General features: G+C 37.5%; 2 protein-coding genes and 2 pseudogenes across 4 annotated transcripts; 2 read left to right on the top strand and 2 right to left on the bottom strand.

Moving 5' to 3' along the window:
* Positions 1 to 3,342: 3,342 nt before the first annotated feature.
* On the bottom strand, positions 3,343 to 3,928 carry LOC127413780 (neurogenic differentiation factor 1-like; annotated as a pseudogene).
* Positions 3,929 to 7,804: 3,876 nt separating this feature from the next.
* LOC127414181 (sphingosine-1-phosphate lyase 1-like) lies at positions 7,805 to 24,285 on the top strand. Of its 2 annotated transcripts, none has more exons than XM_051651983.1 (14): positions 7,805 to 7,973; positions 12,586 to 12,751; positions 13,571 to 13,638; positions 14,280 to 14,427; positions 14,638 to 14,717; positions 14,898 to 15,026; positions 16,022 to 16,110; positions 16,666 to 16,774; positions 16,903 to 17,001; positions 17,148 to 17,294; positions 17,527 to 17,765; positions 17,971 to 18,117; positions 19,641 to 19,761; positions 22,195 to 24,285. In XM_051651983.1, exons 1-14 carry the CDS (start codon positions 7,962 to 7,964, stop codon positions 22,357 to 22,359), a joined length of 1,719 nt encoding a protein of 572 aa, XP_051507943.1. In that variant the 5' UTR covers positions 7,805 to 7,961; the 3' UTR covers positions 22,360 to 24,285. The 2 variants fall into 2 exon arrangements, with proteins under 2 accessions (XP_051507943.1, XP_051507942.1); XM_051651982.1 differs by lacking the exon at positions 7,805 to 7,973 and adding an exon at positions 12,013 to 12,185.
* Positions 24,286 to 24,786: 501 nt separating this feature from the next.
* On the bottom strand, positions 24,787 to 27,215 carry LOC127414086 (pterin-4-alpha-carbinolamine dehydratase-like). 2 transcript variants are annotated; one of them, XM_051651819.1, is made up of 4 exons: positions 27,108 to 27,134; positions 26,476 to 26,607; positions 26,194 to 26,274; positions 24,787 to 25,398 (listed from the first exon to the last, which is right to left on the bottom strand). In XM_051651819.1, exons 1-4 carry the CDS (start codon positions 27,108 to 27,110, stop codon positions 25,306 to 25,308), a joined length of 309 nt encoding a protein of 102 aa, XP_051507779.1. In that variant the 5' UTR covers positions 27,111 to 27,134; the 3' UTR covers positions 24,787 to 25,305. The 2 variants fall into 2 exon arrangements, with proteins under 2 accessions (XP_051507779.1, XP_051507780.1); XM_051651820.1 differs by lacking the exon at positions 26,476 to 26,607 and having other exon boundaries at positions 27,108 to 27,215.
* Positions 27,216 to 29,601: 2,386 nt separating this feature from the next.
* LOC127413779 (heparan-alpha-glucosaminide N-acetyltransferase-like) lies at positions 29,602 to 66,635 on the top strand (annotated as a pseudogene).
* Positions 66,636 to 66,883: the final 248 nt, after the last annotated feature.

Below are 66,883 nucleotides of genomic sequence, written 5' to 3'. Positions count from 1 at the left end.
CAAATAACCCTGTATGGTAATGACATTGACTATTAGCCAAGTTATTTGAAATCAAAGCTCTATTCTTTGAATTTAAAAAGAAAAGAATACTTTGCGCATTGGTCAGACTTAACCAAGATTATAAAAGTAGCCTAATTCTAATATTATATTACTTACAAATTATGATTAGTTTCACAACGCTTAATTATGTGGATTAAACATAATTGCCTTAAAATAGGTAAACAAATAATCAATCAAGCAAACAAACATTTAATTTAATACCAACAAAACGATGCATGGTAAGCTACAAGTGCATTTGTCTGTGTTTTTGACAAAGAGGCTCAATTAAGCTCTTTCCCACAAGAACCCCTTAACATAAATGTACATTTCTCGCCTTTTAAGAGAAGATAGTCATTTGACTGAAAAGCTCTTCTTTATGGTCCATTTCCCCGAAGATTAACTTTCAATAGGCTTTCATTTTATTGTTCAGACCTATTTATTTTGTGAAATCACAGTTCAATTCCACTAAAAGCCTTACTTTAAAATATTATAAATATAGCTAAATAAATGTGTTTTTATATACCAAGTGCATTTACTAATATCAATATAAATTGCTAAGAATAGGCTACAATGAGGCTAAAGGCACAGATTAAGAAAAATTGTCTTTTTCCTGGTCAATGTGAATCAAGTTTGAAAAAATGCATTAATTTTCAGTGAATATTGATGGAGCAACATAATTTGTGTGAAAAGAAATAATAACAGAAGATTGTTTTGATTATTTATTTTAAAGGTGCAAGAACATACATTGTCAAGTTTTGTCTTGGAAGGTAGAACTTGCAGGCTTTTGAGCATGCCCAGTCTGATCACTGAGGAAGCCAGTTGTGGCATTGCTACTAGTGTGCAATCACTGCTAGTTTGGCTTGATACTTTGACAAGGAATATTTTCTTATTTAATGTAATCTATTAATGTTATGTAAATATTGATTAGTGACATTTTGGTCAGGATGTTGGATTTCTGTATTGACCTTAATAGCTGACAACAATGCACTATTGTGCACTAAATATACTGCATATGATTGTCTATTTTGTGGAATTATGTAAAAACTTTGTGAATTTTTGGAATTTCCATCTACCGCTGGGAAATCAGGAATTATTAGGCTATTTAAAATGTGTGATTTTGATTCTTAAGAATATTCTCCTGTAGTCATAGTAAGATCCTGAAAATTTGTAAACATTATATTGTTTCATCTGCCACTGAGCATGCCAATTGGAGAAGCAATTTGTGTGGAGGCAATACCCATAATCCCTTGCACTTCAATTTATTTATGTGTCTTTGGTCAAAGCATGGGGACATGTGAGTACATGTAGCTTATTATTGTTTAGAATTAATACAGTAGATGCTTCTTGTTTTTGGGTTTTAATGTTTTAATAATCTCTTGCTGCAAAAAGTTGTTTTATTTGAAGTCACCATCAGGGTGATAAGCACTCGCTTAGTGAAGTTTCTTCAGTTTTTAAGTTGACTTAACTGTACAAAAGATTTAGTGGTGACCGACACTGCAATTTAAGTCAGCCTAACTAAACAGTATTTTGGTGGGGCTGACACTTGAGCTTTAGTGGAAATGAAAAGCTGCTTAAAGAATTTCTTGCTCCAAACATAAAAAATGTAAGCAAGTAGAAATCACTATTAATTTTGAGTGTGTTGGACTTTATTTAGTTAACTGAAAGCACAGACAAGCTTAAATTAAGTTGATACAACTTGTTTGCCCTTGAGTTGAGAAAACTTAAGTCCTGAAGCTGGTTGCCTTCATTTAAGTTTTCTCAACTTTTTATTTTTATTTTTATTTTTATTACAAATAAAATAATGCTTATGTAAAATAACCACTTCAGAAAAGGTTTAACCATGTTCTGTTGATTTCAATCACATTTGCCACATCTGTAATCAAATGAATCTCCATTGTGATTGGATCAGTCAATATGAGCCCACTCTGAACATACTTCATATCAAATCTATTTGTCCCTCTGAAGAAAAACAATGATTTATGGGGGCCTTTAGCAGTTACTGAAAAAAACTTCTTCAAAAACGTATGTTTTAATCACCTTGAACAAAACTGAAAATGACAATTAAGTAAAAAAATAAATGTGATAGTTTCAGGATTCTCATATAGCTACATAAATTTGTAACATTTGAAAAATTATTAAATATTATATCAAATTACCTCAAAATCACGGGATGATCTCATGGATCAGGAATATTCTGCAGTGTATAGTGACAAACAGGTGTTTAGGAAAATGCTGTGGTGGTTTTTTGCCGTTTAGTGTCTTGGGAGAAAATAAAATCAAAAGTGCCTTTTACCCTGGGATGGCGGGTCTGTAGCCCCGTTGTGCCCTTTATCTGTTTTGATGGAAAGAAATCTGAAGAAAAAAATAAAATATTTAAAAACGTTAACATAGCCCTAACAGCTTAATTATTGAAATTATATATTATTTGAATAATGTAGATAAGTAATGCTGCAATATACTCACAATATATGGAATGGTTATGCACTAACCTTAATAAGTATAATTATCTACTTGTGATGAATTATGAAAAGTTGATGAATCAAATGGAAAAACGGCTACTATTTTTTTCAAACCCTTAAAAAGCCTCATGTTCTTTAAAAGCATTAGGTTCTATAAAACTGGACGTATTTTGAGCAGTTTTTTTTTCTGCCTGTTTGCAATGGAAAGTGCGTCCAGTTGAAAAAGCTGCAACAGCGCATGTTTTTTTCACTCTTACAAGTGAAAATTGCTGAATAGGCAAATAAATTGCTTGTGCAGAATGCCTGACTTGACCCAAAAAGCCAGTGTCAGACTGCTAAAGTGTTTCGAGCATAAAGATTTCCTTTAGATGTAATTTTGCAACAGAAATCTAGAATATGCGTGCAATTACAGCACGATTGCTCAAGTGTCTCGAATTGGATGCGAACATGAGAAGCATGCCTCAAAAACGTACATCTCTATGCAAAAAGAAACATAAGCGGTTTCTTGTCAATTATTGTCAACACAGATATATATATATATATATGTATATCATTAATAGAAAAAAATGAGAAAACAATATTTCCCACTATTTACATTATCTTACATATAGGCTAACTATTGTTCATTTTCGGCGCTAAGATTTAAAGGCTTTTAAAATTCAATTATAAAAATGACCGGAAGCATAATAATATATAGATTTGAATAATTAAAATGATTCAAAATGCTTATCGGCATAGACAATAAAGTAAAAGTTCTTAAGGCCTCTGTCTCATGAAACAACGTCGAAGTTCGCCAAATCAGTTTGTTAATCGCAGATAGGGATTTCCCCAGCCAGGCAAAATGTCAGATTCTCCTGAAAATTGCAGTTAAATCCTTCCAGTAACAAATCTTGTTCTTTGATAAGTCTGTCGAGGAGCACTTGCACATGCAAGCACCTGATGGCGCTGTAACGCATATCCAAGCACACACTTCACACCGTGAGGTTCTCCTGATCTCTAACGTGATTTGAAATGTCGAACGTCTGCAGTTCTCAGTGTTTGTGAAAATGCCCAAATGTAGTTGTGAGCGAATCTCAAAGTCTCGATTTTGGTCAGTTTAGCGTCATCGGGAAAAGTTGGAAGCACGCTTCTCAGGGTATCCAGGGCGGAATTCAGCTTGTGCACGCGATGCCGTTCTCTGTCGTTTGCCTTCACGTTGGTGATTTACCTGGTATCTTTTTCATCTGTCTTTTCTTTCTTGTGTTGTCATCACTGAACGTAGATGAGCATTCTTCAGTCGATGAGTCTACCTTACAAGGCTCAAAATCTCTGTGGTAGATTTGTTGGTCTTTGGTGATGTTTAGGGATCCTGGCTGGAGATCTACTGTTGAACTCCAGTTAGATTCATAGGTCCCATTTCTTCCTGAAGCGCACTTGGATTTGGAGGTCATTCTGTAGGCCTTTTTGTTTTGTTTTTTAATACAAGAGGATGAGTCCAATGTCTTGAACAACACGCGTAACGCAGTATAAAATCGAGACTATGAGAAACTGTTTACCTTCGAAGCCTTACTCAGTGAAACCGAGGTTCCGTGCGTGTTGGTCCACACCACTGTGTGCCCTATCCACCAGTGAGCAACATGCAATCCCTTTTTCATTCCCTAAATACAGTATATAAATCAAAGGGACAATAGAGAGTGATGCGTCCCTTCATCCTATCTGTGCTCTAGGACAAACAAATTGAGTCAAGTGTCCAATCAGAACTCTGAGAACACTTTCCAAAAATTAACCTTCAGGTTTCAGCAGTTAAATTAACAGCCAAGAGAAAACAATGGCAGCTCATGTTTTTTATATAGTTGCCTGTCGTTTTCAATGCCAGTAAAGTATAATTAACATATAACAATTAAAAATAGGCTCATTTCAGCACTAGAAACAGCTTATTGCGAGGATACAGTGGCATCTAAGCTTAATTTTGCGCACTGAAATTCTAATATTTATCATGATGGAATTGTTAATGGTAAATGCATTTTTTTCCCTCAAACTACGGATAGTAAAAAGTAATCGATCTGGATCAGGTATAGTCTCGATAAGTAACGGAGAACTCATGTTCCATTTCACTGCGTTAACATACTATCCGTGTAGGTATTATTCACATTAATTGTTTACAAAGGATTGCAGGCATTTTAGCAACATCTGTAAGTTTCTTTTAACAAGGAATTATCATTACCCAAAGCTGAAAAATAGACTATATTCATTTTAGTGTCATTGCCAGTGTATGCCTTTAGAATATTTCTGTGCGTAAATTGTGCCTTACTGCACATAGGCTAAGAAATTAATGATTAATAAATAAAAATGGTTGAAGAACTGGTGTCTATGGGCAGTGCCAGTTCCTGTCCCTGTCTCTAGCATAATGAAAACACAGAATATTGTGCAAAGACAAGTATGCATAGAAAATAAAATGCGTGCGCAATAATGTCTCCAAATGGACTCAGTTATTAAGAAGATAAAGCGCGCATCGTGAATATGATAGCAGATTCGAACCAAAGACCTTTCGAAATTCATCATGGTCCAAAAGCTTGGGTTTACACTTGGCCCCAAGTCTTAATAAACCTTCATTTATTGGAGGGACTTAGAGCACTGCAATGGGCGAAATAAATATTTACCATGATCCCCAAGTGTCCACAAAGGCGCTCGTCGCCAGTCTAACTAAATATGCAATTTGTAGGTCATCTGATAACCATATGCTTTCAATAAAGTGGACAAATAAGCCAAGGAGATAGGGAATGTTGTCGTGCTGTTGTAAAAGCCATGAAATTATCCAAAGTGAACCAGCTATTACCGCTTTACAAATAAATTTTGATGCCAGATCCATATTCGGAAATTGCGGGGCAGGTGTGGGTTTGGGACTGTCAGATTTATCCCCCGATTTTTATCAGTGTCTAGTGATATCTTGCTTGTTATGCAAAGTATGGGCAAACACAGGCGACCTGCTGCTGTGGAAATCCTAGATATCGCTATACATGACATTTAACAAATAAATGCGAGACACTGAAGAGCAGGTGATACCTGCCCTTGATAGATACTTCTTCAACTGCTGCACTTTACAATCTGTTGTAATTATTTATTAAATGAAATCCATTTCTTATTATTTTACCAAACAGAAGTACCAGGTGGGGCTTTATTTTCATACCCAGGCCTTTGTTTGAAGGGCATCTGAAAAAGGCAGCCAAGGACTAAAACTCGCTGACCAGCTTTTTGCCATCCATTTGTCCCAAACTGGCAGAACAGCTATTTAGTTATCCTCTCTCGTTCAGACATGGAAAAAAGGCTGCACATAAAGGAGAAAAGGAAACTTCACTGTGAAGAATAAAAACAACAACTTAAAAACATTTCATTACAATCCGGATGCCATATGTACACCTCCTCTTAAAACTCAAACAAAGTAAATTATTTTGTGTGGTAAAACGTGCACCTTTGGAGACGTGTGCGCTTTTGGAACGGTGTGCGCATCAAGTCCAGAAAGATCTTGAGTACACTTCTTGGGAAAAGTAATGGAGATTCAATGTGCCATTGAGGTTCCTTTTAGATTCCATCCATTGTGCTAATACACCAAATATAACCGAATAGCCAAGAGCTTCTTGCTAAAACTCTATTTGGTTTGAGCAATCGGGGGTCACTCTCAATAATTAAGCTTTGGTGCAGTGAAAGAGTCGGTTCACGTCAGCTTTTCTCCACATAGTGCCTAAATCTAGTGGCTTGTATCAAATTTATCTTTATCTTTTATTAGTTTAATTTGCAATTATTAAATAAAAATGTTCATTTATTTTAATTATTCAATGGGAATGAGATGAAATGACGTAAAGTTATTTTGCTAGACTATAAATTTGTTATAAACTTTAGGTAGTTTCAACTGTTTCCAAGAAATATCGTGTTACAGTTTAGATTATTTTTTTATTGTTGGGAATGGACTAGCCCCATTTCAAGCCTTTATTCCGAAAATTATTGCATTCAGCACCTTTACTATATTAAAGGACCAAATAGGACCATTATATTTGTGACCTCAACTCCCGTGACCCCCCTCCACCCCCAAAATGGTTTGGTACCCCCCGATGTTCAAGACATGGTTACGGCCTTGCTTTAAAGTAAATTTCGAAGGGTTATCCTTTTCTTTTCACATATCAGAAAAACAATATTTCAAATAACCCTGTATGGTAATGACATTGACTATTAGCCAAGTTATTTGAAATCAAAGCTCTATTCTTTGAATTTAAAAAGAAAAGAATACTTTGCGCATTGGTCAGACTTAACCAAGATTATAAAAGTAGCCTAATTCTAATATTATATTACTTACAAATTATGATTAGTTTCACAACGCTTAATTATGTGGATTAAACATAATTGCCTTAAAATAGGTAAACAAATAATCAATCAAGCAAACAAACATTTAATTTAATACCAACAAAACGATGCATGGTAAGCTACAAGTGCATTTGTCTGTGTTTTTGACAAAGAGGCTCAATTAAGCTCTTTCCCACAAGAACCCCTTAACATAAATGTACATTTCTCGCCTTTTAAGAGAAGATAGTCATTTGACTGAAAAGCTGAATGATACAGGCCAGGGTAAAAACAGAGCAGCAAAATACCCGGCTGTTTATTTTTCCTATAAAGAGCATTATTAGCGCCACCTAATGGCAACGGAGAGCTGTAAGTTATCAAAGGGCGAACACCACAAACAACCCAAAATCATTAGAAAATAATCTATTCAAAACTGCATATTTTATGCATTGAATATGAATTATATTTTAGTGTTGTCCCCTGATTAACCTGATAAAAAATAAAACATTAAAATATTTAATCAGACACTGTTTTGTCTAAAATGTGATGTTTTTAAATGATTAAAACTTTTAAGCACTTAAAAAAAGAATATAACAACAACAACAACAACAGTACATATTAGTCATAATTATTATGTAGGCCTATCATTAGTAAAAGTACTTCACATTATTTAAGATATAATACAAAAAAAATTATTAGCCTATTTTATTATTATTATTATTATTATTATTATTATTACTGTATGTGTGCTCTCTTTTGGGACCAGTGTTTTGTCATAATAAGAATTTAAATCCTCATTGTAATTGTGTTTTTTGGAGAAAATAAAAACGGGGGAAAGCGTGACGAATATGTCGTCTGAGCAACGTCAGGACGATGGACTTTCACAGATTCTGATATCATCTGCGCTAGCTTAACCCCTTAATGAACGACGTTTTCCACATGTGAAGATCTGCGAAAGCAAGAACACGCCTGAAAGCAAATCGCGTTCTCTTTCACTTCCTGATACATGGTTGCGCCTCTGATTGTGTCACGCAACGGGGCATTTGCTCTCAAAACAAGTCCAATAAAGGTCTTTTAAGCTTTCTTCACTATTTCTTCTCAAGAAGTTGAAGAATCGACATTTTTAGACAGGGAGTAACCTTGGCAAACAAAATGGACCACATGGTGAGTGGGCATGGTGTCAATTACAAAATCATCTCTGCTTTAAACAAAAACAATTTGCTCCAGGTATCTAAACAAATGAGTAGGTTACAATGATACAAGCGGCACGTGAACTGCTTTTTATAGCTGGTGGAAAGCTTATAGAATTTAGAATAAGAGCATCATGTCTGGTGAGATCCATTGTATTTAGAACTATAACAGTGTTGCAATGTAACAGAACTAGAGCTGATGATGAGAAAACTTTCAGGTTCAGTTGAAACATATAAGTGAATCTTATCATGATTATAATTTATTATATAACATTATATGAAATTCAACGTCCACTTGAAGTGTTTGAAATCGATTAACAGTTTCTGTGATTACAGGGAAATAAACATTAGCTGGTCATGATGCTGTCCTACGTAGTTCTTGAATATTTATTTATTTTTTTACTATGAACAGCTCAGTTTGTAGTTTAATACTACTATGAATGGTTGTTGTATTGTCTGTGTACAACAACCAGGTGCAAAGAGGGAACATTTTTATGTTGGAATATTTTATTGTATGCTTGTTGATCAGAAGGCTTCCTGTGACACTCTAACACAGAGGAAGGGCTATTCTTAACGAGGTACAATAGGGGCAGTGGACAGATCTGTTTTGACTGCTGCTTAACTGCCTCTGCTGAGACTGTTTTGTAACTTTAATTTGATGCTCGCATGATGCAGTATTTTATTTAATGTGTGATAATGAAAGTCAGGCTCTATTAAAGAATTAAGGAAAAGACATCATTGTTTTTTTCTTTTCTTTATCTATAACTGGTTACATTAGACAGAACCAAATTTCATTACTCATTTAGTACGCCACATTGTTTCTTTTCTTAAGCACTTCATCATATATGTCTCACAGGACGCATTACTGGAGATTAGGGCTGCAACTAATAATTATTTTGATAATCGATTAATCTAACGATTATTCGACTATTCTGCGATCATTGCAACAATTAATCATTAGCTCTTAATCGATTATTCAGCTTGTGCCCCTACTTAAAAGGTTGTATTAAACGTGCTTACTAACAATTAAGAGGACAAAATCATCTTTTAAAAATACCTCTAAATGACATTCACTGAATTAAAGGGAAAAAATACTTTTTATTAAGTTTAATTCAGTAAAGAAATTAACTGCAAAAAAAAAAAAAAAAAAAAAATATTGTTATTAAGTGTTTTTGTCTTTGTTTTCCATTTAAAATTGTCTAAAAATCCTTAAAACAAGATACATTTACTTGAGAAGCAACAGATAAGATATTTAGACTTGCTTTAAGAGAATGTATCTTAAATATAAGTGTATTTGAGGGCCTGGGTAGCTCAGCGAGTAAAGACGCTGACTACCAACCCTGGAGTCCTGAGTTCAAATCCAGGGTGTGCTGAGTGACTCCAGCCAGGTCTCCTAAGAAACCATATTGGCCTGGTTGCTAGGGAGGGTAGAGTCACATGGGGTAACCTCCTCATGGTCGCTGTAATGTGGTTCACTCTCGGTGGGGCGTGTGGTGAGTTGTGCGTGGATGCCGCGGAGAATAGCATCCTATGTCTCTGCGGTAACGTGCTCAACAAGCCATGTGATAAGATGCACAGATTGACAGTCTCGGACATGGAGGCAACTGAGATTCGTCCTCCGCCACCTGGGTTGAGGTTAGTCACTATGCCACCTTGAGGACTTAGAGCGCATTGGGAATTGGGCGTTCCATATTGGGTAGAAAAAATATCTTATATGTCAGATGAATGCATCTTTTTTTAAAGGATTTTTTTATATTTTAAAATATTTGTATTTTTAATATTATATTCAACATTCTCCAATAACAATTTTTTCTTCTACAGTATAGCTGCTAAAGAAAATGTACATTGTTTTAAAGGAGTTTAAGATATTTATATTGGAAAACAAGCCAAAACAAAAACAAATCAAAAATGTATTTTGTTGCAGTGTATAATGGGGCGAAGACTACCCTCTCTCACCTTTCTGTTCACTTCAATCCATCTTTAACTCTCTCAAAAAAAAAAAAACTCTCTCTTATTAATAAAGCTGCGTATTGCCAATTTTCTTCACGATAAGAAACGCACAGTGACACATATATTATGATTCAATAAGTTGTGAGCCATCACGTTATAATCTAGCTGCATTAAGCGTGCGCGCTCGAGGGACGAGCATCCCCGCTAAAGAGTGTGCATCAGCAGGGTGCAGTATCAGTCTCTCCCCCTTAGATCGGGACATTCGTGCAACTCATAGAAGTGGTGCTGACTGCACAGAGAAATGCCAGTTTCGGAGTGTGTAGTTATTTACATGATCTGCTTCTGTAGTATTTGAACTTTAATAAAGATATAATGCATTAAATATAACTGCATTTAAGATGTAACGCCGTGGTGTTTCCAAGTTTTGCTCCAGCTCCACTTATTCCTCAATGAGAGTGCTTCTGTATTTACTTATTTTGTATTTTTGCATTATTATTCCCTCATACTTTGCGATCTACATCATCTGAAGCTGTTTGGACAGTGTAGGGTGCATCTGGACTGTGAGCTGTGTAATTCTTCCACTCCTCAGTCAGGTGTGAACTGCAGTGATGCTCTCGCGCGTCATCATTAGAGTTTAATATAATCTCATGTTACGTTAAATGATCAAATGATTATTTGCCAACCAAAAAATTTTGTAGACAATTTTTTATTGTCGACGTTGTTGATAACGTCGACTAATCATTTCAGCCCTACTGGAGATATTTCTTTCTGTCTGTTTCTCTTTTATAAAGTTGAACATTTCCATTAGAAACATGAGCTCTTTTATACTGAACAAAGGACAAATAATCAACGCTTGGCTAGGGAGGGTGCGAGTCTGCAGTACACAAGGTGGCTGAAAACGTGCTTAGTGGCCACAACACATTGGCAAATGATTTTTTGTCTTATGGTCATTTTTTTTTTTTTTTTTTTAAGTATATTTGTCCAAGTGTTATCTTACATTTTACAGAAGATATGTTGTATAACTAAGCAGACGTGTGCAACCATTCATCTCTTGTGCAATGTGTCTCAGCACTCTCTGCCTTTTGCCCCAAGATAACATTGTGTAATCACAGTGTTTTATGACAGATTATGCTTGGAATACTGGCAGGCTGTCTATAGGTCATGTTACATAAGAGTGATAGGGATGCTGTCTTTAAAGATCTGGGATCATTGCAAATGAGTTTCCACATTTCACACTTTTGTTTTATTTGGATCCTGAATGTATGATGTGCATCAGTCCTTATCAGAGTTTCAGCTGCTAATTTACACGACCTGTTTACCTGCTCCACACTGCTTTACTTAGCAAACCCTGCTAAACCTGTCGGGGATCTTGTCATGGACTCAAAATTTCATTCAGGGGGTGGCGTTTTGCTCAGGGATGGCAATGCACAGAATGCCTGATTCCTTAATTATCTCTTTGATGACAGTGCATACTGCCAGAGCCATTCATTATCTCCTTGACAAAATTATATATATATATATATATATATATATATATATATATATATATATATATATATAAACATACCCTTTAAAGTCCTTTTATTTGTCTATCCTAATTACAAGTCAGTCATTGTTCTACTGTAATGTTCCAAGTAGAACAATTTACTGTGTTCTTTATGTACAAGAAGTATGATTTGCAAGGGTTTTGCAGAAGCATTGTTGTAGCCTACTTGTAGCCATATTAAAATTAGTTTTTTACCTGGAGTTCTTATCAGAAGAACTGTTATTTCTTTAAGCATTGCAGTTACTGGGAGATGACGTGCTCAAATGAATATGGTTAGCTAAGACTTTCTTCTGTAACCCTTTAGGCTTTCCTGTGTGCTGTTATGGCAGTGCTGTTGGGACACAATCTGTACTGTTATCAAGCAGGACCTCATAGTGCTGTAAAAATGAGTGACTGTGAAATCTGTCCACCAACAAACAGATATGCTTCATTTTACTGCCTGTATAAGTGACATAAACTATCAGTTTATAAATATGGACTTTTCTGTATAATGGACTGGTAGCACTTATTTAAGGCATAGGGCATAGTTTGTTGCACAGACAATCTCTCATAATGAAAAAGGTGTGGCCAGAGGGAACAGTATCTCATAAGGTGAAAGTAGCTGTCTACTAAGCTGTCCTGGATTCTTGTGGGCGAAGTTAGTCATAGTCCAAGCTATTGAGAAGATTAAGTATGACTCAGTCTGCTATAGTGAGTATTGTATTGTCATTTGGAATGATTTTATTGGTATTTTATTTTTCATTTGATATAAGCTGTCTTAAGGCATTATACTACTCTGGGTAATAGATTTGCAACTTGTTTGTAGGTAGTTACACTTCAATCAGTGCCTAAACCTGTTTGTTTAACCTTCTGTCAATATTCCTTGGCCACTGATTATTTGTATCTGCTGCTTGTTAATAGGAACTGCAGGTAAGGGTCAGTTCTTGCTCTCTGTATGCATGTTCGTCTTTACATCCTCTAAAACATCTTTCAGTTGATTACTCCTCCGACATTTGGGTTAATTTTACAAATCCGAACACTTTCATCAGTACCAGTACTTCAGTCTATATGCACTGATTGTAACTGCAGTATTGCTCCTTTCCCCATGCAGAGTGCCTTGGAGGTGTATAAGGAGATTTTACTGCTGTACATAGAGGAGGCGAGGCGCTATGTAAACTCTCAGTGTGATGGTCTGGAGCCATGGCAGATCATTGTGACCACTTTGCTGTCCACCCTCAGTGCAGTGTGGCTAAAAGGCTTCCTTTTCCAACAGGAGAGTAAGTCATTTGCTAGTTTTCTTTTTTTAATTTTTTTTATCAAGACGTCTTTGAAAGTCTGATAAGGAAGCCTAAATTGTGCTTTGCATCAGACATATCACAGAATATGTTTTCAGGTGCATAGTGAGTTACTTTACTTGTGTTATTAAGAAGTATCTTTATAAGCCAACCTTGAAAAACAATAAAAATAAACTTTGTCTCTTTTTTTCCCATGTGTTTTCTCATTCATAAGCTACTGTTGATATGGACACTTTGAATGAAAACAACAATCTGAGACAGCATTATGTTGTGAGCTAATTGTAACAAATGATGCAAAGCCTGTGACATTGTCATTCAGTGGTATTCTTCAGCCAGGAAGTTTTAGACAAAGTCGCAAAAATTAGTGTCAAGGCCACTTTAACAATAACAAAATCTGTGGCACTTCATAAGGTACATAAGATGCTGTTGATTAAGACACATAATTTTTTTTTTTCTATTTCTGTGTATTTTGATTAATTGTTCCATGTTACGGTTGAGTCATCTTCAAAAACCATTAAAAAATCATGAAAATACATGACCTGAGGAAAAAAGCATGCATTTACTTTCTCATATATCAGTCTCATTGTACATCATAAAATACTAAGTATAGTGTTTAAAACATTAGATTTCTCACACTTCTCTTTATTCTCAATTGAAAATAAGAGAACAGTCTCTGGCAGTTAAGGGGCTGAAATTTGACAGAGCAACTTACATTTAGGAAAAAGAAAATAAAAATGTTCTAGTGGAGATTCATGTCGCATCCACACCACAGTTTGTTCATTTTTTAAAAATGTTTTCTAGGTCTGCTGTCAAGAGTAAAGAAGCAATTCTTCAAACTGATCAGAAAAATCCCGTTTGTCAGAGCAACAGTAAGCATCTTGTGGTTTTCTAGTTCCCTTTCTCCCTGAAATTCTCCAGACTTTTCATTCTGACTCACTGATGGGTGATTAAGTCACCACTGTCACACTGAAGGGGAAATGAAATCTCTGACACACTTTTAAATATAACCATGTGATAATATCAGGGTTTATCTTGAGTCAGTTGCCTGAACGTAACATTCCAGTCAGAACAGATTTGAATCTTTTGTCGTTTTATATATTTACTGGCATCTAACCAGTGATAGTTCACCCAAAAATGAAAATATTTTGCTCTCGTTCATGTTGTTCCAAATTCATATGATTTTTTTATTCAGTGAATGTTAAAATGTTAGGAACTGATACCCTCAGTCCCCATTAATTTTCATTGTGTGGAAAAAAGAGCAGCATTAGAATTTCTCCTCATTTGTTCCAAGAAAGAAAGGTAAATGGTTTGGCAAAACATGAGTGAGAAAATGACTGTAGAATTTTCATTATTGGGTTGGGTTATGTCAACAAATACAAATAAATTAATTCTTTAGTTTCTACTTAATTCCTGTATCCTGTCATCTTATTAATTTAATTATCTTTTTTTAAATTATATTTTGAATGATGTACACCTTTTTTTTTCTTCTCCCCCATCTTTCCCTCTTTAGATTCAGAGTCAGCTCAACAAAGCATTGGATGACATGTCAATGAGTCTCTGTACACTGAAGGAAGGCATGAGCTACACAAAACAACTTCCAACACAGGGCCTCACCCACAAACAACTCCTTGACAAAATCAGAGAGTATGAGACACTGAGTGAGTCACCTTGAGTCTGTCCCAACTCCTATTTTTTATAATGATGAAGAGCCCAAAGGGTTTGAGTTTAAATCAAAATTATAGCGTCAGACAGATGTTCTCAGACAGGATCTGCCCATAGGTGTGGGTGCAGTTTTTTACAATTACTTAATTAACCAGGGTGTAACGCCACAGTTGTTCTGTTTAAAGGTTTTATACCTCTGATTCCAGGTGAAGTAGACTGGGCTAAAGGCAAGGTGTCAGGTGCAGTCTACTGGGGAGATGAGAAGCTCACAGATCTACTGGTGAAGGTATAATGTCCCTTTGCAACCCTTTACATCTTGCTATTGCAAGTCTAACAGATGTTTTAATTGTTGTTCACTATAATTATGCATCCAACAAATGATATTGGATATTGCTCACTTTCAACCACAGCTTCTTAGAATAAGGAGTTTCAATAACATTCTGTATTGTGTCTCTCTGTTTTGTAGGTGTATGGTGAATTTGCCTGGACCAACCCGCTCCATCCAGACCTTTTCCCTGGGGTTAGAAAAATGGAGGCAGAAGTGGTGCGGATGGCGTGTGCTCTCTTTAATGGAGGACCAAACTCCTGCGGCACAGTCAGTCATTCTCACTTGCTTTCTTTTAGTGCTGTCTGGAGTTGAGTAGACTATATACCAAGTAGGGCTGTACAATTAATCTGAAAAAGAATGGAGATTACTATTACAGCTGCTGCAATTATCTAAGTGTCAATTACAGAATTCCATTTAGGTCAATTCCCATTTTGCAAAGTTTGCTATTTACAACATGTTTTTTTTTCCAATGGTCGAGCATTTTAAATGATCAATGTCTTGTGTGCATGAATGCAATAGAAAATCAGAGGCATTTACATTAGTCTACAGACCTATCTGTAACCTATGACCGATATGTTGCTTGCATAAAGAAAATGGCATGTAGATTTCTAAAATATGCATTTTACTGTTAATTCTATTCATCAGAATTATTTATCGCAATTACAATATCAAGGGAAATAATTGAAAATTATCGTTTTTGTCATAATCATGCAGCTCTATTAAAATTGTATAAAACTCCCACAAATTACGCCATTATGCAGAAATCTTAGTTTTCCATTTGTTCACTGGCAAAGGCAATTTGTCAAAAGGGTTCTGTTGCACATTTTTTTCAAATACAGTTGTTTGCATGATATACAGTACACTAGCGTTTGAGTGAATAGCCAGAAGTGAAAAGTGCCATGTATTAGTTCCATTTGGGAGAAGTGAAGTTTACATATGTGGGCCGAACAACCACATGGATTTACACTTGGCCAAGTCACGTCTTGTATACTGTACGTCTCAGACCACTCGGATTGCTATATTGGCATTTATACTAGGTCCTTTCCCGTCATTTGGTAAAAATGGATGATGTGACCAAATATAAAGAACCCCATTAAAATTGTAAAAATATACTGTTCCTTAAAGTAATCTCCTGAAATGTATTTGCTTATTTATCAGCCAACTGGAATGAGTGAATTGTATAACATGAAGTTGCCATTTGTCATTAGAGGGATGTTCACTAAAACTGAACCATTTGTTTTGCTTGTTCCTGTCATAAAAAGGTTACTTCGGGTGGAACCGAAAGCATCCTCATGGCATGCAAGGCGTACAGAGACATGGCCCACGAGCGTGGGATCAAACATCCAGAGATGTATGTACTATCGCTGTCTAGACCAAACATTCAGCCTTTCAGTCAAAATACTCTCTTTCTGTTTAGGGTAATCAACAGTGGTTGTCAACCCACACTGTAAACAATATACTATAAATTATAAACAGTTTGCACTACTCAGTTATGTAGAATGTATTAACAATGCAACAGCATGTTGTTTGAAGGTGAAGTGTGTAATTTCTGCACCACTAGCGACACTAAACGGAATTGCAAGAATGCCTGTTTTCAGACAGATTTCCCCAACATTCCCCCTTGTCTGCCATTGGTATGAAAACTGATAGCCCTGCCCCAAACTCGTCAGGCTGTATGGGATGCTCAAACAAACAGAGGAATGTTTTGATTACACCACAAAGCCACAGTGTTTACCTTTCGGGAGAAATCAACCAACGAATGGCTTACTTAGAGTTGTCTTTGCAAACAGGGATTGGAGAACGTATTTAAACATTGATAAAAATGACTCCCTTCACCTTTTAAAGCCAGTTATTTCATTCAGACCTACTGTATAAAGAGATTGTTGTTGTTTTGTCTATGCTGTAGCATTGCACCAGTGAGTGTCCATGCAGCGTTTGACAAAGCAGCACATTATTTTGGGATGAAGCTCATTCACATACCTCTGGACAAGATGACCATGAAAGTCGATGTGAAAGTAATGCTGCCTTAATCACCTAAAATAAACTGACGCATTTTTTATTCCATCAATACCACCAAAATTTGTGATGGTTTAAAACTTGACATCCATTAAGTTTTAATGAGTACCTTTTGCTTTGATCATAGGCCATGAGAAGGGCCATCTCTAAGAACACAGCAATGCTGGTGTGTTCAGCTCCTCAGTTTCCTCACGGAATTATGGACCCTGTGGCAGAAGTTGCAAAGGTAAAGGATGATTTTCTTAACTGAATCCGTTTTAATTTGTTTTTCCAGATCGGCATGTAATCCAATGCTTACAATATGTTTTATATATTAGGCCAAGATGTATTTTGTTCCTTCATTATATGCTTTTTTTTTTTCTTTTTTTTTAGCTGGCAGTAAAATACAACATCCCTTTCCATGTGGATGCATGTTTGGGTGGGTTCCTAATAGTTTTTATGCAAAAGGCTGGTTACAAACTCGATCCTTTTGATTTCCGGGTTAAAGGTGTGACCAGTATCTCAGCTGATACACACAAGGTGAGAACATGACAATGAAAGAAATTATAAATAATTAAATACGTGTTTTCTATATTATGAGAAAAAAATTTTTTTGCCAATGAACTACTGAAATTTGAAATTGAAAGTTGCCATTTAAAGTTCAGGTAGATGTTTAATCTGAAAATAAAATTTTTAACTGATATTTTTATTGTAATCCAAATGTCAGTGCAAAGTTTTTTTATATTCTAAAATGGTGTCTCTGTTCCCACAGTATGGTTATGCCCCTAAAGGCTCCTCAGTGGTGCTCTACAGTGACAGGAAATATCGCCACTATCAGTATTTCGTAGCACCCGATTGGCAGGGAGGAATTTACGCGTCTCCATCCATGGCTGGCTCTCGCCCTGGGGGTATCATTGCTGCCTGTTGGGCTACAATGATGCACATGGGTGAGAACGGATATGTAGAGACCACCAAGAAAATCATTGAGACAGCCCGTAAAATCAAAACAGGGTCAGTAATAATGTAATGTGTAATTGAAAATGGGACATACACAGAAAATGTGTTGGTTTGAATGTACAATCAACCTATGTAAAAATGTTCATGTTGAAGGCAGAATTTGCATGCCATGCAATATATTATGATATCATATAATGGATAGTGTTTGCAGTGAATCTGTTAAGAGAACAGCCTTTTAAAAAGCTCCTTGTCCCCTCAGAATCCATAAAGTGGATGGGGTTTTTGTGTTTGGGGATCCAGAGGTGTCCGTGGTGGCACTAGGCTCCAATGACTTTGATATCTTCCGCTTATCCAATGCACTGACGTCAAAGGGCTGGAATCTCAACACTCTGCAATTTCCATCTAGGTATGGTAAAAAAAAATCTGTTTAGTTGGTTCTTAGTCCAGAATCATTTATATTGGTCTATAAGATTACACTTTTTTTTTTTTTCTCCCCAATTTGGCATGCCCAATTCCGAATGCGCTCTAGGTCTTCGTGGTGGCGTAGTGACTTGCCTCAATCCAGGTGGCAGAGGACGAATTTCAGTTGCCTCTGTGTCTGAGGTCAATCCGCACATCTTATCACGTGGCTTGTTGAGCGTGTTACCGCGGAGACCTAGCCCGTGTGGAGGTTTCACGCTATTCTCCGCGGCATCCACGCGCAACTCACCACATGCTCCACCGAGAGCAAGAACCACCACATTATAGTGACCACGAGGAGGTTAACCCAGCGTGACTCTACCTACCCTAGCAACCGGGCCAATTGGTTGCTTAGGAAGCCTGACTGGAGTCACTCAGCACGCCCTGGATTCGAACGTGTGACTCCAGGTGTGGTAGTCAGCGTCTTTACTTGCTGAGTTACCCAGGCCCCAAAATTACACTTAAACACTCAAAAATCATACAAAGTGTAGTAGCACCCCTTAAATTGCAAAAAAAAAAAAAAAAAAAAAATTGATTTTAGTTCACGGAAAATACAAGAACATCCAAAAAAAAACAAAAAAAAAAACGTTTATTTTAGTTCACGAAAAATACAAGAACATCCAAAAAAAATAAAAAATGTGTTGTGTATGTGTGTGTGTGTGTGTGTGTGTATATATATATATATATATATATATATATATATATATATACTTTTACACCTCTACCATTTTCACAGTATTAAAGAAAAGGAGTAATCATAATTTTTAATTTGCCACAAATACTGTATTTTATTGAACACGGAATATTCCTTTAAAGGGATAGTTCACCCAAAATTTTAAATTCTCTCATCATTTACTCACCCTCATTCCTTCCCAGATGTGTATGACTTTCTTTCTTCTGCAAAACACAAAGTTTTTTAAAAGAAAATGTCAGCACTGTAGGTCCATACAATGCAAGTTAATGGATGCCAACATTTTGATGCTCCAAAAAGCACATAAAGTCAGCATAAAAGTAATCCATACAACTCCAGCGTTTTAATCCATATCTTCAGAAGTGATATGATAGGTGTGGTTGAGAAACAGATACATTTTTAAGTAATTTTTTGCTAGAAATTCTCCCTGCCCAGTAGGGGGCAAAATGCATGAAGAATGTGAATCACCAAAAACACAAGAAGAAAGTGAAAGTTAAAGGGAAGATTGACTGAGCAGTTTGGAGAATTTATATAAAAAAAAAGTTTTTCTCACCCACACCTATCATATCGCTTCTGAAGACCACTGGAGTCTTATGGATTACTTTTATGCTGACTTATTTGAGTTCAGCAGATGAAAGAAAGTCATTTACATCTGGGATGGCATAAGGGTGAGTAAATGATGAAAGAATAGTTGGGTGAACTATTCCTTCAAGAGAAAAAAAGGCACTGATCAGATAAGTTCTTTATAGATCATTTGTTCTTCTGTTGTTCCCTCTCAGCATACATATTTGTGTAACAATGCTGCACACGCAGCCTGGTGTAGCTGAAGAGTTCGTGAATGATGTAAAGAAAGAAGTAGCTATTATCATGAAGAATCCAAAGGAGAAGACCACGGGAATGGTAGGTTTTACAAAAGAAAATTTTTATATATACACACACACACACTCACTACCGGTCAAAAGTTTTGAAACGCTTGACCGAAATGCTTCTCATGATCTTTTGATCTGAAGGCGTATGCTTAAATGTTTGAAATTAGTTTTGTAGACAAAAATATAATTGTGCCACCATATTAATTTATTTCATTACAAAACTATATTAAAAAAAAAAGTTTTTGAAATTGATGACTTGGACCAAATAATAAAGAAAAACAGCCAATAAGTGCCCAACATAGATGGGAACTCCTTCAATACTGTTTTCTAGGCAAAGGGTGACTACTTTGAAGATGCTAAAATATAACACAGTTTTGATTTATTTTGGATTTTGTTTAGTCACAACATAATTCCCATAGTTCCATTTATGTTATTCCATAGTTTTGTTGACTTTACTATTATTCTAAAATGTGAAAAAAAAAATGTATATATACACAGGTGCATCTCAATAAATTAGAATGTCGTGGACAAGTTAATTTATTTCAGTAATTCAACTCAAATTGTGAAACTCGTGTATTAAATAAATTCAGTGCACACAGACTGAAGTAGTTTAAGTCTTTGGTTCTTTTAATTGTGATGATTTTGGCTCACATTTAACAAAAACCCACCAATTCACTATCTCAACAAATTAGAATACATCATAAGACCAATAAAAAAACATTTTTAGTGAATTGTTGGCCTTCTGGAAAGTATGTTCATTTACTGTATATGTACTCAATACTTGGTAGGGGCTCCTTTTGCTTTAATTACTGCCTCAATTCGGCATGGCATGGAGGTGATCAGTTTGTGGCACTGCTGAGGTGGTATGGAAGCCCAGGTTTCTTTGACAGTGGCCTTCAGCTCATCTGCGTTTTTTGGTCTCTTGCTTCTCATTTTCCTCTTGACAATAGCGCATAGATTCTCTATGGGGTTCAGGTCTGGTGAGTTTGCTGGCCAGTCAAGCACACCAACACCATGGTCATTTAACCAACTTTTGGTGCTTTTGGCAGTGTGGGCAGGTGCCAAATCCTGCTGGAAAATGAAATCAGCATCTTTAAAAAGCTGGTCAGCAGAAGGAAGCTTGAAGTGCTCCAAAATTTCTTGGTAAACGGGTGCAGTGACTTTGGTTTTCAAAAAACACAATGGACCAACACCAGCAGATGACATTGCACCCCAAATCATCACAGACTGTGGAAACTTAACACTGGACTTCAAGCAACTTGGGCTATGAGCTTCTCCACCCTTCCTCCAGACTCTAGGACCTTGGTTTCCAAATGAAATACAAAACTTGCTCTCATCTGAAAAGAGGACTTTGGACCACTGGGCAACAGTCCAGTTCTTCTTCTCCTTAGCCCAGGTAAGACGCCTCTGACATTGTCTGTGGTTCAGGAGTGGCTTAACAAGAGGAATACGACAACTGTAGCCAAATTCCTTGACATGTCTGTGTGTGGTGGCTCTTGATGCCTTGACCCCAGCCTCAGTCCATTCCTTGTGAAGTTCACCCAAATTCTTGAATCGATTTTGCTTGACAATCCTCATAAGGCTGCGGTTCTCTCGGTTGGTTGTGCATCTTTTTATTCCACACTTTTTCCTTCCACTCAACTTTCTGTTAACATGCTTGGATACAGCACTCTGTGAACAGCCAGCTTCTTTGGCAATGAATGTTTGTGGCTTACCCTCCTTGTGAAGGGTGTCAGTGATGGTCTTCTGGACAACTGTCAGATCAGCAGTCTTCCCCATGATTGTGTAGCCTAGTGAACCAAACTGAGAGACCATTTTGAAGGCTCAGGAAACCTTTGCAGGTGTTTTGAGTTGATTAGCTGATTGGCATGTCACCATATTCTAATTTGTTGAGATAGTGAATTGGTGGGTTTTTGTTAAATGTGAGCCAAAAATCATCACAATTAAAAGAACCAAAGACTTAAACTACTTCAGTCTGTGTGCATTGAATTTATTTAATACACGAGTTTCACAATTTGAGTTGAATTACTGAAATAAATTAACTTTTCCACGACATTCTAATTTATTGAGATGCACCTGTGTGTGTGTGTGTGTATATATATATATATATATATATATATATATATATATATATATATATATATATATAAAGAATATGTGTTTCAAAACTTTTGACTAGTAGTGTGTATGTATATGTATGTGTGTGTGTGTGTGTGTGTGTATGTATATATATATTTATTTATTTTTTTGGAACACTCAAAGTTCATGTGGAAATGGGCTGTCCTGATTTGATGACATATTGCACATTACTTGGCAAAAAAATCTTTAGATACCTTTTTTTTTTTTCTGTCTAAATGGTCATTGTCCATTGTCCAGTTCAGTCTATTTGTGCATGTACAGACTTGCCTGATAAACCCTAATGAAGTAGCCATTGTTAACTCTGTATTCCTCTTCTATGTTTTAGGGAGCCATCTATGGCATGGCCCAGTCTATTCCTGACCGGTCAATGGTTGCCGAAGTCTCACAAGGCTTTTTGGACTGCCTCTATAGCACTGAGGTGCCCAAGATACAAAGCAAGCACCACAAAAATCATAAGAACCACATGAATGGCAACTCCAAATTGCACTGAGATGGACTGTCAGCTGGCTGAAAGGATGCTCACCACAATCATCTAATCATTTACTTGTTTGTCCTTCATTCAGTCGTCTATTTACAACTAACTAGTTCATGTATAAGCCATAGTCGCCTGATTTTTTGCATTTGTGACTGAGGACCATCAGTATCCTCTTTATAGTTCTAAAAACTTTAAAGGGAGCTGCACAAGTATATTTGTGGGTCTGTAAAGGTTCTGGGACATTTTAGTCTAATTTTGGTGACCGAGTGCAGTTTTACTATAGTTTAATTTCTTCAATTTCTCATTCATTTTTTTATGACACTCCCACCAATACAGTTTGAAGTATTTTCTGACACTTAAATCTCAGGATACCAGTGCACAACATAACCACAATTATTTTATATCTGATACATCTGTTTTTTTGTTTTTTTTTCACAATCTAAATTGATCGTTTCCAGGAATTAAGAATGACAGATTTGGATAAAATCAAAATAATACTGACATAGACTAAAGCCACTATTCCCAGTATCTCCTTGTCAAAAGGGACTTGAAAAATATAATCATTTTAGGAAGGTAGTACTGCTACTGCTCAGAGGAACCAGTATTGCTAATGTTTTAATTTTATTATTTTTAATTCCCCAGAGTTAGCATAGAATCAGTGCAATTTGAAAGCCCATTCTCAAAAAAATCATCTCACTTTAGAAACAGAATCTCACTGATTTTAAATTACATGTGGCAAATGATATCAGGGCACAACTTCACAAATTTGTCAAGCATTTGCTTCAGGCTGTGTAGTTCAACTACATTTCCTGGTTCTACACTTGACAATTTCCCATCCATTGTTTATATATATATATATATATATATATATATATATATATATATATATATATATATATATAATATATATAATATAATATAATAAATATATATATATATATATTACCTTTCACCCTATCTACCTCAGATCTTGTTCCAAACAATTGTACTTTTATTCATTGACTGCTTCCCCTTTTTTTTCTCGATCTTGAGTATTGTCACTTAAGTGGATGTTGTGTTCCCTAGTTTGATCATCAGTCAATGACATGCTCCAGGTTATGGTACAGTTAGCGATAACAGTTTTCAGGGAATAGAAGTCAGAAAACTGCATCCCTTGATTCATGAATTTCATATGATGATGTTTTGTTGTGTTTGTTTGGGATCTTTGTTCCGGTTCAAAACATCTGAATGACAGCTTAGCCCTGGAACAGCAAAAAGGGAAATACATTTTTTCATGAAGGGAGAGTCTGGGATATAAGAAAGTGATGAAATGGTACCATAGAAACATCACACCAGATCTTGTCAGCAATGTAATCCCTTGTTGTAAGCACTCATAATATTTGTGACCACTGTGTGTGTTTTATATTGTAAATCACTAATATATAACTAATGTCTCATATTTCAATATTTGTTTTTATCATCTTTTTGAGGGCTTCACTGGCGTGGGGGCAATGCAGTGTCCAGGGCAGTCTTGTATGTAGGATACCACTGTAGTACAGTGTAGTTTCAACAACTGTAACATAATTTAGACTAAGGCATAGTTGTGGATATTTGTCAAACAATTGCCCTTCTTGCCAAAATGAAAGCATTTTATGTCTCCATGCAATAATTCTGTAATTACTGTAACTACCTGAAACCGAGGCACCTTGATCTCCTGAACTTTTAAAGCATTGCAAAGTTTGGTTATATACTACTGTAAGGTTATGGTTGTATAAAGCACAAAAGCAACTGCATTCACCTATATGCCTTTCACAGACGGTCATGGTGTGTGCTATTATGTTATCAAAGTAGCTACATCAGCCTCAGGGACTAGGCCTTTACCACATCATGCAATCCATTTCAATTTTATCCTGTAATGTTTTTTTGTTCCTATATAAATCAATAAAAGTTTACTTAAAAATCTGTTTGACAGAATTATAATATCTTGATGATAATTCAAGTTTAAATGTGCACTCAGTAATTTCTTTCCTTATTAAAAAAAGATTTACACCTAAAGAAATTACTGTCAATTTTGAAACGTATATATTCATGATGACTCACATGAGATAAAGACTCCAGTCATATCAGTAACCTTATAAAAGCTGTTTTATTCTACATTGATAGGGTCCCCTTATGGGGGCTGCTGTTAGGATCACATGACCAGCCGAATACTCATGTGATCCCACAACACATGCACTATGTAAAATAAATGTATTTTCTAAGAATACCGCTATGACTGAATTCTTCATCTCATGTGAGTTTACATTATTTTAAACATTTTATTCAAAAGAAGCCTACTGTTCATCTTTTATGGTAACATTTTCCTGTATAACAGTATGTCCCCACAGTTCCTAGATAACTGAAGATAAAAGATTGGCAAGTTTTGAAATAGCATTTGGAAAAATGGCAAGTTTTTGTGCCATAGACTTTAATGTATAATGATTAAACAGTAGGCAAGTGATTTGACAGATAATCGATTGATCTCACAAAGTCAATGTTGGCAAATGTTTACTGTTTAATACATTTCATTGTTGAGGAACTAAGTCTGCCATTTAATCACTGGATCCTGTAAGCGGGATAACAGATCTCAGACTTTTCCCACATCAACAACAAAACAAAGGCACCATAAATTTTGAAAATTTTTGAAATAAAAAATACAATAGGCCATATAACACAGTTATACATAGTGCTTCACTTGGTCTCTTTAGTGTTCTTTAAAATGTTTATATTCCGTGGATGTGAAATGACTTAAGACAAAAGTTCTCCTAACCACTCCATTAATACTTCTTGGGAAAGGATTAATAGTAACAGGCAGACTTGTAGGAGACTACACAGTCAAAACTGATAGTGAAAATCATGTTGCATGAAGTCCGTTTTTTTTTTGGTCCAGATTTACAAGCTGCTGAGAGGTCATCTGACAAGCTCTATTGAGAGAGGGTTCACTCAAAGGACTGAGGCTTGATCTATGAAGGTTGCAAGGGTGATGTCACGCTGTGAGAGTCCTCCACACTCATGAGTACTCAGAGTGATCTGAACCTACAAGAGAGGAAACATGAAATCAAAATGGATCCTTCTTACTCTTTACAAAACTACTTAAAAAACTGAGCCTATATAAACTACCTTTTTAACTACTTAAAAAAACTGATAAACGTCACCAAGCCAAACAAATTTTTCAATCCCTCCCCTACTACCACCTGCCAAATAGATACAACTTTTCATGATCAAATCAAATCCATGTTGATATCGAGTCCTGTCCGACATTTTTTTCCTTGTTGAATTTACTCTTTCACTCTGAAATAACATAAGTAAAATAGGTTGCGAACACAAGGTCGGGCAGTTTGATCTGGGTCAAATTAACCATGGTTACACTATAGTAATATTATTGTAAACATGTTTTTTTATTTTGTTATGGAAGTCATAGTTTTAATGCAATTAACAATGGTGTTACTACAGTAATATGGTGTTAATATAGTAACCAAGTTTAATTTTGTGGTTACTGTGGTAAAACCATGGTTATTTTTTGTGGGCAAGGTTAGGGTTAGATTTAGGGAAAGGGGCTGGTGTAGGGTGTCTGTGGGTCTATAAATAATCACAGTAAAGAAACTGCAGTGATGTCACTGTACAGTATGTTAATATTTAATTAGGGGTGCAAATAGTGTCTGCCATTTAACACTATTTGTATTTAGTGCAGAGATGCTTTTTGTTGCTATTTACACTTAGTGCAACTAACCTCTGCCTTAGAAATTCCGCACTTCCACTGCACTCCCAGCCCAAATCACTTCAGACAAAAATATGAAGATGGTGTACTGACAACCCTTGTTATCCGTTTACCTTATTATACACATTAAACCATTCAGGGTGATGATCCATTTTTTCAGCCTGTAGTGCTACTCTGGACATGAAGCCAAAAGCCTAAAGGGAAAACAATGTTATCCTCTTAACCTAATGTGAAAGATTTGTTGTGTAGCACTGTGCATACATAATTTCAATATGACAATAGTGTAATGCAGGAGGCTGTTAATCCATTATCATTATGGATTGGTGAATGATTTGTATACTTTGAATAGTTGTATAGCTAATCTACTCTCTTGGCAGCTTTACAGATGTGATTACTTGGTTGAAGTCTTTGAAGAGGAACTCCTTGTAAATGGCATCCCTCCCCACCACCTCCACCCACTGAGCACTCCTCAGCATGGGGAGGAGGTGCTCCCTCTCCTCCATAGTAAGAATCTGAATTTTCCCTGACTGAACCAAGAGTATATTGCGTCAGAGAGGTTGTGTAAACAGATGTCAGTCTGTAATGAATGAAGCTCCAACACTGACATCAACAGGTCTCTTAGCAACAGCTTTAATCTCTTAATTTAAAGCTTTAATACTGCTGCATGAACAGACACAACATGAAGGAAAGAAGGAGGTAAACGCTTGAAGGCTTGAAATAGAGCACAAGTGACTGTATATAAACAAAAAACAGAGCGAAATATGTTGATATGAAACCTATATAACTTAGTTTTGAGAAAATCTACGAACAATGTGTTATGGCAAATTAAATTCGTATAATAAGCAAATAAAACGTCAGATGCACACAAACTGATAATACAAATTATACGTAAAGTGTACGTGCAATTGTTTGTAGCCATGTAATGCAATTATTTACAAAAGGTTTGACTTATACAAAAAAAAGACTATAAAAGTGACTGCCAGTCTACATTCTATAAAATTCAAAAAAATGTTGTTATGATTCTTACCATGTTGCGGTGCGTGCAGCGCTCCCCTTGTCTCGTGCTTCGCCAAACCACAGGCACAGCGCGAGCAGCTGGAATTCAACCTGTAAGCATGTGGTGAAGGGATATCTCATGAATATTAATTAGGTTTCGTGATTGGGCGCTCCTGAAACGTTTCCAAGCAACGCCAGGATAATCTATTTACTATTCATAAACTGAGCCTACGGGCCCTGTTGTGGGCGGCTGTCCTCATATGAGCCTGAACATAAATACGGCTAGATAAGAAATAATCCTGAGAAGAGACTTAAGAGCAATTTGGAAGAGAGGAAGAAATATGGAATTCATTGCAAAGAAACTGCAGGGGGCTATCACGTACATAGAAGAATGGTCATATAAATGGGGTTTTACATTTTCAGTTGACAAGACAAAGACAATGTTCTTCACAAGAAAATAATTGGTAGTGAGGTAAAACTAAAATTATATAATAAAGAATTGGAAAGAGTGAAGCACTTTAAGTTTCTAGGGTTATGGTTTGATGAAAGAATTGCATGGGTAGTACATATTCAGAAAATATTGGACAAATGTAAGTACTAAATGTAATGAGGTGTTTAGGAAGCGAATTGGGGGCAGACACGACTGCTTTGAGGGCCATAAACAGTGGATTAATTAGATCAGTATTAGATTATGATTGTATGGTGTATGGATCAGCAGACACATCTCTCAAAAAGTTAGATAATATGTAATTTCAGGCTTTGAGATTGTGTAAAGGTGCATTTAAAACAACCCCAACAGCAGCATTATAGGTAGAAATTGGAGAAATGCCACTAGAAATTAGAAGGATTCAGCTACCACTGAATTACTGGGTTAATTTACAGGGTCATAGTCAAGATCATCCAACACAAGACTCTTTAAAATCTTGTTGGGAAAAGGAGAAGAGAGAAGCAAAAATATTTGGATGGACAGTGACACAGAAAGCAACAGAACTTAAAGTAGATCAGTTAAACATTAGTCTAACAGTGCCATTACCAACAATACAACCTTGGATACTTCCTGACGCCACAGTAGATTTTTACAATGTTAGAAAAGAAGAACAAGGATAGGGAGTTTAATTCACATGCCATACAGACACATATTGATAATTACCACAGTTACGTCCAGATCTACACAGATGCATCAAAGAGTATAGTTAATAAAATATTTCACATCTCAGTAGGGGAAAGGATCAGTGAAGGATTATCAGTTTATACAGGAGAAATGCTTGCAATATTGTTAGCAGTACAGTGGACAGAGGATGCAAGACCACTGAGAGCAATCATTTGTTCAGACTCAAGCTCATCACTAAGTTTACAGTACAGTCATTCAGACAGCAGACCAGACATTTTGATAGCAATACAACAAACATTATACAGAATTAAAATTATGGGACTTACAGTAATATTTTTATGGGTACTGGCACATATGGTATCAATGTAAATGAAATGGCAGATAAGGTGGCAAAGGAAGCCACAAAAAATGAGCATATTGATTTGATAGTTAGCCGCAGCAGGACAGAAATCAAGAGCATTATTTAGTAAAGATTGAAGGAAAGGTGGCAAAACCAATGGGAGGAAGAAAGGAAAGGACGATAGTTCTATAGAATTCAAATTCGTTGTTTGCCAACCGCGAATAAACCTCAAAAGAAGATGAAGAAGAGACTCAAGAGAGGATTCTTGCTACGAGATCTTGACTTGATGATGCAGCTGCAAGCTGTGAGAGAATCTAGACCAAGCAATAAAACTTCCAGTTTTTACAAAACGTTAGAAATATCTGGACTTCATGTGAATGTCGCAACTGTCAAAAAAGGATTCTGATTTATAAAAAGGCATGAATTACAATCCCATTAATTTCATGTCATTTGAAAACAATACATTTTTGAAAAAAATGTCTAATAAAAAAGTATGCTATTTATAAGTTCATATGCACATTTTATATTAATCTGAGTTCATCATATAGCTGTTCTTGCCATGATTATGTTAACTGAAATCTTTCATCCAGCGACACCTCAACACAACACAATTCAACCGAATAGCTGAATAATTAACATGAAAGAGAGACAGGGTTATTGATAGAGAACCAGCATGAGAAGAACTATTTTGTCATCTTGCTCTTTGCCCTTTTCGATCTTTTTGGATCATAAGACTAAAAATAAATTCCTCTCTCTTGTCTTTCAATTCACATAAAGTAAAAGTATGTGGATCCTGTAAATTGTGGTTTGTGCTTTTTCTGAAAATAAAATATATCATCCTCACATATGTATGCAGTTTTCCAGGAGTTCCCCATGCCTCTGTATCTGTTTTAGCTTTGTTATCCATTCATTTATTATCTTGTGGTGTTTTATGGCAAGTTAAATCAAACAGAAACAATAAAACATCTCAAACATCACTGTAATCACATGTACAGTGATCTTTGAGCTCTCTTTATTTTCATTTGTACAAAAAGAAAAAAGCCTTGAAGAAGAACAGTAGATTTTGTATTAACAATGAAGATGATTAATGTCCTGAATGTTTTCTTTTTCACTCTTCTCTCAGCAGGATTCTGTGAGAAACCTCATAATGAAGGTAGGCGCAGGCTGTTATTCAAGTTGTTTAAAATGTGTATAAATAGGTGTATGAACTTGAAATGTATTGTTATAAGTTAATGCAATCTTACTGTCTTTGTCTCCTTTACTAGCTTACCTGCTGAAAATGGACAAAGCATTGCTAACCTTCTATAGTGAACTACCGTACAGCATTGTAGTTCACTACACCTCAGATTACTGTTATAAGGTATTGCAAAACTGTATTATTAACTTGCGAGTGACTGACATTAGTGATTCTTTAGTGAAACTTTATGCACTTGCTCATACAAATCTGTAGAGCCTGTATGAACTGTCAAAAATGCTGATGACTCTCTCTCTCTCTCTTCTACAGTGTCTTCATCAGCCTCTTACCACAGTTGAAAACGGGAATGTTTTTGTTGTGATAAGCACTCCATTCCCACTGACCATGAGAATCTCACCTGTGGATGGAAACAGCACTCTATGCAGAGAAGGCTCACCTTGAACTGCACATCAACTTGCTAATTAAAGGGATAGTTCACCCAAAAATGAAAAGTCTGTCATCATGTACACACTCTCATGTTGTTGCAAACCCACATGACTTTCTTTCTTTCTTGTAGAACAGTTTTTTTTAAATCCCTCTTTCTCCCCAATTTGGAATACCCAATTTCCACTACTTAGTAGGTCCTCGTGGTGGTGCGGTTACTCACCTCAATCCGGGTAGCGGAGGACAAGTCTCAGTTGCCTCTGCTTCTGAGACCATCAATCCGCGCATCTTATCACGTGGCTCGTTGTGCATGACACCATGGAGACTCACAGCATGTGGAGACTCATGCTATTCTCCACGATCCACGCACAACTTACCACGCACCCCATTGAGAGCGAGAACCACTTAATCGTGACCACGGGGAGGTTACCCCATGTGACTCTACCCTCCCTAGCAACCGGGCCAATTTGGTTGCTTAGGAGACCTGTCTGGAGTCACTCAGCACACCCTGGATTTGAACTCGCGACTCCAGGGGTGGTAGTCAGAGTCAATACTCACTGAGCTACCCAGGCCCCTACACAAAAGGAGCCTTAGTCACCGTTCACTTTTAGTGTATCTTTTATTTTCATTCATTGAAAGTAAGTGGTGACTGAGTCTTACATTACGGAACTATATGAGGTTGAGTAAATTATGAAATAATTTTCATTTTTGAGTGAACCATCCCTTTAGTCATTACATAATCATAAAAAAAAGTGTATGGTTCTTTAGTTATTATTACCAGATAATTGAAGGTTTTTTCTTAAACCTTCAATTTTATTAAGCAGGTACTATGAAGATCTTACATAGACTTGATATATGGGTCTAATAGCAAATGATTGCAGTGACAGAGAATATTTATAGCCATGTGTGTTTGAGTGTGATCTGGCCTTTGGAGAATACCTCACTGTGCATTCATCACACTGCATTTTGGGGTTAACAAGCTGACACTAAAATAATGATGAAAAAGACCATTAAGACATCAAAGCTTGAGGACCCTCTCAAACCCCAGCTGGGATGTTAAACAGAAGGAAACAAAACCCATATTTACAAACATTCTGGGTCATCAAGGTTGAGGTTTGAGCAATTTTTAAATGGGTTGGCAGGGGGTATCTAATTTCGTAAGACAAGCCAAAGTATCTCCCCCCACCTTATGGCTGTGGTCTAGTCCTGGGCTTCTTTAAGATCGATAGTGAGGTCCCTTTCCAGACTGAGTTGTTATCGATTTACCTTCTCTACCAAAGAACGTGCTAGCCACTATGTCATCCCCAGGTCGATCAATAAAGACGTATAGTGCACATTTTGGGGGGTAGAAAAAGGAAAAGGTGGAATGGGTTTTAAAGTTGCACTTCTCACAATAACCCTCTAGATGGCCCCATTTTGCCTCTCGTATGTCAATGTTGATGTTCCAGCTTCTCTCTCTCTCTCTCTCTCTCTCTCTCTCTCTCTCTCTCTCTCTCTCTCTCTCTCTTTATTAACAAATACAAAACAAAGTACAAGGGAATACATTATCATAATGCACTAACAGCCTTATACCACAGATTTTTCATGTCTGCATCATTTTTCATTATACATCAAATCCAGACAGATATACCGTACATCACAAATCTTCAATACAAAGAAATGTTTTCAAAAGAAGAGATGTCTTTTACTATTATTTTTTGATAGATCAAAGAATTATATATAAAAAAAGTTTCAAATCAATGTAGAATAGTCTAAAATTTTGTATAATTGACATACATTTTGCTTTATGTATGTGAAATTTCCCAAACAAAGCCACAATTTTAATTACAACCCCAATTCTGAAAAAGTTGGGACAGTATGAAAATTGCTAATAAAAACAAAAATGAGTGATTTGTAAATTATAATCACCCTTTGCTATATTGAAAGCTCTACAACTACACATTATATGATGTTTTACCCTGTGAATTTCATTGTTTTTTTTAAATGTACAGTCATTTCAAATTAGATGATTGCAACACACTCCAAAAAAGTTGGGACAGTCGAGTGTTTACCACTGTGAAACATCACCATTTATTCTAATTACACTTATTAAGCATTTGAGCAATGAAGACACAAGTTTGTTAAGTTTAGAAAGTGGAATTTTCCTCCATTCATCCATTATGTAGGTCTTTAGCTGCACAACTGTACGGGGTCTTTGTTGCCATCTAATGCGCTTCATAATGCACCACATATTCTCAATTGGAGACAGGTCAGGACTGCAGGCAGGACAATCTCGCACCCACACTCTCTGCTCACACAGCCATGCACCTGAATTCTGGGCAGTATGAGGTTTGAAGTTGTCCTGCTGGAAAATGCAGGGACATCCCTGGAAAAGACGGTGCTGGATGGCAGTATATGTTGTTCCAAAATTTGTATATATCTGTATGCATTCATGGTGTTTTCACAGATGTGAGTTACCCATGCCATAGGCACTGACACATCCCTGGCCCATACAGACACTGGCTTTTGGACCTGACGATAATGACAGCTTGGATGGTCCTTTTCCTCTTTGGCCCGGATAACACAACGGCTGTGTTTTTCAAAAACCTTTTGAAATGTGGACTCTTCATACCAAAAAACACAGTTCGACTGTTCTATTTTCCATCTAAGATGAGAACGAGCCCAGAGAATTCGGCAGCGCTTCTGGACAGTGTTGATGTTGGGCTTCTGCTTTGCATAGTAAAGTCTGAACTTGCATCTGTGGATGCAGCGGCGAGTGGTGTTGACTAACAAAGGTTTACTAAAGTTATCCCAAGCCCATGCTCATGATATCCATTACAGATGAATGATGTTTTTTAAGACAGTGACATCTGAGGGATCACACACATTCAGAAGTGGTTTTCGTCTTGCCCTTTACGCATCGAGATTTGACTAGATTCCTTGAATGTTTTAACTATATTGTGCACTGTAGATGGTGAATTGCCCAAAATTCTTCCAATTTGTCTTTGGGGAACATTGTTCTCAAAGTGCTGGATTATTTGCTGAAGCATCTGTAGGCAAATTGGCAAGTCTTGAACGATCCTTGCTCTTGAAGGACTAGGCTGTTTTTGGAGGCTCCTTATACAGTATACAGTACTATGACACAATTGCCTCACCTGTTTAAAATCTCCTGTTTCACATCACCTAATTTCAACTCGTCAAATTGTTATGAGTCTTAAATTGCCCCTGTCTCAACTTTTTTGGAGCGTGTTGCAATCATCTGATTTGAAATTACTGTACATTTTCAAAAAAACAATAAAATTCACAAGGTAAAACATCATATTATGTGTAGTTGTGGTGCTTTCGATATAGAAAAGGGTGAATATAATTTATAAATCACTCCTTTTTGTTTTTCTTAGCATTTTTCATACTTTCCCAACATTTTCAGAATTGGGGTTGTATGTTGTCAACTGCCTATAATCCAGTATCACACTCTAAAAACAAGACCATTCTATCATTTATTTGAATAACTCACATTTAGAAAGAGGCCTTTCTACATACAATTCTACAGTGGCCCAGGTTGCACAGCACAACAAAATTAGCAAAGCAAACAAAAGCTGAAAACACAATGGAAATAAACCACAGTACAACTAAATTAAAGGTGCAGTATGTAAGATTCTGAAACCCTTGTTATTAATGACACCTGTGACCCTTAAGTGAACTGCAGCCTGTTGCTCGTGATCGCGGGCACACACTCTATAGGGACCAAAACAAAGAGACTGAACATTTTTGGACATTTATAGTTTACCTAAAACATAATTACATGGGAGGCATCAGTCACCAAATATTGTATTATTTTTAAGAAAATAGCATTAAAAACATTCATAAATTAGAATTAATCTGAAATCTGAAAACGCTATGAGTGAAATGTGCAACACAAAATGTAAGTATGCTTAAATAGAAGAAAGCTTTTGTTTTTTTAAATAAATAAATAAATAAATAATCAGTTACCATCACCATAACCATAGGATGTGATGGATGGACCAGTGTTTTATTACATGCTGATGACGTTATTTCTCCTCTTAGTCTGAGTCAGACATTTGAGGAAGCTGGCCATTATTCTCTGAGGACAGTCTTACTTGCTAAATTACGTGACCTGTTCTCTCACTGTGGACAGGAGTCCACACAATACATACCTGCGTAAGCACAAGTATAATTAAAAACAATTCATTGCCACCATTAAATAAGCAACCTAAAAACATGTCTTGTGTTCTTAAGTTCTACAAGGAAGTTCCTCTCAGATCCCAGGAGTCAGATACAGAATGTATCGATCTGCTGAACTGCCTGTTTCTTGAAAAACAGCTCAAAGAAAAGCTTTTCTGCCATGTTTGTTTTGGAAGATGCCCTGGGAGGGGATCATTGTGAGAAATACATTAGAGGAGCATGAAGGTTTAAAGCGTAATGGGGTTTTGAAAGGACCACACTCCATAATGTGGAGTCTACTCTGCAATAGTGCAGATTATGTTGTAGATCAGACTTTTAAGGGCAAGTAGCCATTATCTGTTAGATATATGGCCAGTGTGACTAAACTCCCTATATGATGAGCTTCCATTAGCTGGACTGGCTATTGTGATAACACTCCAATTCCAAAGGTCTCTCATGACTCTTAAAGTAATCAGTTTGTTAAGAAGAACTGATGAAGAACAAAATATGTTTTATTTTCAATTGGACTGCACTGCCTAGAGTGACCGAATTAGTGGAAATTTTAGTTCAGGCAAATATTTTAAGCCTCCATAGGCAACCTTGGTCTTAAAAAATAGAAACCCTCACCTCAGCCTTGGGTCTGTGGTGAATGCAAGCAGTAATTATACATACACGCAGGAAAAGGTTTGCTTAACCTTAAACTCTAATTAACTTTACGATTGAACTGTGCAAATTAAAGTACATCTGAGTGTTGCTGACTCTCATTTTAACCAATTAGAGTTGCAATAATTTACTGTGAAATAGGAGTAGGATAGTTTACTGAGGATTATTTGATGAATGATCAGCAGTAATTGTATTACTCTTCACTACAAATAAAAAGAAAACAGCACTTGTCCTCAAAATTTGCTCTCAAGGGATCGGCAGCTTTGGATTAAAGCACCTGTTTTAAGATTAGTTTTGTTTTCTGTCAATTTCTCACTACAAACTAAACAAGCTGAAGGACATTTGAGGCATGACAAACATGACAAACTTAAAAACACTCTTAAGTGGCCAAAGTGTTGAACGTACATTCTGTGTTTATTTATCTCAGGGCCAGTTTGGCCAGGCTCCTCTACTCAGTCATCGCTATAGTTTCATCACAGCTTCACTGTTTCCCCTCATGTCATCAAGTGCATTCACACGTTGATGAAATGCTCCTTTCAGTGTTTGTTTTTCCACAAAAAGCCTCCCCTGTTCCATCTAAAAGAGATCGCTTGACATCAGCGGATGCAACATGTCCATTTCATTAACCATGATCTAAGTATTTGAGTCTATGTGAGGGCTTCTTGATTATAAAAGATGATAAATGGTGGTTTACAATTTAGACATTTTGTAAGCATTATGTAACTCAGTTTAGTTGTATGGCAAGTAAAATGTCTGATCAAAAAAAAAAAAATCTTGATCTCAATCTGATTTACACAGGCATGACGGGGAATATGCAACTTTTATGTCAGACTTGTGTATAGCTTCAACAGTGGCGGGCCGTGCATTAAAAGTCTAGGCCTTCAGTGTGATTCATTCCATTAAGAAAACACAGTTTCACAATGAATAAGACACCTTATGCCTTTGGGCATCATACATTATGTCGCAGCTAACTAATAATTCCAATTAACATTTTAAAAGCACGACCACGCACGAAAGCCAGAACTTGAAATGACACTTAATGCTCAAGCAAGCCTAATTTTAACTGCAGCATGACTGTTTTGTGCGATGACGTCTCCCGAACAGACATTCAGAAATCATAATTGTTCATATGACTCTACCAAGGAGGTCTATAATACCTGGAAAAAATCTATCTAATAATGTTTGCGATTTAAATGTTGCTTGCAATAAATTTCGTTTCGTCAGGGTACACGGTTATGCTGCGTTCCATTCAAGTTGGATGTGGGATATTCTTACTTGATATCTCCGACCATAAATGTATTCCATTCCCCGATATTCAGAACCACAATGCTCCCGTTAGTTTAGCAGGGGTTTGACTCTCATTAGAGATGTCTCCTAGCAACCCAACTGATAAACAATGCTGCAGCGCTAGCGTTTGTGCTTCAGGTGTACGATTATCAAAAGAGATTATAATGTTTTATACACCTGTTTCTGAGGCGTTTGTTAAACAAGCTTTAATATCATGTAATGTGGAAACAAACTCATTTATCGATATTACTTAATAAAGTGAATGTTTAGCACTTACTTTGTATATCTCCCTGAGTGTCGACATGTTTGTGTTACATCATGCCCCTGCATCTCAGCGAAATCAGAGTTGAGAATTTCTGCACGAGCCAACAAGTTGTAATTCTGACTTAAAGATGCATTCCATTGCACTTTTCCTAGTAGGAAGTTGTAAAATCTGACTTTCCGAGTTGAATGGAACGCAGCACTTCTTTTCAAAACTTGATCCGATACTAAATGCTCCAGCGGCCTAATTTACACTTAGAAAACTCCTGATGTTGCTATAACAATGCAAAAACACTTACCAATTTACTTGAAGTGAAAATCAGTCCTCCTTTCATGATTAATAAATTAAGCAATCACACGGTCATGCAGAACATCTTGTGTTTTTAAATCCATAAGGATCTCTTTCTCAATGGTGATAGCGGCAGTAATGACAGTCGACTCATCAGCAAGATCTCACGCTCCTCGCTTTCAAATTACGTCACTTAAAGCGTGATTGCATCACTCAAGGCCAGCTAGAAGACCTAGACCGGGACATATCCTAAAGACCACACCCACCAAGAACAAATAAATCAATCTGATTGTCTGATGAATCTGACAATCTGACTTTAGTTGCCCATTCATTTGCACTGTTGAGGGATTCTGTGGAAATTCTGAAGGCCTGAGGGGGTGGAGCTCAAACTCACGCTACTTCAGCTAACGAGCTTGGCTTTGGGCATGTGATTTGTGAAACAGTTGTCACGCTTCACTTGTAAGCATCAAGGAATGAATTCTGACTGGATAAACTTTTAGTTTTTCTCTATTTGTTTGTAGATTAATTAAGAGTGGAAAGCAATTAAAAATACATAGGCAAAAAGGTGATTGAGAATGAAAGGATGGAAAATATTTATTTATTTGGCATGTTAGGCCAGCAGAGAAGGCTTTGCTGGCCCTGAGAATTCGCCACTGGCTTCCAAATAATCTTTGCTTCCTGTTATACACCTTTTCCTAAGCAGTCAGTATCATGGATGAGACAGCCGCTGGCAGCCAACATAATCCATTCCATCATGCTCTGTGAAAATAATGGCCTCACTGCATGGGCTTTTTGGAGGCCCTAGGCTAGGGAATCATACAGATTGATTGTTCGCCTATAGACTGGTTATAGATTACATAAAAGGACACTGGTGGTTTCTTGAGAGCTCCCTTGTGGCACAGCATGGGTGAAATAATCCGTTCAGAGAGGAACTAGAAACTGAACTTGTTTGTAATTGTTTTTTCCCTGTGATTTTACAGATTGCTACAATGTAAATACTAACAGCCATCTTAAGCTAAACACATTTGTTAATGCAGCTTCAGGTTTGTTCTTACTAGTTAACATCAACAGCATTTGTTGTATAAATTTAAATAACACAAAGATAATTTCGTGTCATCCCTTGTTAAAATAATAAAAGCAAAAATTGTGGTTACAGTAAGGCACTTACAAATATTTTTTGGAAGTAAATGGGGCCATTCCATAAATGTTAAAATACACACTTTTACAAAAGTATAGCCACAAGACATTAACATCATGTGTGTTAACATGATTTAAGTGTGATAAAATCCTTTACCTTGATGATTTACTGGTGTTACGTCGTTATGACAACATAGTTGTAATATTGGATATAACTTCACACAAATAAGGTTAGTAAGCAAATTTATCACAATAAAATTATGTTAATATGTAAAATGTTAACGTATTGTGGCTATACTTTGAAATAGTGTGCTCTTTAACATTTATGGACTGGCCCCATTCACTCTCATTGTAAGTGCCTTGCTGTAACCACGATTCTTTTTTTTTTCTTTTTTTTCTAAATAAACAAAGTGTCAAAATAATTTTTTGTGGTAATCAACATTATGTCACAAATGCTGTTGAACATTCCTTTTATCTAGGTACTGTTTAAAAGTTACCACATACAATTACTAGTCCACTTTATTTGAACCAAAAATTTATTTTTTTAGATTATATATTTTTATTTATGAAATAAAAAGGCTATATTAGATTATATTTTTATATGATTTTTTTAAACACTTGATTTGCATGCTTTTAAGGTCAACAAGATTTTTACAGTATGTAACAAACATTTTTTTTTTTTTTTTATCACTAAACATATAAAACAATTTTCTTTGAAACTCACCTCAAAAGTACTCCAATAGCCATATACTGTATATATGCAAAAACAGCAGAATAAGTTTGTTCATAAACTTGTATATTTGATATTGATTGCATTTCTCAGCAATGCTGGTGGCATTCTTGATACTGGTTCTTAGCGCTGTCCTTTGGGCCTCGTTGCCTTTTGTCCTCAGGTAACAATGTTAACCTACACTCAAAAACGTCTCGGTTACTGTCGTAACCTCCCTTCCCTGATGGAGGGAATGAGACATTTTGTCGATATAGTGACACTAGGGGTTGCTCTTGAGAGCCCCAGACACCTCAGATTTTTGAGAAAAGGCCAATGAGAATTGGCGAGTGGAATTTGCATGGCTTGCAACCACTCATTCAGGTTTTGTGCTGAGGAGCCGAGACAGGGTCGTAGGTAGTACAGCGTTGTGGCAAGAGGGACACAACGTCTTGTTCCCTCCATCAGGGAACGGAGGTTACGAAAGTAACCGAGACATTCCCCTTCTGTCACTCACTCGATGTTGTGTCGATGTAGTGACACTAGGGGTCCCTATACGAAACACCACAACTAGCTGAACCGTGTTACGTGGACTGCCGGTGCAGGTGCAAGCAAGCTGCTGCGTGTGTAGTAGCAGGTGCACCGGTCTACACGTAGCCTCCCCCAATGCCCCATAAAACGTCATATAGTTCCCCACATCCCTAGGGGGGGAAGAGCCGTATCTAGTATGGAAGCAGGCTGCGCCAGCCGCGGCCTTTTCTCTCTATGTTTTCTCTCCACAGAGTTTTCAGTTATTCGGCTGGGGCCATTTTAATGCTCAATATATGCGCTGGGGAAGGTGTTCTTTTCCTATCCTATTCTTTCAGGGGGAAAATACCCTGTGGAGACCACATCCTGCCCAGAGGGGAGGTAACATGTGGCAAGCACGTCATGTGGGCTCAGAGCCACACATGGAAGAGGCGCGGTGGTAGGTCCTGTCTGAAAGTTTAGAAGCTCTAAAAACACAGCGACCGGGACAGAGAGGGCTCTGTCGAAGGGAGACGCAGGTCTGCCGACAGGGAGACCGTACTGCGGAAAATACATCACAGGGGGTTACCGGAGTAACCGGCACCTGTGGAGCACCTACCTCAGTAAGGGTATATTAGTGCACTTACTGGTTCCGGCTGTGAATTCCTCCACTGAATTCGCAAGCCACAGGGCTAGGGAGGAAGGACATCCAGGGTTCATGGGTTCGTGAACTCGCATGGGAAAAGAAGCGCACATCGTGAACACCCGGCCAGCTGTCCGTATTCCCGAATTTACCTGTTCATACCTGACAGAACATGGGACGAAACTGGCTCAACCCGGAGATTGTAAAATCTCGCGAAGGTATTGGATGTCACCCAGCACGCTGCCCTGCAGATGTCTGCTAGAGAGGTGCCATGGGCCAGTGCCCACAAGGATGCCAGACTCCTTGTGGAATGTGCTCGCATTCCCAAAGGGGCGTGCCGGCCTGGGCCTGGTATGCCATAGCGATGGCATCCACGATCCAGTGGGCAAGCCTCTGTTTGGAGACAGTGTTCCCTTTCCGCTGTCCGCCAAAGAAGACAAAGAGCTGCTCAGAGCGTCTAAAGCTCTGCGTGCGAACCAAGTAGATGCGCAAAGTACGCACCGGACACAGCAACGACAGGGCTGGGTCTGCCTCCTCCTGGGGCAGCACTTGCAGGTTCACCACCTGATCCCTGAATGGGGTTGTGGGAACCTTGGGCACATAGCCCTGCCGGGGTCTCAGGATTACGTGAGAATCACCGAACTCCAGGCAGATATCGCTGACAGAGAACGCTTGCAGGTCCCCGACCCTCTTGATGGAGGTGAGCGCAATCAGGAGGGCCATCTTCAAGGAGAGGGCTTTCAACTCAACTGACTCTAGCGGCTCAATGGGGGCTCCGCGAAGGCCCAGGAGGACCACGGAGAGATCCCATGAGGGGAACAGGCATGGCCTAGGAGGATTCAGCCTCCAGGCGCCTCTCAGGAACCTGATGATCAGGTCTTGCTTCCCTAAGGACTTACCGTCCACTGTATCGTGGTGTGCCGCTATGGCGGCCACATACACCTTCGAGGTGGAGAGGGACAGCCGTTCCTCCAGCCTCTCCTGCAGGAAGGAAAGCACTGACCCGACTGCACATCGCTGAGTGTCTTCAGCTTGGGAAGAACACCAATTCATGAACCGACGCCACTTCAGGGTATAAAGCTGCCTCATGGACTGAGTGATCGTGTCTACCACTGCTGGTGGTAGGCCACTTAGGTCTTCCACGTCCCGTCCAAGGGCCAGACGTGGAGGTTCCAGAGGTCTGGGCACGGGTGCCAGATGGTGCCCCGTCCCTGAGAAAGAAGGTCCTTCCTCAGGGGAATTCGCCAGGGAGGGGCTGTCGCGAGCCTCCCTGACCTTGCACAGGGTCTGTGCAAGTAGGCTCACTGGGGGGGGTGCTGTATTCCAGCACGTCTGGGCCGAGGGGGGCCCCCGTCGGAGAATACCAGAGCGGGCAGTGGGAGGTTTCTTGGGAGGCAAATAGGTCTACTTGTGCTTTGCCAAACCGACTCCAAATCAGCCGGACCACCTGGGGGTGGATTCTCCACTCTCCCCTGAGTGTCACCTGCCGTGACAGCGTGTCTGCTGTGGCATTGAGGTTGCCAGGGATGTGAGTGGCCCGCAGCGACCTCAGTTGCCGCTGACTCCATAGGAGGAGACAGCGGGCGAGTGCAACATGCAACGTGAGCGTAAGCCACCGTGGCGTATTATATGCTACTGTTGCTGTGTTGTCCATCCGGACCAACACATGCTTGCCCCGGATCAACAGCAAAAGCCTCCGTAGGGTGGGCAATACTGCCAGCAACTTGAGGCAGTTGATGTGCCAACACAGTCGCGGTCCTGTCCAGGAGCCAGCGGCTACCTGCCCGTTGCACACGGCGCCCCAGCCTCGCTTGGAGGTGTCTGTCATAATGATGACGTGCCTGGACACTTGCTGTAGGGGAACTCCTGCCTGTATAAATGCAAGGTCTGTCCAAGGGCTGAACAAGTGGTGGCAGATTGGCGCGATGGCCACACGATGTGTGCCGCGGCGCCACGCCCATCTCGGACTCAGGCAGTTCAACACCGACCACGCGCGCTCGCTCATGTGGCACGCTATCATCGAGATTGAGTCTAACTCCATTCCGAGAAAAGAGATGCTCTGAACCAGGGAGAGCTTGCTCTTTTCCTAGTTGATCCGAAGCCCTAGCAGGCTGAGGTGCCTGAGCGCGAGGTCCCCGTGTGCGCATAGCAACTCTCGAGAGTGAGCTAGAATCAGCCAGTTGTCAAGATAGTTGAGTATGCGGACACCCACTTCCCTTAACGGGGCAAGAGCTGCCTCTGCGACTTTTGTGAAGACACGAGGGGACAGGGACAGGCCGAAGGGGAGGACCTTGTACTGATACGCCCGGCCATCGAAAGCAAACCGTAGAAAGGGTCTGTGTCAAGGTAGAACTGACACGTGAAAGTACGCGTCCTTCAGGTCTACCGCCGCGAACCAATCTTGATGCTGGACACATGCCAAAATGTGCTTTGGCGTCAGCATCTTGAACGGGAGTCTGTGCAAGGCCCGGTTCAGAACTCACAGGTCCAAGATTGGCCGCGACCCACCGCCTTTCTTCGGTACGATGACTTGCACTTTCACTTCCAAGTGATGTTAGATGTGAATGCTGCTGTGCTCTATAAGCAGTTGCTATCAAACTGACAGTTCAACAGTGTCATTGTCCTTACACTTGCTCAGCTGGCATATACAAATTATTAAAAAAACAAAACCAACATAAGACAATTATTTAAATAAACCTGTGTAAATTAACAAAATTTCATTACGTTAAAGTTTGATTAACCTAATAAAGTTGAGTTTAATCAACTAGAGTAAATTGATTTGAACTAATCCAACTAAATTATGTTGGTTTAATGAAACTGAATCAATTAGAAGAAACTTAATTAAATTGCTTGTAAATAACAATTCTTAAATTAAATTAAGGTAATGAATTAGTTTTTTGAGTGAATTATTTTCTTTCAATTTTGAGTAATTATGTAATCATAGCACTCTTTTAGGTTAATAGTGCATAGCAGGACTGCATTAAAATGTTGTTTTGAACGAATACAGGTGTAGCTGTAGTCAGAGGCTAACGAGTCTTGTATGCTGTCATGGGTCCCAAAACTCCATGGATATGGTGAGGGCAAAACTGTTCATACACATACAGTCATACTGTGGAAACATATGTTATGTATCAAACATTCCAGGATGATCACATCTAACAAATAACCTATAGAGATACAGAGGGGTCCAAGAGTTCACTTGTAAAAATGCTTATATTTGGCAGTTTTACAATTCAGTTTTTCTGTTTTTTTTTTTTTTTTTATACTGATAAAAAACTTTCTAAAGTTGAACTGAATAAAATAAATAAAATAAATAAATATATTTCAGAATTTCCTCGGTATATCTTCTTCTGTATTTCAGTATTTGGTATGCCCAAATAATTTAAATAATAGCATGCACTCGAGTTGGTATGGACTCCACAAGTTTTTGCATAACCAAATCCATGCCAGCATGATTTCAGAATGTTACAAAGAGCATCCTGTGTGCTTCAGTGAAAGCAAATAAATTTGACCTTGTGTACAATGGAATTAACATTCAGTGTCACAAACTCACAAATTTGTTCATTTGATTAGTGACACAAATAGTGAAATCTAAAAGTGCAGAATCTAAAATATTTCTTATTTTATTTCATAATATTTAGTTGTTTTACATTTTTCAAAAAACATTTTATTTTCAATTTTAAGTTAGATTTGGAATCCCAGATTTCTAGTGTGGATATTTGACCCACCACCACCCCCCCCCCCACCCCCACTGTATATTTTGGAGCCTTGCACAGTTCTTCTAATTTTCCTAGATCTCGTTTGATTTTCCTCATCTGAAACTCTACTTTGATTAGCTTTGTCTGCTGCATAACATCCAGTGGTTTGGAGAGCCAGAGCAGGAAGAGAGTAATGCTAATTCCTCTGTGATGGATCTCACTGCCATCGCAAGACCATATGGCAAATGGGAACATCTTTCTTTGGAAATGAGAGTATTTATTTAGGCTCTCCAAACATGTACAAGGCTACTCAAGCTTCCCAAAAATGGCTAAATCAATGACTGATTTTTAACTTTAATTTATTTAGAGGGCAAAATAAAACAGTGGATTGCCAAGTCACATTTCTAAAATTTGCTCATTGGGCACCCATTATTATCAGTACACTTATAAGTGGTTCTGTGTAACTTTTCCCTGATGGGACAGATACTGTACATACACTAATATGCTCATCTCTCACCATACTGTATATTTTATTACGGCTGGAAAGCTTTATTAACCAATAAGCATCCTGGACCGGAATTGTCTGTTTTACAGTTTTATAGAACTAGATTATAAAATTTCAGCTATAAACTGTTGCTGATTTAGCTAAATAGAAATAAAGAAAAAAATTAAATGCAAATAAATCCTGCCAATAGCAATGACTTTGATCCACCTTTTAATGGCCATACTGAATTAATTGCTTTTGCTTACTCAAGAGGCAACTGATGATCCTTACATGGACAAAAGCATGTCAAAGTTATCAAGACTGAAGTCATTAGACACATTTAGAGGGTATGTGCCAAAGAAAAGCTTTTCATTTATCGAGACTAAAACTGCATAAACTTAATTTGGAACCTGTTGAACTCTCTCATTTCTACAGATATGCCTTTTTACTTATTAACTGACACTGGCTTAACTGCCACATTCACTCTCAGAGATTGTATTGTGTGACTAAGGAGATTGTAAAGGGTCACAGACTGGACAAACGCTCATTCAAGCCATTGTTTATAAAGGTTGCTCTAGGCATCATCTCTAATATCTTTTGCTTCTGTGGTGGGGGATAGAGGATTGCTGTTGAGCAAGGGTGATGTGATTTAATCTGGAAGCCCAGCAGGGCTTGATAGTGGCTTGGGGGCAAACACGAGCACGCCTCTCCCGCAACAGGAAGCTGCTGTGGCTTTGACCCCTTGCTTGCCCAGTAATTGATGTAATAATACAAGCAGCATATCAGTACATATTCAGCAGGCCGTAGATCTGGAGCTGAAAAGGATATGACTTTTAAGATCAAGATTTGTGTAATGGGTAATCCATGTGTGTTGCAAAAGTGCTTTTCAGATTGCAATCGCCAGTGGCAATTTGTACTTTCAATGATAGCAACAACAATAACCAAGCTTTTATGGCTCTGAGATTCCTGCAGCTTGACCGGTAGAGCATGTTGCTAGCAATGCCAAGAATACAGGATCGATTCCTTAGGTATTTACATATAAAGATCAAATTGAGCTTGGAAGCACTATAAGTTGCTTTGGATCTGCCACATGCATAAACATAAGCATAAACATAACGTAGACTCACACACACACACACTTCTTGTTCCATTCACATTTGTAATAATATTCTTTGTAAAACAAAGTGCTTACAAAAACAGATGTTTCACTCAGTCTACACCTGCTTTTGCTCTTGACACGAAACAGTCCATTTCCTTGTTAAACCTAATGGTTTTATCAGTGTGGCTGAAGACTTTGGTTCTTTGTTTCAACGTTTCCCCCATTTCAGCCTGAATACAAATCCTGCACAACAGTGCTGAATTCCAATACAATATATAGACCTCATCTAATACAAATAGTATAGATGCAGAGGATGACATCACAGCTGGTGTGTGTCTGTTGATTTATGATGATGGTGAGTTACAGCAGAGGTAATGTTCTGTCTGAAAGCCTCTCATCCTTGATTTTGCAACAAAGCTATTACACAGGTACTTCAGTATGAATTATCAACATTGTGAATTGCGCATGGGATCCGATTTGACTATACTGTACATACAACTTAATGCAGTTTGCATGTATTATTTTGTGATGTTTGTGATGTCTTCGGCTCTTTGTGAGAATATCAACCCAGAGAAAGTCCATAGTCATAGTGCTGCTTCTCCCTTGCTGTAAAATGAAATATGGCCTGTCCAGCAGTGAGTCAAAACTTTTCACTGAAGACAGGAGCATCTATCATCTGCCCACCGCCCTCATGAGTTTGTTGCGGTTTCATTTTTTCTCGGAACAGAAAAACTGCACTCTCAATTGGTCAGATCCCATCAACATGATATATAGAATAACTAGACTTTGTTTGCATTTTAATTTTTTAAAAAGGATTTGGTTTGTAATCCTGGCAGCTTAAAGCCTGAATTCAGTTTCCTCATATTTGTGATTACAAGTTTAAATTTATGGTGCTGTGAATGTGAGTCGCAATTACAGCAAATGTACTTTACAATTGAGCCCATTTAGTTTAATGTACTCACTTAGCACATTGTACTAGGTAAAACTCTTTAATCTTCATAACTAAACAATTATCAAGATCAATTTGAAGCCTTAATATGAATAATTTTCCTAACATGCTTTTGTTGCAAGTAACCTGCAACAGTTTCAGACAAGTTATCCAACTCTTTAAATGAGTTGAAAATAAATGATTTGTCATGGAAAAGTTCAAATTTGGTAACACTTCACAATAATGTTCCATTCCAACATTATTAGCTAATGCATTAGGTATCATGAACAAACAATTAACAATTTATTTTTACAGCATTTATTAATCTTTATTAATGTTAGTTAATTAAAACAATGTTAGTTCATATTAGTTCATAGTGCATTAACTAATGTTAAAAAATACAACTTGTGATTTTAAACATGTATTAGTATATGTTCAAATTAAAATTAACTAAGATTAATAAATGCTTAATAAGTATTGTTCATTGTTAATTTATGTTAACTAATGTTAACAAATGGAACCTTACTGTAAAGTGTTACCTCAAAGTTAACTTGCACTAGTTTCATTTGATATCTCTAGCGTTTTACAGTGAAAATTGCTGTATACAAATCACAAGTGTTCCCATTCGAGGACTACCTGCTTTACCTTTGGGATAAAATGACAATGACAAATATACACTTGAAATTGCTGCCAAAGTACATTTGTTTACTTGTTAACAACAATTGTTCATGAGAGGCACCACACAGACAACATTGTTTTTGAAATGGCTATTTATACAGTATAACCATATGTTTTTTTAATTTTTTTATTTGATTTATTTATTTTTATTTTTTTATTTTTTGCTAACTTACAGGAATGACAGAAAGAAAAAAGAAGCTCAAAACAATAAAATACTTAATTTCCCAAATAAGTTTTTTTTTTTTCCACCACAGAGAGTGAAATCCTCCCAAACACTGAGAGGTTTTTAATTAAAATGATTGGCTATAACTTGCTATATTGCAAACATTTTGCCTTAGTCTCATCTTGAAAATGACTTCACCTTTGTCTTTGTTACTATGGATACTAATGGATGCAACTGCAAAGTGTGTGTGAGAGAGAAAGTGAGTGTATGTGAGTGAAAGAGAGAGACAAGAAGAAAGACAAAGATGGGCTTACTTTAATAGTGCTCTTTAGAGGATGGCATATGATTAAAATCTTGTATCAGCAGGTTAGGCCTAAAAGGAGCAGTAATGGCCTGTGTTCTGATCTCCTAATTGAATTTGGTGAGGAAAAATGAGTGATGGCCAGTTAAGATACAGCAAAGTTTATCTGAAGGTCTGTTCTGGGCTATTTCTTTGCTCTCTCTGTGTGTTCTTGGCATGGCTGACCAAATAGAACACACTTCAACACCATGATCTAAGTGTTGTCAGTTTAATAGCTAAGGTGTTGTCTTTGAGTCTGATCACAAAAATCTCTTAGTGTCCACAAGTGTATTTATGCTCCATAGTGCAAACTTGCATTTTCTGACTTGTAATAAAACAGATTTTCTTGCTGTTGCTAATTCAATGTAGTGTTCCATCATGCACAATAAGTTGCAGCTTGGCTTCCTTGCGTTACACGTTTACAATAAATTACAGCAGAGGGCTTTAGTCAGCACTTCTGGGTGAGGCAATTCAGAGGACAACTGTTCATTTCCTGAGTGATTCATAATGCTTAGGTTGCATTACCTTGCACTGCATTTCTTCTCTGATATATTAAATATATGCCTCACCCACTTTCGTCTGTGTAATGATCTTTTATACAGATACAGTTTACTTCAATTGCACTTTTGACAAGTGACAGTTGTTCTTATGAAGTAGCCGTAGATTGTGAAGAGAGGATTATATGGTTATAAATTGTGAGCAGATGCAGAATTTCATCCAATCAAATGACTTAAAGTAATAATCAACATGACATAGAGGCTTCTAGCTGCTTCTGACATGGCCATTGCTTTTAATTCTTTTTGTATAATATCTTTGCTTCTAATGCTGGTTGAATTTTCAGTGGCATTCACACGTACAGATTCTCGCTGACGATCATGGTGTTTATGAACTATGGAGGAGGTGGGTATTGGTTTTTCGAGCATGCACCGTGGAATGAAGTATATTGCTGAATGGTTACTTACACGAATGAAGTGTTTTAGCCTTAACAGAGCATGATCCATAACAATGATCTAAAGGGCAAAATTGATATAAACTGATGCAAAAGGCATCAAAACTAACTGTAATGTAAATACAAGCTGTTATAAGCATGCCAGATAACAATGCACAAGTCATCAATTAGGCACTTATAATATAAACTCCATTAAGGGCATCCAATATGACCTGAAAGCCAAAATATTGTAAGTCCTTATTAATCTTTAGAGACTATGAAGAACCTCTTGTAGGTTCCTGATATCAACTATCAAATAGATGCTTTTATTCAGTATGAATTCTGTTCTCCAAATCAAGAGTTTGTCTTTTGGATGAACACCATTGCTCACCCTCACAGGACACAGATGAGAAGGGTTGCATGTTAAATTTTAATAGGGGGCTATTACAAAATGCATCTCTAGGAGTATTCACAGATGAACTCAATTTAAGGCTCATAATGGCCTCTTCATCATATCAGCAGAATTGTATTGATCATAAGGGAAAGCAGACTGATTTTCATATTACTGTGAGGCCTCCTCTGTCATGGCTGTATGAGCATTTATAAATCATTTGCTGTCTGAAAATCGAAGAATAATGAGAAAACAGTGTTTTTAAGGGCATGAAATCTTTTATCATCAGCTACTAGGCTCTAAATGACACCATTTGTTTACAATTAGGTATTTTTATGAGGATAAAACTAAGTTTCATCATTCATTCAGCAATAAGATTATGAATTTCCTATCTGTCAATCAAAGCCAAAATTCTAGAAACTGTTGAAAGACATGAACCAGATGTGGATGTGTGTTTATGTGTGTGTGTGCGTCTTTTTTCCATTCGTTACAGGTCTCACAGTAGCTGATCTTGTGATGCCTTGGTGAGATGCCAGCATGTACTTAATGAATCAATGGAGAATTATTACTTTCCATTTTTGAGATTAATATGGGTAAGCATGTGACTTCAGTTCAACAATTTGGATCTTCCTTTAAAATGGTTCAGATTTAAGGCTTTTTTCAACCCAGCACAACTTATAATGCTTGGCCCATTAATCTTTTCCCCTCTGAAAGTATACATAAAGCTCGCAAAACCCAGTGACTTGCTTAAAAATATCATGGATTATTCAGTGCAGATGTCTCTATGTATGGTGGCCCAAATGCAGCATTTACCTTTAACTGAGATTTATTTGTTACAAAACATTGAAAAAAAGACTGATTTATCACTCTAGACCCCCATTTGACAAGGAAAAATCAAAAACACACAACTGCATTAACTTTTGTAATAACCAGCCATGCAGTAAGTGCAAATATGGTTCTAAAAACACATAATGAGTTATTTATTAACCATGTAAGGATGCACAACAGTTCATAGTGACAATTCACAGTATGTTAACAGATGACACGGTATGTATTATGTGCAGTAATTTTGTCTTAATTCTTTTACAAAAAAGGTTTGTGTTCATCATAGGAATTTCTGTAGTGCTAGCATTCAGCTCAGTGCACAGGAAAAATGTTTCACGGTTTCAGCTCCTTCGCAAGTTAACCTGGAGAACCATAGTCCTGATGCTCATCGGGTTCTGTTTCATAAACTACAGCCCAAGAGATGGATTATGTGAGTAGGTTATGCATATTGGGGTTATGCAAACAGAAAGCATCTGTTTGCTTTCACAACAGTAGTAATGTGATGTGATGAAACTAGAGTGCGCTATTAAGTAGATGATAACACAACTCCCTAGTAATTTGGTTCAACATACATTTTTGCCTTTTCTAGCAGAAGCTTCTGTCACCATTGAATTTGTCTCTCAAAGCACAATAAAACTAATTTGAATTTATATTCTATTCTGTGCAGCAGTGACCTGCAGCCTTCAATCTGCACCCTTATTACCAATGATTGTGAACTTTCCTTCAGATAATACAAAAACGTTACATATAAAGTCATCAAATCATCGTTTTGCAAATGAAGTCTATTTGCCTCCATTAATGATGTAAGAAAGAAAGCTAAACTTGCTGATCCGGGGTCTCACAGCAGCACATAAGGTCTGTCAGGGTTAAGTGAGGAGTGCAGGGAGGACCACCTGACAGTCTAAGGACAGAGGAGCACTTATACATTAGCCAAAGCATTGCATCTTTTTGGGAGAATGGATGTGTAACTTCGTTAACAAAAATATTGTGATACTTTCCAGTGGTAATAATCATATCTGGGGATGTTTAATAGAGGTGCACAGAGCAAAAACAAGGTCTGCTTTAATGGTCAGTTATCACAGATAGGGTTTCATCATGCCAGCTGGGCAGTGGATTTTGTGGAACTTTGTGTAATGTAATTACAGCTTTTGCCATAAACTGCTAAATTTACTCTCTGTCTGATACCTCTACTGAAATCAGCCTCTGAATCACTCAGAATGATGTTTGTGAACCATTTCCCCCCAACACACCTGCATTCACAAGCAACAAAATTCCTAAACATTGATAATCATTTGGTTAAAATGTCATGTGATCAAGCAGCTGCATATTGTGGCACCATTTCCCGGCCCCCTTCATCATATCGCGGCCCACTCTGGCATATCGCTGTCCCATTTCGTGGCCTGCCCAGCGAGAAAAGTCCCTGTTCTCCCATAGGCCAGTCTGCCTCTGACTGAATTATGCACAGTCCTCTACTTTCTATTCAGCCATTCTAAACCTAATTTACTCTTTTTATTAGCACCTCTAATTTTGGTTTATGTAACATGGTATGTTCTTTTACAGTACTAAGTTAGTTCATTAGTAAAAGATCTACTGTACCTGTCACATATGCTGCATTGAAACCCTAAGGCAGATTGAAAAAGTTATTTTTATACAAAAATTTATAATTGTTGCATAATTTAAATAATTATTTAAAAAAGATAACATTTTCCAAATTGAAAATTCTGTCATCATTTACTCACCCTCATGCTAAACTCGTATGACTTTCTCCATGGAAAAAATACAGGGATATGTAGGCAGAATATTAGCCTCACTGTTTACATTCATCTGTTCTCCATATAATAAAAGAAAGAAAGTCATATGGGTTTGGAATTTATTTTTGAGTCACATGCTGAGTTACAGTAAAGACTGGTAAACACATTTAGAGTATAAGGATGTTGATTGTAAACTGATCTTTTTACAAAATTCCTGATTCTCAATACTGAAAGTGATAAAGTACAGAGCGGAATTGCTCTAGAAAGTGTGGATATGGGATTTAATTGACAGATACCATTAGTCACCCAAACCACTTCCTGTCTCCATGCACAGAGGTGGAGTGTTTCCGCTTTTTATTTGATTTGTTGGATCAATGATCAGTATTATATTGTTTCTCGTGGCCCCTTGTACGTGCCACAAAGAGGTTTTCAATTAACTAATGTGCAGATTACCATCAATCTCTTTCTCTGTATCCCTCACTCACATCACCCTCCCTGCCATATAAGGATGATTAGTCTCTGGCAGGGTAGATCACACCTCTATGTCCTGCAGTGAGAGACTTCTCACCTCAACTTGTGTCTGTGTCAGCATCATTAGCCTGTGTTCTGAACATAAATCTGCTGTTCAGACTGAGCACCGTGATAAACAGCACAACATTTAGAAGTTACTGTTCAGACCTTTCATGGTATTTGAAGAAAGGCATTAAAAATGCTAACTGTAGTAACAACTCAAACTGGTTTGAGGTTCTTAGTCTCTGTCGCAGATCCCTTAGAAATAAATGTCTCCACCTGTTTACTTTTGTTAAATGGCATCCTTTAAAAAGTCTTTGGTAGTGTGTCTGAAATTTATTACAGCCTACAATTGAGTATAGTGGGGTTTAAAAGTCTGAGTACACATAACAACATTGAAAATCTGGGATTCAAAATCGAATTTAAATCTGGAAATAAACCAAAAGACTTTTAAACCAATGACATGTTATGAAGTAAAATGAATATGAAATAAATACATGATTCGGCAATATTTCTAGGTAACTGTTGCACAAAAGGTCAGATTTCCTTAGCACACAAGATGCTCTTTGGAACATTCTCAAATCATGCTGGGATAACTTGAATTATCAGGTTTTGTACAAATATGTAGAAGTCATTCCAGTTTGAGTGGATGTGTTCACTGCTGTACCAAATACTAAGAAATTATAAAATTCTTGTTAATTTTTACACCCACATTTTTTTTATTTTTTATTAAATTGGAAAAATGCAGAATAGACACATTAGGTAGTTAGTCGATAGTTCTTATGCGCGCTGTTCTTCCCAAAATCTGATCTACTACCCCCAGTGCACATAGCTTGAAGTGAAGTGTCCACAGGGTGGCGCCAAAAGTGAGTTGTATTTTTAGTTGTAAATGATGTAATAAAGTCAACAGGAATGCATTTTTTACCAAAACCCCAACCCTAAACCTAACATTCAATGGAGTAAAAATGTAATCTTAGTGGGAAAATGCAACCTCCAAATCATGCTCATCATTGATTATGTGAACACGATTACTACCTGGTTTCCACGGAACCAGGACCCATGTCTCCAAGGCTGCTTGCACTACGGACTATCATTTGCACCACAGGAAATGGTAAACACTTGAACTGATGCAAATAAATTACTAATGGGAGATGGCGTTGTCAGTAACTCCGCAGAATATGGTTAATTTCAAGTTACAATTCGGTAGCAACATGTCGATTTCATGTTCCATTTTCACAGTGCACTCACGGTGTGACTTTTGAGCACCACTGTTCACTGAGGCTGTATTTTCCTTAAATAGTTTATAATAGTAATATTGTATGTTTATTTTGTATGTGTCAGTATCCTGGTCCTGGCTACAGATACCCGGAGTGCTCCAGCATTTGGGTTTCACCTATTTTGTATTGGCACTGATGCAGACCTTCTCTCCCCACAGAAAGATCCCCTTGAGAGAGGTGGGTACAACACTTCGGCTCACATTTCTGCCAGATCAAGCCTTTCAATGGGAAGATACTGGTTCTGAAATAATGATTTATTGCCAGAGGTTGCAGTAACAAAATGCCTCCATGCAAACTTGCTCATAATGTGTCAAATAATGATTTATATTAGCACATTGTTCCTAAAATGTATGCACACGTTTGTAATTGGCTAGGATGAAATACTGTACTTTTAGGAAGTTCATATACAGTATCCTGCAGTGTGACATGTTATACTCCATCTAAAACTATTTAAGCAACATTTTGCTAATTATTTTATGACTATTATGCATGCAGCTTTTATGACCTCATTTAATAGAGAATAGATTTGAATATTTGTATTTTTAAATATGCATTTGTCACGCCACATTTTAAATGAATGATGAAGGCAAAAAGGTGATTAAAAATGGTGAGGGGAAAAAACTTAAGATAAACACTGTGCCTTATGCAGTCATATACATTTAACCTAAAATCTTGATGATGGAAAAAGTCCATGGAGATTATGCATCAACTACCCAAATATTTGTTTAATTTGTATTATTATTATTTTAAATATTCATACCAGATCAAATTTCAGTTACTGTAACTGTAAATGTTGATTACTAACACTGTGTGGTTTCTGCATGTTCCCCTCAGCACCACTTGTGGAGCCCAGTTCAGGATGTGGTTTTGTACTGGCCAGAGTGGCTCTTCATTGTGTTGCTAGAGACCATGTGGCTCAGTGTCACTTTCTTAATGTCTGTTCCAAACTGCCCAATGTGAGTTCATATTAGTGTCAGGCTTTGACCGTACATATTTGCAAAGAAGATTAACTATCCAAACACAATAATACAGTATATAAATCCTGTACGTCAAGTAATTAATCTGTAATGTGTTTGTCAAGTCTGATTTAGTTCATCTGCAGTTCATCCTTTATAGACATAATAATAATGTCATTCATACATCAAGCTAATTCCTTCAGAGGGTGACACATACATTGACATTATTAAAATGACTGCCTCTGAGAATATAAGTGGGATAGCATGTAATTTATATCGTGATTCTGCGTATATATGCTGGCGCTGCAGCACGGTCATTTGTGTGCTGTTTTGTTTGTGAGTGTGTGAATGCACGAGGGTGCATGCCGTACAAGCCAGTGTTGTTCATCCCTTATGAGACCTGTGATTTATGAGTGTTTGGTGGCTGCTTCAGAGGGGATAATTAGCCAATCTCAGTCTGTCATGTGCACTAAAAGGAGGCAAGGAGAAAGGATTCATCTTCCTTTCTCTCCCTCTCTCCATGTATTTCTCTGTATCCGCTCAACCTTCCGTTTATGTCCTCCTTCTCGTCTCCTTCATGCTCTGATAACTATGCCAGAATGACACACATAAATAAAACACATTATGACCTACAATCATTGTCCTTGTGTTGCAGCACATACAGCATTTGAATGTTGCTACCACTATGTACTACTATATGTCCAAATACGTTTCCATCTAAAACAGAAAACCAAAGAATCCTGAAATATGTTCTTTATAGTTCACAAAACGCAAGTGAGAGTGAGTGCAAGATCGTAATGTTACATTTTTATGTATTGATTTGAGTGATAAGATAAACAGCTATTGCTTGTTACCTCTTCTAGTGGATATTTAGGGGCTGGCAGCATTGGTGATGATGGTCTATACCCCAACTGCACAGGTAAGAATAATTTACTGATTGTCTTTAACCATTTCAATGGATTAAATATCTGATCCTTATAGGTCAAGTGTGTTCATTTTTAATGTTAGAATACTTCTCCTAACCCTGTTTATGATGCAGAGACAACTACAGTATATGTAAGCCATTAGTAGATTGAGACCCTCAAAAAATTACTCTGTTTGTTTGAGTTGTGGGCAGGGCTATCTGTTTGTCCAGCCAGTGGAAAATGGGGGAATGTTTGCTAAACCTGTTTGTAATTATTTTTGAAATTCAGTTTGATGCCACTATTGGCACATAAATTACACACTTTACTTTTAAAATTGCATTCATATTATTATTGAAGTGGTTAAAATAAAGCTGCTGATGTGTGTCAGTTTTGTGCTCAGGTTACTGTTTGCATACATTCACACCTCTGTTTTCTGTGTCTAAAGGTCTTGTATCATACAACTCAGCATTGTGACCCAGAAGGTGTTTGGGGTACAATTAATTACATAATCATGGGATTCTTTTGGATGCAGATGAGTGAATGTATAATATAATAATTAAAATGATAAGTCAAATGTGTAACGAACCAGAAAGAACAATTTCAGGTAATGAAGAGAAAAAAACAACTCAAAAGAAGTGATACAATGACAAATTAAGGGTTTGGAGAGATACAGGGCCCTTTTGTAAGACAGCTACGTCTGAAGCGCAGTGCAATACGTGCAAAGTCAGTGGTCATGGCCATTAAGCTTTTGTGTTTTCATTCAAGAATGTGCTAAAATTATGCATAAATGGGTTGGTGAAATTGTGCGTGCAAAGCGCAAGCAATATTATTGACAGTCCATTCATAAGACGTTAGTAGCTAGTGAACAATAGAACTATAGACCATTTGTGTCTTACATTATGTTATGCAGTAACTGCATCCCTTTTGAATGTCAAATATACCTCTCTGACATGCTCTTTATATACTGTAAAGTACGCTCGGAAAAGGTGGTGTTCATTGGGACTAATAGAATATAGGCTCCTAAATTATAGAGAACGTAAACATTGAATCATATTGATCTATTGGCATACATCAACATGGCTTGCGTTAAAGGGATAGTTCATTCAAAAATGAAAATTCTCTCATTATTTACTCACCCTCATGCCATCCCAGATGTGTATGACTTTCTTTCTTCTGCAGAACACAAACGAAGATTTTTAGAAGAATTCCTCAGCTCTATACGTCCATACAATGCAAGTGAATGGTGATCAGACAAAGTCACATAAAGGAAACATACAAGTAATCCATATGACTCCAGTGGTTAAATCTATATCTTCAGAAGCGATATACTAGGTAAATCTAAATCTAAGATAAATCTCCACTTTCACATTCACTTTCAGATGTGAAAGTGAAACTAAACAGGCACCACATGTGACTTTCAGATGTAAAAATGAAAGTGAAAGTGGAGATTTAGATTAAAAAGGACCTAAATGTGGATCTGTTTCTCACCCACACCTATTATATCACTTCTGAAAATATAGATTTAACCACTGGAGTCATATGGATTACTTTATGTTTACTTTATGTGATTTTTGGAGCTACAAAGGTCTGATCACCATTCACTTGCATTGTATGGACCTACAGAGCTGATGTATTCTTCTAAAAATCTTCATTTGTGTTCTGCAGAAGAAAGAAAGTCATACACATCTGGAATGGCATGAGGGTGAGTAAAAGATGGGAGAATTTTCATTTTTTGTGAACTATCCTTTCAACTATAATTGTCAGGGACCTATTTTTATGTGCCATTGTAATTCTAGAGTTTGAACATGCACTTTGATAGCACCTGCTGGTGGAATCCCCAAACAGCAAATGCACGGACTAAGTTCAGACTTTGTGCTGAGAATAGACATGGTTCTCAGATGTCTTCAGCGCAAAGACTTCATTCTCACAAAAATAGCCAATTAGGCTTTGCACCACTTCATTTACATGGACTTCCCATATATTTTTGCAAAAACACCCACTGTTTGCGTGCATATGCCAAAAGATGGCGTGAACACTCCCATCCATGCCCAATTGTGCATTACCCTGGCATGAAAATTTCACTTAGATTTAGTGCTCTCACAAAAATTGGGTAAGATATAGCTCACATTATAGGGTGTAAAGTTGCTTCCAACGTGGGTACGAAAATAGAGCCCGTAGTCTACAAGGCAGGTTGCCAAAGCACAGATCAAAGTCCCAACATGACTTGCTATCCAAACAATTTATTTCATAAACTATAGGTCATTGACTTTTTTCATTCATTGATTAGTTTCATCTTTAGTTCAACACACAACAAAAAACGTATAAACTAATATTGGGCTGGATTTGCCGACAACTCTTAGACAGACAGCTGTTTTCTGTCAGTGGTTCTTGTTGTTATGGACAGATGTGTGCGTCCCTGACAAAGGCCTGAAATGTTTCTCACCCTTTGATGGTGACAGTTCTCCAGTGACCGGTGAGAACTTGCTGTGCAAACTCAGTCACATTGCTGAAATCCCTGTGGGCGGAGGCAAAAAACAGTTAGCGCCAGGCCAGTCAATCAACATGTCTTAGAGAACATGGCAGGTGTCGGCCTCTCCGTCTGTGTTCGTGCGCTCCAGCGTCCTCGGCTGAGGCGCATTCATCATCACCAAATTAATCAATGAGCGTGGCCAGCCTCACAGCCGCGCATGGCTGCGGGGGAGCATTGAAACTTGAGCCCTTTTTCAGGGACACAACCACTACTCGCATCCTCTTTCTTTGCCCAATCAACATGATATTAGTATAAGGTATGAAAACCATTGTTGCCCACCAGTCTATTTGATGTTAATTACTATAGTTTACCTAGAGGATCATGACCTAATGAGAACGCTTTATGCATTATTGTTTTGACTGTGTAATAAATATCTTGCTATTAAAATGAAATGATTAAGCAAAGCATTTACGCTAGTATAACCCAACAAATAATAATAATAAAAAAAATTGTGAATAGCAGTATCCTGACACGATTCATCATTTGGGCCCTCATCTTGGTACGTGCACACATTTATACATGAAATGGATGCTCTGCTCTATTTAGCAGATTTCAACAGCAAGAAATACACAATAGAGCACAGCCTTGTCTGTACAAGTGTTATATTGTTTGTAGTTGTAGACAGTTTATGAAATAGGTGGACAACATATGATATGTGTAAATATATAGGCATTGCATGAATTCCAAGGCAGAGACTGGTATCGGACCCCTCTTGGGACTGAACAAGATGACTTGTTCGGCTCATGGATGTCTAGTGGTTTTTGAACTTAGAGTTTTACAGTTATTATTGCATATTGGATTCCACTGGTTCTCTGGGTCAACATGGCGCAAATGTTAGAACCTTTAGCAATTATTTATTATGTTTTTATGTCATATGGAGGAGAAATTTAAAGGAATAGTTCATCCAAAAAATGAAAATTCTGTCATTATTTACTCATCCTCATGTTGTTACAAACATGTATAACTTTCTTTCTTCTGTGAAACATAAAAGAAGATGTTAGGTAGAAAGTTATACAGGTCTGGAATGATATGAGGGTGAGTAAATGACATTTTTAATTTGGGGTGGACTATCCCTTTAATTTTGTTTTGAAAATTAGCTGGCAGATTACTTGGGTGCTTGGGTGACACTGAGATCTGCATACTTAAAACAAAGAAATGATTAGATTTTAGATTGAGATGATGATAGTGAAAGGCTGGCTGCTTGGTGGGGTAAGTGCTCCATTTGGGTGGTCCTGCAGACAAAGAGAGCAGAAGCTGGGCAGAGTGGGAGGGTCTTGAGGATGTTTAAACCCCTTTCTCAGGGGACATGGCCATGTGCTATTAGAAATATTTTCCAGTTCTTTTAGAGCTACTGGGACAAAGAATGTAGCAGAGTTTTCACTTAATGTTGTTTTAGCCTTACAGAAAAGCTGTTTATTTGCAACATGTGGGGTGTTTTAACCCAGTTTTTATGCACATGCCAAGTTAGAGGGATAGTTTACCAAAAATAAAAATTTTATAATTTTTTCACCCTCATATTGTTCCAAACCTGTATGACATACTCAGCCTCCATTCACCATTCATTTTCATTGTATGAAAAAAAAAAAAAAAATGATACAATGAAAGTGAATGGTGACTGAGGATGAAATTCTACCTAACATCTTCTTTTTTGTTCCACAGAAGAAAGAAAGTCATATTGGTTTAGAACATGGGTGAGTAAATTATGACAGAATTTTCTTTTTTGGGTGAACTATCCCTTTAAACAAGCTCTGTGAATGACACGTTTTGTCTTAATGTATAAAATTGTTTAGCCGAGGTAATAAAAGGAAGAATGTGTTTGCACAATGCAGAATATATTGATCAGAGAAACTACAGGAAAAGGAAGCTGCACATTGGGGGATTCTTTTCCATGAAAGACCTTGCTGTTGTGGTTTGTTTTGGAGTTCTGGTGGCAGAGTTGCAGGAATGCCCTCTCTAGAGACAACAGGTGCTGAAGGAAGGGTTTTGTCTGGCTAACTCAGGACATGAAGCTCTGGATGACTGGAGCAAATAACCTGCATTTCTCAGCATTGGCTTTGCTTGTTTTCTGTCATTTTTGCACGGTTTGTTATATTAATAAATGCCTTCAACGAGTAAGAATGTTGTGTTTTTAGCAAAGCTTGCGTCTCATATGTTTTTATAAATCAAGGACTAAAGATTTGAAGATAGGCTGTTTGGATGTGTGCACATTTCTCAGAATGTTCTGAAAAATGCGCTTTTCAAACTGACATCTGTTTTATGAGTCCAATTCATTACATTATGAAAATACCCTCAGCACCTCTGGAAAGCTGACAATGTCCTGTAAGTTTTCTTACTCAAAGTATCTCTCTCTTTTGCCAAGACATATAGACTAGCACTTTTTTATTGTTTTCTGGGGAATTTATTTTCAAAGGACACATTTTTCCAATGTGTTTTTCATTTTTACTTAAGGTGATGTAATTTTTTCTGTATTAAAATACTTTCTCCTGTATGTCCTATATGCTTAAAAGAATACTCCATTTTCAAGGTTAGCTCAATTGGCAGCATTTATGGCATAATGTTGATTACTGCAAACATTTATTTCGACTTTCCCTCCTTTTCTTAAAAAAATAAATAAATAAATCGAGGTTACAGTGAGGTACTTTCAATGGAAGTGAATGGGGCCAATTATTGGAGGTTTTATAGATAGAAATGTTAAGTTAATAAGCTATAAAAACACATTAATCCTTCTGTTCAAAATTGTGTATTATTTGAGCTGTAAAATTGTTTAAATGGCCATTTTTATGGTCATTTTAAGGTTTTAAGGTGAGGGAGAAACAGTTCAGGCTAAAGAATTAAATAATGATGTCAGACACATGACTCCTTTGTGAAATCCGAAGATGTGCTTTTACATATATTGTTGTTTTAAACATTTATGTAATGTATAGCCTAAACACAAAACCCTTCCTTCTTCTCACAGTGAAATAGGCTGGAAGCGTGTGCTTGTTGTGAACTCAGACCCAGAGAATGCAGATGCCTGATCCTAGTATTTTAAATTCCATTATTCCCAAGTCGTATGACAAATCAGGCCGTTATAGCTGTATGTTGAATCATATTGGCTGGTTATATGGGGCCACACAGCTCAGAGTGTTGAAATAAATGAGCGGAGATCTATTTCATTTTGCCTAGAGGTGCTGCATGATAAAATAAACTAGCCAACAGCAAAAAATTATGCCACTACTGTTCATACACAATACCTTAGCGTCTATATTAAGAAACAAAAAGAGGGAGCTTTGTGTATAATATGGCAAATGCATAATGTTTACATTTATTATCTTTATCTATTAGCATAATAAAAAAATACATATTCAGATGATTGTGATAATTGATCATATTTTGAAGATGTCAATGAACATAAAAGCAAGCTTGTTGTGCTGTGATTTGAAAGCAACTTTAGGGAGAGTAACTTTGAAAACAACCGTCCCTTAAAATGTTTTATACCTCTCCTCTTAACTTTTCCAAACGTTTCAGTACCAGTCTGACGTCAATGAAAATTATGGATCAAGTAGAGCAAATAACTCAGGATTAAGGCAACCAACAAGACTGTTACAGGCCTCATAACTCATGATAAACCATGTGCATCCTATATCACAGGCAAACAATCAAATATTATTGACATCTCTGGAGAGCTGAGGTTTGAAAATGTTTCAAGCAGCACATCTTGAGCAGACTCTTGTGTGGTTAATGTGCTCTTGACACATGTTACATCCTGGTTAAGCAAAAATGACCTCTAACCACATCAACAAAGTCATATAACACTGTCTCTGTAGGGGGGAGGGGTTGTCTCATCACAATTAGCATGAAACCTTTGTCAGATTGTGGGATTATTTGAAGCTGTGTCCCAGTAAACAAGAGCCCTGAGTTAATTAAAGTTCAACGATCACTACTCCGCAGTTTGAGATTGAAATTGAGCGATTGTCCCACATAGCAATGATTGTCCCACATCCTGCCTGCATAGCCTGGAGACTCAATCTAGAGCCAGCCAGGCTATTTCCACACCATTGATTCTGTCATCTATACAAATGATGGATATCCTCCTAACAAGCAGGTTTGGATGCTGAACTGTCCTCACAAAAGCAAAATATTCTTTTAAATGAATGTGCTGCCTGTTTTAACAATAATAAACTTAAATCTGTTTGAGAGATAATACTTTTAAGGTTGTATTTATTAACATTGGTTAACGCAATAGTTAGCATGAACTAATGAATTAAAAATTACATTTCAAATTAACATGAACTAACAATATTCATGATTGAGTTCATGATAGAGAATGCGTTAACTGAACAAATAGGACCTTATGGTAAAGTGTTACCGGTTGGTGTGTGATAAAACTGAGCAAAAAAAGCAGAATAAAAAATATGACCCAATATTAAACATAAGACTGAGAATGTTTTTCTGGTAGGCACGAGGAGATGGTCTGTTTTGTGTTAGTTTGAGGGGCTCAACTCCCGGGAATGTCAGCAAATCTGCTTAATTCTTTACAGTGGTTCAGCATCTTTGATGTCTGATAGTGCTTGCTTTACAGGTCCGCATTGATTTGAAATCTGTTTTATTTTGACCCTCAGGGAATCTCCGCAGCCATCCTTTCTAAGTGCACAAGAGACGAAGGATTTATACCTGTCAATAAAAACCTTTGGTAAGTGCTTCCTGACCCTCTAAATCCAGCCACATCTCCATCCACAAAAGAAGAGATGAGACTCCAGCAGGCACAAATAAGAAGGCTGCTAAAACACGCGCTTACTTACCTCTAACGACAGAACGGCCTGTAAATTATCACCGCCACTGGCAGAGGAGTGAGACGCAACGGGTGATACACGTCCACTGTGCAACTAGATCACTCTTCTTTACAGCCAGGAGAGAGTGAGCAGTTTTATTTTCCTAATCATATATCTTGCCAAACTGTTCTTGTCTTATCTCATCAACCTGTTGTGAAATGGAGTAGGATGAGGTCAGCCCATCATCTTCAGACCGGCGCACATTAAATTATTTGTCACCTAACGCCTCAGAGTAATTATTGCCATTCAGCAGTGAGAAAGAACTGTTTTTTTTTTCAGGAGCCAGATTTTTTTTATTTTTTACATTGGACAAGTGGCGACCCAACATACAACCAAAACTGTATATCAGATTAAGGTAAACAAAACAAATATCCTTAAAAGCACACCTTGAAATGAATTAAAATTGACAATATTAATTCATTCATTCATTAATATTCAATTAATATCTAAATGAATTAAAATAAACTATAATTATCATCTATTGCATAGGCCAAATTACAAACATTATTAACATGACATTTGTAGACTGAATAGGGCAATTGTGTAAATGCCTAAACAATAGCAGTGTGATTTATGGCGTTTGAGTGTTTTTTTAAATGTCAATTGAATTTTGTTTTGGAATTTGATTTCATGCTTTTGGCAGCCAATTACTCACAGCACAAAACACATTGTGGGTGCCACAAACCTTGTTTATTCTCATTGCAAGTGAACCCACATTTAATGTAATCTGGGTTGTATTTTCTTTTATAGCAAAGCTTTGTTCATGGTTTACGAAGATGTGCACATGTTAAGCAAACTGTCCATGTTGGCATCTACCACATTTGGCTAAATTATATGAAGTGACAGATGAATTTGCGCTAAAATACAGTTATATGAGTTTGATTGGACATTGTTGACATCAACAACAAAAGATCTGGGAAGTGTTTTCTCTTCCCTTTTAAAAGTTGATAATCCTGTTTGTCTTTACTATGCTCAATTATAGAGTTGAATTTTATTATTTTTATTTAGCTGTTTGTTCCTGCTGTCGCAACTCATGATCAGAACAGACCTGCAACATGCCAGTTGAGAACCACTTGTATATTCAAAAAATCAGAATCAGAATGAGAATCGGCTTTATTTGTGAGGTATGCTTACACATACAAGGAAATTGTCTTGGTGACAGGAGCTTCCAGTGTACAACAATACAATACAGCAACAAGACAGAGATAATAATAATAAAAAAATAAAAAAATAAATAAAAATAGAATAAAAATAAATATTAAATAGAAAATAAAGTATATATAGAATACACAATAAGACATATATATATATATATATATATATATATATATATATATATATATATATATATATATACACACACACACACACACACACACACACACACACATATACAAATATATGTAGTGCAAATACAAATCTGTTATATACAGTGCAAGGGAATGTAATGGCAGAAGAGGTAGGATGTGTTGGATAAATATAAAAAGACTAAACTGTGTATTGCACATTAATTATTGCTCAATGGGGCAGTTTCAACTGTTCATGAGATGGATAGCCTGAGGGAAAAAACTGTTTCTGTGCCTGACAGTTCTGGTGCTCAGAGCTCTGAAGCGTCGGCCAGAAGGCAACAGTTCAAAAAGGTAGTGGGCAGGGTGAGTGGGGTCCAGAGTGATTATTTCAGCCTTTTTCCTCACTCTGGAAGTGTACAGTTCTTGAAGGGAGGGCAGGGGGCAACCAATAGTCCTCTCAGCAGTCCAAACTGTCCTTAGATTTCATAGCTGCACCAAACCAGACAGTTACTGAAGTGCATAGGACAGACTCAATGACTGCTGAGTAGAACTGTATCAGCAGCACCTGTGGCAGGTTGAACTTCCTCAACTGGCGAAGGAAGTACAACCTCTGCTGGGCCTTTTTCACAATGGAGTCAATGTGGGTCTCCCACTTCAGGTCTTGTGAGATGGTAGTGCCCAGGAACCTGAATGACCCCACTGCTGCCACAGTGCTGTTTAGAATGGTGAGGGGGAGGTCAGTGTTGGGGTGTTCCTGCTAAAGTCCACAATCACCTCCACCATTTTGAGCGTGTTCAGCTCCAGGTTGTTTTGACTACACCAGTGAGCCAGCCGTTTAACCTCCCTTCTGTATACAGACTCATCATCTTGGATGAGGCCGATGACAGTAGTGTTGTCTGCAAACTTCAGGAGCTTGACAGAGGGGTCCTTGGCAGTGCTGTCGTTTGTGTACAGGGAGAAGAGTAGCGGGGAGAGCACACATCCCTGGGGGGTACCTGTACTGATTGTACAGGTGCTGGAAGTGTATTTCCCCTGTCTCACTAGCTGCTGCCTGTCCATCAGAAAGCTGGTAATCCACTGACAGATAGACGTGGGAACTGAGAGTTGGTGTAATTTAGTCCGGAGAATAGCTGAGATGATGGTGTTGAAAGCCGAACTGAAGTACACAAATGTCCCTGGTCTGTCCAGATGTTGTAGGATATGATGCAATCCCATGTTGAGTGCATCCTCCACAGACCTGTTTGCTCGATAAGCAAATTGAAGGGGATCTAGAAAGGGTCCAGTGATGTCCTTCAGGTGGGCCAACACCAGTCTTTCAAATGATTTCATGACCACAGACGTCAGAGCGATGGGTCTGTAGTCATTAAGTCCTGTGATTTTGGGTTTCTTTGGGAGAACTGGAGAGCTCCACACCGAGGCTGCCAACCGCGGCGCCACCTTGGGGGTTACTTTTCAACATAAATGTTCAACAACCAGTCATACCAATGCAATTATAAGAACATTAAATACATTTATTTATTTTGAATTTATTTAATTTGAAGTTTTGTAGATGAGATCATACATGTTATTTGCATTACATTTGACCTCATCTTACCTTAGGTGTATATGCTGAAGCATTTAAGTGTCCTTGAGACCGTACTTTACCTGTTTTGAATTTTATAGGCAGTTCATCTTATGCAGCTTATTGAACCCCAGAGTATGTCTGTCTTCATCCCTAAAAGTAATTAATTCCCAGCCAAGAGTCTTTTTTTGGCTCTGCTTCAGCTGACATAAACGATGCCTGTCCGTGCACTCTGGGATGCAGCCATTTTACATTAGATAAAATTCCATCGGGCATTCTGGCACTTAGGAACAGAGGGGTACATGACTTATTGACATGTTTCTACTGAGCAGGTGCCAGGGATTCACTTTGGACGTTCTAAGCACAGAAACTAATCAGTGTCTCTATCCATTATTTAGTTCTCTGTCCTGCTTCATGTTGTTTGCAATGTTACAAGAAGTGTTTGACACAAAGTTTGCAATGCATCTCTAATGCAGTGGTTCTCAATCCTGGTCCTGGAGTTTTACATTTATCCTTTATCTGACACACCCAGTTCAGGTTTTGGATTCTCTGATAAAGAGCTGATGATCTGAATCCAAGACCAGGACCAAGATTGAGAACCTCTGTTCTAAGGGGCCTTGCTGGGGCTGTTATCGTGGAACTGAGTGCTAATTTCTGCTGATTACTACAAGAAGAGCTCTATCTTCAAATTCATTGTGAACAGGTATGTTTTGATTAGTGGCAGAGACTATTTAGCCCAAAGCAGACGACTGCTAGTAAAATGAATGGGAGAAATTGTAACGCCAAAGGATGTAGAATAGAAAGTCTCTACTTACAGGTAAAAGAGCCAATCATCTTTTAGATACAGACATCACCTGTCAGTCTACTCAAGAATGTGCAACATGCACATTAGTAAAACCAGCTAATTTTTGCATGATCTGAGTTTAAGAAGCATGATTTAAGAAATCTTTGTTGTCAGATTTTACTGCTGATATTAAATATGTTCTTTGATCGTAATCTTGACCAACTGCTTTTCGGTCTTTCCCCATTCAAGTAGATAGGAGCTGTACTTTTATGCCACTTGTTTACATTGCAAATAGCAGCCCAGCCTGCCCAGGAGCATTCCAAACATGGCCGCCAAGTGAACTGACTTGCCTTGAAAGGATTTTGTTAGTGATTAATATCCTACCTGCACACAGAACTAAAACCTTTAATCCCAAAATTGAAGGGCTATGCCTGCTGTTTATTTCTTTGTATGTTTTCAATTTCTGTCTTATCAGTTTTTCTAGATCCTCTCTCTTTAGAAATTAATTTTCTGTCTGTCTTTCTTGACAGGTCCCTGTCATTCGTGATTTGCATGGGTTGCGCGTCATTCGTCTTTCTGGGTGTGATATACTTTGTCGTGGACATTAAGGAATTGTGGGGTGGCCAACCTTTCCTTTATTCTGGTTAGTGAATGCAAGAGACACTTTTTAAAAGCATATCGATTCAGGCAATTCGGTTTTACCGTGGGGGGAAAAATGTTCACTGTGCATTTGTTTAGAGGAATGAATTCCATTTTTGTCTATGTGGGCCACTCTCTGCTGGGCTTTTACTTCCTCTTCAGCTGGGAAATGCGTGTCTAGGACAGTCACTGGGAGAAGCTGTTCATGAACCTATGGGGTACTGCACTTTGGGTCTTCATTGCTTACCTGCTCTATCGCAATAAATGTTTTCTCAAAATCTTAAGCTAAAACGCACATAAGTACGTCAAGTACTGTTGTTACAGACTACCCCACTACTGGGTGGGCTGTTACAGTAGGTGAGATAGGTTTTAACACTAATAGAAAACATGGACATCAGTTTAAATTTTGTGCATGAATTTACCATAATCAAATTTACTTGTTCAAAATTATTTTTATGCCACCCCCATTTCACTCCTCCCAACAATCTCTGGTCTCCCCTAATCCATTCAGAATTCAGCATGTTACTTAAGTTAGGT

This window comes from Myxocyprinus asiaticus, chromosome 23 (genome assembly GCF_019703515.2).
Source record: "Myxocyprinus asiaticus isolate MX2 ecotype Aquarium Trade chromosome 23, UBuf_Myxa_2, whole genome shotgun sequence".
Classification (NCBI taxonomy): Eukaryota; Metazoa; Chordata; class Actinopteri; order Cypriniformes; family Catostomidae; genus Myxocyprinus; species Myxocyprinus asiaticus.
The sequence above is the reverse complement of the archived record's forward strand: the minus strand, read 5'-3'. Positions and strand labels throughout refer to the sequence as shown.

Coding starts and splice junctions, on each gene's coding strand:
- LOC127414181 (XM_051651982.1), top strand. Junction 16,111..16,665: donor GGGATCAAACATCCAGAGAT/GTATGTACTATC, acceptor TCTATGCTGTAG/CATTGCACCAGTGAGTGTCC. Junction 19,762..22,194: donor AGGAGAAGACCACGGGAATG/GTAGGTTTTACA, acceptor TCTATGTTTTAG/GGAGCCATCTATGGCATGGC.
- LOC127414086 (XM_051651819.1), bottom strand. Junction 26,275..26,475: donor TCTTCAAAGACTTCAACCAA/GTAATCACATCT, acceptor TTTTCCCTTTAG/GCTTTTGGCTTCATGTCCAG. Junction 25,399..26,193: donor GGTTTAATGTGTATAATAAG/GTAAACGGATAA, acceptor CCTCTCTTGTAG/GTTCAGATCACTCTGAGTAC.